This window comes from Martes martes (genome assembly GCF_963455335.1).
Source record: "Martes martes genome assembly, chromosome: 3".
Classification (NCBI taxonomy): Eukaryota; Metazoa; Chordata; class Mammalia; order Carnivora; family Mustelidae; genus Martes; species Martes martes.
The window spans coordinates 49,670,264-49,742,352 of record NC_137890.1 but is presented as its reverse complement, the minus strand read 5'-3'; positions in this window follow the sequence as shown (position 1 = coordinate 49,742,352).

The following is a 72,089-nucleotide window of genomic DNA, read 5'->3' as shown; positions in this document are numbered from 1 at the left end:
ATAAGTTTATGGAAAGCCGAGTTAAACAAGTATAAGCAGATTCTTTTTCTTGAGACATGAACTGAGCCTTTAATATGCAAACACCCAATTTACTATTCAGCTTTTTTCCCCCTAAACTAATTTAAAAGTGCAACCCTTATTGTATGTAACTCATTGTAATTATCTAGTTAGTAATGACCCAGGAACCCAAGTTTTGCTAATGTTGATCTAGAAGAAAGAACAAATTATGTACATGTAGGTTCGTATCCTAACCTAGCCTATTCTTCTGGCTTTGCGGTCTTTGGTAAATATATTTAACTGTTTCAACTTTCAAGTTCATTATCTCTGAAGGAAAGCTAATAAGAGCTAGATTAAAAGACTGTAGTCAGGGTTAAATTTGTTAATATGAGACTTAGATATAATTACAATGCAAAAAAAAAAATTAGTTTCTTTCTTTTCCACACTTTATAAAAAGGAAATTTTTTGAAAATAGGGCCAATATTTGACAAATTTGATAAAAAAGCAAGTTGATTTTTTATTTCATTTACCCCATGGGGGTATAGCTCAGTGGTAGAGCATTTGACTGCATTTACTCCTCATTCTCTCTATATATCACAACCCCACTCTAAGCACATCTATTCTTAAAAAAAAGAGATAATACATAGTATTATTATTATTAACTATACATAGTCTCAAGATGAATTTATAATGATGTATTATAAATTCATCTTGAGATGTATTCCCTTCTCTAGGATGACAAATAATTTAATTTTATTCAATTTATTAAAACATCTCTTGTGCAAGACTTGCACAGACACTTTGGCAGACACCAAGGTAAGAAAAAAATCAAAGTGAGCCCTCATGAGTCAGGAACAATAATTAAAAACATAAATGAAAAGATCACCTCCTTTTAAAAGAATAGGAAATAGAGATTTAAGGGCGCAGAGAACATGAAATTCATTTTTCCTGATCATCTTAGTAAAGGATTATGGAGCAAATAAGAGAAAAAGGGAAATGGAGAAAGGATTAGACAACCACCATTCTCACAGTCCTGCAAAGCTAGCAACCTGTCCCTATTAACAAAGCAATGGTTTTCACAACTGCTCTAGTAACTGCACAATTTCTTATTCAAAACAGTCTTTTCTCTACAAGTAAAAGACAATGCAGATCCAATTAAGACAGCATTCAGGTGCCTACAGACAGGCCCACTTACCTGCCCAGTCTGAAATACATGGCCTGAAGAACAAAACTAGAACTCCATAGTACTCAAGGTTCCTTCACAATTTTTCCATAGTCTCTACATTAAGGTTTATCCCCACTTTTGTCCTCCATATGGCTTTTAAAAAGCCAGCTGTATTGAGGTATAAATGACATGCAATAAACTACACACATTTTAAGTACAATATATGCTAATTTTTATTTATTTATATACCTGCAAAGTTATTGTCACAATCAAAATAATAAGCATATCCATCACCCCCAAAAGTTTCCCTCTTCCTCTCTCTCTCTTTATCCTCCACCTTTCCATCTTCAGACGATCACTGGCCTAATTTCAATCATTACAGATTCGTTGACCTTTCCTAGATCTTTATATACTCAGTTTTGCTTGGGTTCTTTTGCCAAACAACTTTAAGATTCATTGATGTTGTATGTATCAAGAATGTATTTTTAGGGGCACCTGGGTGGCTCAGTGGGTTAAGGTCTCTGCCTTCGGCTCTGGTCATGATCCCAGGGTCCTGGGATCGAGCCCCACATCGGGCTCTCTGCTCAGCGGGGAGCATGCTTCCCCCTTAAAAAAAAAAAAGAAAAAAAAAAGAATGTATTTTTATTGCTGAATAATATTCTGCTATTAGGATGTACCATATTTTGCCTCCATATTCACTTATTGATGGGCATTTGGGTTTCAAATTAGGTTTTAGTTATTAACCTAAACCTATATGCACCTTTTAACTTAAAATGGATATTTTCAGAATAACGCAACTGTGAACTCAGAACTACTGTGTTTTCAATTTTTTGTACCAATTCTTTGTTCACTTGTCTCTCTTTTTCTACCTTCTTTTGCATACATTTTTATCTCAGTTTATTGCTTTTGTTGGCTTATTCATTATGACCCTCTGTTGTATTATTTTAGTGGCTGCTTGAGGGATTAGAGTATATATCCATACTTTATCAAAATCTGCTCTCAAGGGATATTAGATGACTTCCTACATCAGTATGGTTTTCCCCCTCCCAACCATGGTGCTCTTGTTGTCATACATTTTATTTCAACATATATTATACAGTACCCAATTTATTGTAATCATTTTTAAACAGTTGATAATTTCAAATAGATTTTAGTAATAAGAAAAAACTTCATGCACATTGTTGCAATCTCCAGTGCACTCTATTCCTTTGTGTACATCTAGGACTATGGCTGCAATAAATTTGCTTCTGTTAGAAGGACTTGCTGTTACATTTCCTGTTGTACAGGCATGCTAATTCACTTAGCTTTTGTATGTCTGATAATGTCTATTTTTTCTCGCATGGGCAAAAATATCCTTAGATTGATAGTTTTGTTTTTTTTTAAATTTTGTTTGTTAGAGGTATTTTTTTTTAACTTTTCCATACTTTAAAGATGTTGCTCCACTGTCTTCTGGCTCACATTGTTTTGAAAGAGAAATATGAAATATGTTCCCATCCTTATCTTTGTTCTTTTGTGTATAATGTGTTTCTTTTTCCTCTGGCTGCTTTTAAAATTTTTAATAAATACATATAGTTTTTTATTTAAAGTGATCTTATTATGATGTAACTGTGTAGTTTTCTTCATGTGTCTTGTTATTGGGATTTATAGAGCTTCTTAAATCAGTGCTTTTATAATTTTTATTAATTTGGGCACTTTTCAAACTTTATTTCTTAAAATACATTTTCTGTTTGCCCCTACCCCTTTCAAGTGTGTTTCCTGAGATTGTCCCTCAACTCACTAAAAGCCTTACTCATTTATTAACACTTTTATTTTCTCTGTGTTTTATTTCAGGCAGGGTCAATTAAGATGACTTCAAGTTCACTACTTTTTCTTTCTGCCATGTCTGTTCAATGGAAAATTCTATCCAGTATAATTTTTCCTTCCAGATATTTTTCCTTTCAGATCTAGAATTTTGTTGTGGAACTTTTTTATATCTTCCTTGTCACATATGAACACATTCAGTTTTTTCCTCTAGCTTCTAGAACGGGCAAAATAGTTACAATAACTGAGTTAATGTCTTTGTCTACTAACCCTTTCATTTATGTTGAAGAGGTCTTGGATGAGATACCCCAAAATGTGTCATTTCAGCACACAGATTATTTTGAATTAAAAGTAATTAAAATCCAGCAGACACAGAAAAAAATGCTCTCTGCCTCCCTTAAATCTTCCTAAATTTACACTGGAAAGGAGAGTCTGGAGGGAAAGAGAGCTATTAATAGTTACTCGTCTTTACCTAAGAAACTTACTTATATAATAAGGCAGATTTGTTTTTCAAAACATCTTTCATCTTGCTGCTAATGGCCTTGCTCCCCTTTGTATCTTCAGACTCTACCCCTCTCCTTAGCTTGTGTAAGCTTCCTCTTGCCTCACTGTTTTGGAAATTCATGTTTGTGTGGATTCCCTATAGTACATCTATTAAATTTGATTTTATCCTGTTAACCTGTCTCATGTCCAATTGATTCTAAATCCAACCAGAAGGACCATAGGGCAGACAAGGGCTTCCTCCAAGATAATGTCAATCCTGTGTCAGTATCAATTGGCTGATTTTTCTTCTCATTACAGATAATAATTTCCTTCTTCTTTGCATGCCTTCTAATTTTTGATTAGATGTTAGAAATATGGGCTTTACTTTGGTGCACGTGGACATTTTTGTATTCCTAAAATGATACGTGTATTTGTAGTCAAGTTACTTGGAAACAGTTTGATCCTTTAGAGTCTTGTTTTTAAGCTTTGTTACTTAAGAGAATGAGTTTAGGTCTAGAGCTAACTTTCTCCCACTGTTTAGGCCATAGAAGTCTGATACACATTATCCTGAGAATTATGAGGTTTTCCACTTTGTCTAGAGAGAATAGATGCCAGTCCCCAGTCCTGTGTGAGTGCCATTAACTGTGATATAGAGTACTTGCAGGCTTTCCTTCCCACCCTACCTCCACCTCAGACAGTCTCTTCACAAACCTGTAGTGGTCAGTGCTGTGCTAAATCCTCAAAGGGAACTCTGAAAATGTCAGGATTTCCATAGGTATGAAGCTCTCTGCTTTGTTGTATCTCCTTTCTTTGCTATCACCAGACTGTCAGCTCATTCCTTCTATCCCCGGAATCAGCAGGGTACCGCTTGGGTTGTTCCTTCCTGCACCAGAGTCTGGGATTATACATTGCAAACTGGGGCAACACTGACTCTCACCACATTTGTTTTATGTCTCTCAGGCATCAGTGTACTTTGTGGCTTTATGTTTAGTGCCTTAGAAACTGTCGTTTTCATTATATGTTTTATCCCTTCTTTTAGTTTTTTCAAGGTAAAGGAAAATTTCTGTCCTTGAAAATGCACTTTTCCCCAGAAGTATGGATCTCCCTTGCAGACTAAAATCCAGTCCAAAAAAACTGTTAGCCCATTAAATCCACCTTATTCTTGCATTTACCCACATAAGCCAGCATAGATGCCCATGCCCCTCACTACTCCCTCTTATATGTCCTTGCTCCCTTCTCCTGATTAATACCAACTGAATTTTCAAACCACATTCCAATTCTCTGATTAGTTTTTCTAAATGTTCTTAGGCACAGTTATTCCTTTTTTCCCTGCTCACACTGCACTTTATCCATTACTTTACTGTAGCCCCAAGAACAGTTTTATAATTATTTATTTAGTTTTCTTCTCTTCATTCAATTAAACCATGTCTTACTGTCTTATGTATTCAGAATATAGCACAATGTCTAGCTCATTAGCAGAACCTAGTAAAATTGTTGACTGAATAATACATCCAAAGCATTGTATCTTTCTTCTGTGATCAGAAGCAGAAATAGCTAGCATAAAAAGGAGAAACTAAAGCAAGATGGGTATGTTTTTCATGACTCCTTTAAGTTTCAGTCTGTTTTAAAATATTCATTTATTGGTAAATAGTAGTCAAATATATGTGTCTATTGTCTAGGAAAAAAAATTGCTCACTTAGATTTTCTTTTTTAAAATTTTGTCCTATTTCCATTTTTTTAAAAAAAATTCTGGTATAAAGAAAATTTGCATAATTTATGCAACTACCAACATAACATATCCTTATGATTTATTAAAACTATCTTAGGCTGAAATATATATGTACTATCATGCTGTATCATACTATACACCATAAACTATTTGATTAATGATCAAAGGGGAATTGGAGAAATATGTTGGTTGTCAGATGAATAAAAGCAGTTTTTAAGAGTGTGATATTCTAGTACCATGACAAAATAAAGGGGGAGGGAATGCTTTGATGAAACGCCTACTAAAAAGTAAGAAATGTACTCTGGCTTATTATTCCAGTCTCTCTACTCAGCATTGCAACACTGAGCTAATAATTTCAAGCCACTCAGATTTTTACTCATATTCACCCTTATTCTGAACTATAAGCTCTCTGTAGTTGTTTGCTATTAACCATTATTTTGTTCTTTGATTTACATTTTTTCCTGTATCTTCAAGTAAAAAATAGAAGCATCTGGTCTTCTACCTCCCTACCACCCATTCATTTTGGAATCTAAGAATCTGTCTTCAAAAGCACCATAGACAATTTCTGATGCAGCTGGAAATAAGTGTTTGGAAACACTACCTGCCTGAGGTTGATGCTTTGGGAGTAAGCAGTACAAAGGCCATACAGCAATATTCAGGGAACTGGCCCTCCAAGAACAGTGAGAAAGGGTCTTGGTTTACTTGTGAATTCAAAATTAAGTGACTGCTTATTTCTGCATGTTTCCTTATCTATGTCTCCATCACTGAGTATTTCAGTTTGAGGACTTCCTAGGTGTGAGGGAGACAACATGAGTATTTGAGGAAGGACATTTCATGCTTAGAGATGATAACCTCTATAAGCTTTGAGTCACCACAATACATATACATCCAAGAATGAAAAAGAATTCATGAAACTAAAATTTTCACAATGTAATGATTAACTGATTTCATATTGTCATAATCACTCACTAAAATTTGCCCAATTCTTGCCTACGTGATTCAAAAGCAAACTTCTTCAATGAAGTGACAGAGTGGGCAGCTTTCATGCTGGGAGGTCTCTGGTCTCACCACAGATTGTTTTCCCTTCAAAGAAGAGTTTACATTTCTCATTGCTGAAAATCTCCATATTCTGGCCTTGTGATGTTTCCTGTCCACATTTGTCATCCGAAAAGTGGTAGGTGGTTGGGCAGATTCTGCCGCTATATATACCTCATTAATATCCCCAAATGTTAGTCAAATATATATCAACTTTGATTCTCAATAGCCCTTAGAAAGATTTTGGTCATAAGACCAATTTCTTAAAAAAAAAGTAAAAATATTGTGTAAAATTTTTGACCCTTCATTCTTCCTCCTGGCTGGAATGTGGATGTAGTAGCTGAAGCTCTAGTAGCTGTTTTGTACTTGGCAGAAAATGACTGTAGCAGAACAGTGAAACTAAAAGTTGTAATGAGTTGTAACCTCATGAAACTCATAGAAGCTCTTGATTGCTGATCTCTGCCCATATTATGTGAAATAATAAAGTCTTATGTGTTTAGGACATGACTAACTTGAATTTACTTTTGTATATAGCTGAACCTAATCCTAACTGATACCCTGGAGTACCATATCACTTTACCTTTGATCAATTCTTAGGTCTTAAGAATGTGAAATGTCTTAAAGATAGGTCTTAAGAAAATGATAGGTCTTTATAGACCTTAGGTCTATAAACAGCATGATGGTTTAGTGTACAGACTCTGACTGCCAAATGATTGGTGATTATTGTGTTAATTTTTGGCTATTATTATAACAATTACCATTACTATTGCCATTACATGGTTTGATCTCAGCTGCCTTCGCTAATGTAATCATTCATATATATTCATATAGAGATTACCCTGCATTGCATTTCCAGGCAGAGATGTGATAGGATAGGAGTGAACCTCAGGTAAACTAACAGAGGAAGAAGGATATGAGCTCAGCAAAAATATTCTCAGAACACAAGGCTGGGAAGGGATAGGTAATTATTCTCATTTGTTAGGAAAAAATAATGTAGCCCCCCAAAGGAAATGGAACAGTTATAAACCACAGAACCTGTCTGTTACCCCACTGGATTCCTGAAATTCCATGCAGGTTCAAAGTTGATTCCAGACCTGGATGTTAGTTTGGGGGCTTCCAAGCCCTTCAGTGACAAAGAAGCTAGTGGTGGTGGTGCTGCCTATGGTGTCTGGTCTTACAGAAGCTTTTTCTAGAATCCCAAGCCACTGAATGCAGTGAACTGCCAGCTAGTTTTTCATTTATGTCTGGAACACTGATTACTGCTACAAATATAGCTAAGGAAGCAGCATTCTACACTGCAGCAAGGAATGGACACATATTATGGCCCAGGATTTAAGTGTTAGGGGTCAATGCAAAGAGGAAAGACACTTGGAGGACCAGACAGTGTTTGTATAAACAAGCAGAGTCTTCAGTGACTTATGACCACATAGAGATGCCTTGACCATAGCTGGGTCTCTATAACAACACAAGATCAATAAAAAAAACTTCATGCTAGAAAGTCGAAGACCATGTTCTAGTATTTTCTCTGCCATTATGTCTTAAGACAACTCTAACATGACTTAACATCTCCAAGCATTGCTCTCCTCATCTGCATGTCATATGTGTCACACTAGATTATAACTAAGGTCCATTTTTCCTCTAAAACTACATTTCTGGTATAGTGAGTTTAGATAAGGATTCAGTTTCTGCTTTTGTGTCAACATTGGAAAACAGAAGTACAATTCAGTACAAACAGCCAAATCTTGTATACACAGCTGGAATGGGATGTCCATTCCAGGATTAGGTTTTGATAGGCTTAGTATGGCGATCCCATATAATGAGATAGTTCAGGGCTTCACATTTAAGCACTCTAGAAAGAAGATGCAAGTATCATAAATCACATACATCTTGAACTTATGAGAGGAGGAGGTCGAGTTGGAAAAACAAACTTAAGTGACTCTGCAGGTCAGGAGGCATTACTGAGACATTTTCTGCAATGGCTATCAGAAATTTGTAGGCAGAGTTCTATTGTACTTGAACACAGTTTCCAGCATAATGTCTAGAGATTTAAAATGGAAATGTACCAGTCATTATAAATGAATAGCTGCTATGCTAAAATCACTAACAGCACATTTTTCTTGAGCTGTCAGTAGGAACAATCATAGACATTGATTTGATTTGTCTTCAAATGATTTCTACCTTACTAAATTCTTATTATTAGCTAGTAAAGTACCAGCAATATGGGTTAAATGCCATTGGCAACCTGAAGTCATTTGTATCTATCGTATATCTCAACGATAAGAATGTCAACAACCTTGATTTCTTCCCTGAACCTACTGAGCAACAGTAACAATCTCATTGATTCCCTTAAAGGCACTTGTTCTGCAACCTACAAGCAGCAGGTGGGTTTCATCATTTAGTTACAACTTTCTTTTTCATTGTTTGAACAATCTCATTTGAGACCCTGGAAAATCTATTGCTAGAATAGATACTTGAAATTAGGTGAATATTTTTAAAGGACAGATCTTGGTCACCAGCAGACTTAAAGTAAACAGTATGCATGGGCAGGAGATTGATGACAAGAGTTATGTCATGAGTTTCTACCTGTAAATTCTAGTGCAAAATGTAGTGCAGAATTTTATCTTTCTCAGTAAAAGTCTGTTGCTTTAATAATCTTTGTCTGTTTATTTATTTTAGTTCTCCTCCAGAGGGTACAACGGCATATCATCTCCAGTCTGGTTTCTCAAAATGAAAGTAGATTTATTTAGTATTTTTCATTAGAACACTTTATGTTATCTATAGTTAATATTATCTTTAAGGTACAAAAGGATTTCTATTTTCTTTTTGTTTTCTGGATTCAATTATATTTGGCTTCTCTTGAAATTCAGTGAGTAAATGTCTTGAGAATCCAAAGCAGGCTGGGAGAAAATCAAAGAAATAGACATATTTTCTTTTCTCAAGGACTTTGCAAATTTATGGAGATCTCTTTATCAACATAGGGAGATAGAAAGATAGATATAAATGCATGTATACATATAGATCCTCTATAACATATTTTATAATAACATCACAAATGTACTGGCCAAAAGAGACATTATATTACTCAAGATTTACATTTCAGAGTTCTGACTTCACCATTTATTAGCTGTATGAGCATGAGAGAGTTACTCCATTCCTCAAGATCCCCCTCTGAAAAATGGGGACTCAGTAGATATTTCATGGGATGATGGGAGAAGTGAATAAAAGAAGAGTGAAACATCTAGTGCATTATTTGAATTATAATAACTACTCTGTCAGTTACAATTATTATGTATAATCTATACGTGAGATGAGAGGAACATGGGTTAAGGGTAACACAAACTAATTTAGATTAGCCATGGGAGAAATCAGGGAGGAAGCATATTCTGATTTTGATTCTTGAGTACTAGAAAATAGGATACATCCTTCTTTTGCAAGTGACAAGAATGAAGAAAGAAAAATAAGCAAAACGCCAAGGAGGCATTGTATCAATTATAACACCCGCATCCTAAATAATACCTAAGGCATATGCAACAGACCCTGAGGTGACCACTCAAAAGAACCCTTAGAGTTACAAGCACACCCCAAACTTTAGTCACATTTCCAAGATTGCATAGCTCCTCCAGGGACTGTAGGGCTCAAACACTAATGTCTTCACAAATCACATCTCTGCCAAGTTTAATTCAAATATACATTTCTACTAACTCCTACCCTTCCAGCTAACCTCTCCAGGAAAATGCCTCATCAGTCCTCCCCTCTCTGGCCCTCCATGCGCCCCTGCCCCCTTATTGAGCCAGCTACCCTTGTAAGTGTTTATTTTGGACTTCTGTAGCAACCTGGTCTTTCCTAGGAAACAGCACCTGTTACTGTGCACAGTGTTTCTCAACTTGTATTTTGTTTCTCCAATAAACTGTAATCTCCTTGAAGCCAAGGAAAATATTTCATCCTCACAGTACATACCTAGCACATAGTTAATTCTTAATATTTGTGTAAAAGAAAATGGCATCTCCACTTTCTCAACATTTAAATTGGTATTATAGTCCTCCCTGAATACCCAGATCCCTTAGTTTTAAAATTCTAATAAGATACTAGTCACAGTTATAACAATATCTTGAATTAATGTAGACATTCTTTTGGTTTTACTTTTCAAAAATGCAATCACAGCTAAGATCTGCATTCCTGCAACATGAAAAGTAGGGGGAAAAAACATGAGAAGATTTAAGAAGACTGGGGACACATTACAAACTTTTAAATTACTTTTTGTCTCAGATTCTAAGAACATGTATTTTATTACTTTAACACTGCTGATATTTGAAGCTAATTCCACAGATATGGATCATATACATGGCATCATTTTCTGTATTATCTGCTGAAAACACAAAATGTCCCTTGGTTTCCAGAAGCAGACTAAGGGAAATTACACTAATTATCCTAAAGGGTAAGTACTTGCTTCTCATTTATTAGGTTTGCTTCATGTTACATGTGTTATATTTGGCACAAAGGCAAGAATCTTAACTTGGAGGCATGTCTGTGATTGATACAAAAACAGAAGTTCACATTAACCTCTGTAACGTATTTAAATCATATTGTCTACAGAAAATTCTTCCCAGATCAGACAGAAAATATTTTTATTCAGACATTATATCAAGTGTTCACAAATAATATCAATGTGGCTATTTAAGCTCTGCATTCTTTAGGGTATTTAAATATGTTACATTATATATACGTCTCCCTATATACGTAATAAGTGCTGTCTAATATTTTAGAAATAATAGGATGTGCTCAATGAATTTTCAAGTGTATTTTTACTGCTCCAGAGCAACATTGTCTGCTACAAATGTAATGGAAGCCACAAATAATTTTAAATTTTCTAGTGGCCACATTTTTTTTTTTTTTTAAGAGAGAGGAAGAGGGGAGACAGGGAATGGGCAGGAAGGACTGAGGGAGAGGAAGAGAGTGGATCTTAAGCAGGCTTAACACCTAGCGCAGAGCTGACAACTCATCTCACAACCCTGAGATCATGACCTGAGCTGAAATAAAAAATGAGATGCTTAACTGACTGAGCCACCTAGACACCCCTCTAGTAGCCACATTTTGAAAGGCAAAAATGATCAAGTGAAATAATATATTATCAATCCAATGTGTGAACAATTTAAAAATTATGTGATATCATAAATGCCTCTTTTCATACTAACTCATTGAAATCCAGTGTGCATTTTATCCTTATAATACATCTCAATTCAGACAAGCCCCATTTCAAATGTTTAAAACTACATGTAGCTAGTGGCTATCATATTGGACCATGTAATTCTAGAGCATAATTCTGTATGCATCTATATAGTAGCTGTTTGCAACCCATTTTCCAAACATCTAGCTATCACCCATCTCTCTCTATACTAAAGTATATAGTGGAAGCATTAAAAGTGGACGAATATTTTCAGAAGGAAGTGTTATCAGTGACACTGGAAATTTTCGGGTTTCTAAGTGTATTTTTTTTTTAACAGAAACATCCAAGCTAAATGACAACACACTAATCTCTTAAATATTAAGGTCACATGATTTATAATTAAGGTTATAAGATAATAAGATTTATAGTTTTGGCCCCTTACTACACCAGTATTTTAACAAAATCATCAAACACTTCTAGAATACATGAAATTCACACTGGATGAGCATGTGGAAAATATGATATCCAGATCCAACTATCATCTGTCATCCCATTGACTGGTTTGGTCGATTTAATTATGTCTTTGGAAAAGCTGCCATTCTTTCCTCTCTCTTTGGCTCAAGGAAAATAGCACTAGCTTAAGGAGAAAATACTTTCCATTTAAGATAGGAAATATGTTTTTACTCAAAGATATAATATCAAATGTTTGCATAAAATAATAATGTGCCTTTTTTGCAATGCAGTTTTTAAAGTAAGTATATTACAAAATTCAGAAGAGTTACTGGCTTCATGCCAAAGACAGTATTTATTCAAATGCCATGAAACAACACAGATAAATCTGTGAATATAAAAATAATCATTTAATTGTGGTATTGAGACATGCTCTCCTGTTCAGCAGCGCTAAGCCACATGTGGCTAAAGTGACTGATAACTGATTTTTCTGTTATTTTTTGCAATTTTTTTCTAGCTTTATTGAGATATAGTTAACATATAACATTGTATGAGTTTAAGGTATACAGTGTGATGATTTAATACATGTATATATTGCAAAATTATTATCACAATTTAGTTAGTTTATATCTCCATCACCTCATGTAATTAGCCTTGTATTTATTTATTTTTATGGTGAGAACATTTAAGATCTACTCTCTTAGTAACTTTCAAGTATCGAATACAATATTATTAACCAGAGTCGCCATGCAGTACATTAGATCCCCAGAAGTTATTCATCTTGTAACTGGAAGTTTGTACATTTTGACCAACATCTTCCCAATTCCCCAACCCACTGCTCCTGGCAAGTACAATTCTACTGTCTGTTTCTGTGAGTTCAGTTTTTTTCAGATTCCACATATAAGTGATATCAAACAGTACCTGTCTTTTTCTACTTGTCTATTTGTTTTTTTCTTTGTTGGCTACTCAGTTTTAAGAGTACCTTTATGCTTTGGATAGCAATCCCCCTATTCAGATAAATGGTTTGCAAAGATTTTTATTTAAACTTTAATACTAATCCTCCATTCAGTTTGATTGTTAGAAAACTTAAATATTTGAGGAAAAACTTTAGCATAAGAATCTACTTCTTCACTGTAAATTTTATGAAATCTAAGTATAGATCAAGTATTTCCAATGAAAATTTCACGTAAAAATTGAGTTGTGTTGTAAGTGTAAAATAATACACTTACTACAATGAAAATTACTTGTTGGCTCATTAGTAATTTTTATATTGATTACACATTGACAATACTGGGTTAAATACAATGTGTTATTAAAATTATTTTTTCTGGTTTCTTTACTTTTTTAAAAAATATTTATTTACTTATATGACACAGAGAGAGTACAAGAGGGGCAGCAGGAGAGAGAGAAGCAGGCTCTCCACTGGGGAGCCTGATGCAGGGCTTGGTCCCAGGAATGACCTGAATTAAAGGTAGACACTTAAGCTATGAGCCATCCAGGTACTCCTGGTTTCTTTACTTTGTTTAATGTGGCTTCTAGCTAGGACAGTTAAAATTATATGTGGCTCACAGTATAGTTCTGCTGGATGCCACAGACACAGGGCCTCACCATCCTTTCTACAAATACTTACAATCTCACCAAACTATAATAAACTTTGTGAAGGGAAGGGTGGTTTTCCCAAGACAGAATTATCTTCAAAGAGCACTATTATGTGTTAATTCAGGACACTGTTATGTGTTAAATTATTCAGTAAAATGGAAATACAAAAAAAACAATCTATGTAATTGCATGTAAATAAAATAATGTCATATAATTAACAAAGAAAAATCAGGTTTCAGTTAGTCGCTGGTGATTACAACACAGTTAAGCAATAAAATCAGAAGTCACTGCTCACCATTGTAGACTTATTAGAAAAGAAAATAAGGCATAATGTATCATCAATCAAAGCATATTTTGTCCACAGTGATTATTAAAATGCTTCATGATTCTTTATCTTTTATTTTTACAGGAAAGAAAAACCTATGAGACCATACCATTTTAAAGATAAGGTGTACCTTGCATCATGTAATCACATAATTTGATGATGATACGTTGACTTTGCCAAATATAATATAAAAAATATCAATATCTGGGACACCAGAGTGGCTCAGTTGGTTAAGCATCTGCCTTTGCCTCAGGTCATGATTCCAGGGTCCTAGGATGGAGCCCCGCATCAGGCTCTCTGCTCAGCAGGGAGCCTGCCTCCCATTCTCTCTCTGCCTGCCTCTCTGCCTACTTGTGATTTCTGTCTGTCAAATAAATAAAAAAATCTTTAAAAATAAATAAATGAATTAATTAAATAAAACTACCAAAATCCTGTTATATGAAAGACATTGCAGTAGACACTTCAGAAAGTTAAAAAAAAAAAAAAAAAAAGTCAGACTGCTAGAAGATAAAGACAATTAAAGCCAAAATAATTTTTTGTGTTGTATTAGAGGTGTTGTATACTGGGAAATACTTTTAGCTAGAAGAATTGAAGATGAATTCAAAGTGGCAGTAACTTTTTAGCTGCGTCTTACTCTTAGCATGAACATATTCTATGTTTGCAAGATAACTTTTATAAATTAAATGTATTATCATATTTAATGTGTAAGATGTACTCAATGCTTTAATCAATGCTTCTCAAAATGTACATGGAAGTTCCCCCAAAGACCCTTTCATGTGGTCCCTGAAGTCCCAGATAATTTACATATCTGAGTGAGCCTTGATTTTCACCAATTACAAAACTTGAAATGACACTCCACAACAGATCATATGTGGAACATGATATGAGGATCCACCTGTGCTCCATCAAAGGAGACATTAGAAATATCTTTTTTTTTTTTTTTAAGAAAAACAATGCCACTTTTCTGATCATTTATTCATTCAGTTTGGAAATGTTTTTTATAAAAGTGTATTATTTATGTTGATGTAATGACTTGATTCTTTATTAAACAAATAAATATGTTTTAAATTGCTTTTTAAATTTTAACAGTAAATATTGATTGATCTAATCCACATAAAGACAAGCTCTTTGAGGTTCCTTATCATTTGTTTAAGTTTACCAGAGTCCTGGGACCGAGGTGATTCACACCAGTTGCTTTCCAATGATCCTGTTTTTATTATGTAGTTATCAGGGTAAGGAAGCCATGGAGGTGCACTGCTCCAATCCTTTCAGGACAACTTGCTACAAGAGGGTGAATGATAGCCAGCCATCCTCCAATGGCTAGCTTGCCTTGCGATCTGCCACTGTGCTCAGACCAAGGCAAAACTGCTCTGGGCCCAGACCATGAATGTCCAGTGTGGTACTCATCATTAGCAGACAGCTTTTGCTCTAGGATCTTGCTAAGACTTTCTCAAAGTGAAACTGCAGTCTGAACCCCCAAACCTCCATCCGCTCTCCTCTCCTTTTATAGGCATCATGCTTGTCTCGTGGTCTAAAGCTTCCTTTACCTCCTCCCTCTTCCTGACACCTATATTGTTCATAGGCATCCTACTACTAAATGTCTCACACATTGAATTCCATCCTGATATCTGCCTCTTGAAGACCCTGAGCTGATATATAAGGTTAGACGTGAGGCTACTTATATCATAATTAATGATTTTACAATATTTTTACATCCTAAGAGTATAATATCATTTATGTAATATATCTCTGTTCTCCATTTCTGCCATTTAGGATTTCTTGCATATTTATATGGAATATATGATTGAAAGTAGAAAATATGGGCTCCTGGGTGTCTCAGTCGGTTAAGTGTCTGCCTTTGGCTCAGGTCATGTTCCCAGGGTCCTGGGATAGAGCCCCACATTGGGCCTCTTGCTCGGCAGGGCATCTGCTTCTCTCTCTCTCACTTGCTCTCTTTGTATTTCCTCTCTTTCTGTTTCTCTCTCTGTCAAATAAATAAAATCTTTAAAAAGAAGTGAAAGTATTTCATTTCTTATAAGCTATAGTTTATTTACTTTGTATCCAATCTGTCCAACACTACCTCATTAAATATGCCTTATTTACTCTGTTTATTTTATGGGCTTTGGGGATACATCTTCAGGAGTGGCTGTTGTAGAAAAAAATAGATAATGGAAGAGCAGGAGGTCTCTAGTAGGACAATTTCCATACTTCCTTTTCCAGTCCAACCAGAGTGGGTCTTCTTTATAGAATTCATAAATTTGAATTTAAGGAACTGTTTCATTTGAGGTGTGCAAGTGGTATGAAATAAATGAATAGAAACACTGCCAGCTTGATGTGAATTTTACATATTTAATAAATGCCTAATGTTGGTCTTTATTTTCTTAGGCCACAATAGCAAGATGTCAGACCTACAAACACAATTTAATTCCATTATGATTTCATTCATGGAAGAATGTATAATTATATCCATTGCCTTTTGGCCTGAAAATGAAACATTCTCATCATTAGGATGAAAGTGTGCTCGTAAGTGATGCATAATGTACGGCGAGATGAAAACTTTCTTAATGTTTGCAAGAACCGAAAGAAATAATTTTAGTGCTATTTGACAAGATTGTCAAAATCATTTAGTATTTTTTCTTTGATGGTGGTGTGGCAGATAAACAATACTGAAAATCAAAGGGTCAATGGGGAAAAAGTGGTAGTTCATTGAGTTTAACTAAAATTCAATATCCTGACTAAACTTGAAGATACAGAAATCAATTGGTGATTTTTCTTTTCCATTGTCTTTGATAAATGCATCTGAAATTTACTTTAAACTTGAAATTTTTGTGAGAATTTCAATCCATTTAGAAATCTGTGTAGTTAACCCAGAAACTCAATGAAAGGCCTCATGGTGAGGGCCTTATTCATACACAGAATGTGTGTGCAACTTCTAATATTATTACAAAATATAAGAGGTTATCTGATAGTTTTTTGACATTATAAAGATATCAACCAGCAGTGATTCATACTTAGTAGAAGATCAAGAATGACACAAAGCAAGAAAAAGGGAAAATAAAAGACTAAAATATGCAGGAAAATAAGACAAAGCACATTTACTGGTGACTGTTCACTTGATGGTACATGTGTATCAAGTGGTTAATTGTTCAGTGTGAAAACTTTCTATTCTTTTATCCAAAAGGTAACTTGCCAATCTTTATCTGATCTGTTTACTGTTTAAAACTACTGGCTGATAATTCAGAAATTTATTTTTTTACAATTTTTATTGATTTATTTGAGGTAGTGTGAGAGAGAGCAAGAGAGAGCAAGAAGGAGCTGGTAGTGGGGGGCAAAGGGAGAAGAAGCAGCAGACTCCCTGCTGAGCAGGGAGCCCGATGCGAGACTCAGGACTCCATCCCAGGACCTTGGGATCATGACCTGAGTGGAAGGCAGACACTTAACCAAGTGAGCCTCCCAGATGCCCCTGGAAATTTATTTTGTATTGCTAGTTATCTGCAACAGAGAATCATACACCATTAAAAAAGGGTGGGGGGAGAGAGAGACGAAAAACAAAAACAAAAACCACAGCTATTACAATGTGATAGGTATCTGAGAAAGGAGCATCTGACCATGGGACAGCAAGTGAATATGCAGTAAACCTGGCCACTGTGAGATGGAGTCTGTCAAGATCAACAAGTATTAATAAGAATGAATGAATCAGCAGCTATTGTCATTAAAAGGAATGAGCAATTATGGCACACAAATATAGGAAATACTGTTCAGCCATAGTTACCAAACAAATAACATGCAATTTAAAAGAACACTGCAACAACATTAAAGCTTTTCAGATTAGCAAAATTCACAATAATAAGCAGAAGTGTGTAGTAGGTAATCAGAATACATTTCTATTGATTGACTAGGTTTGGATGTCATTTCTGAAGGACATTTGGAAATTGGTACTAAAATTTTTAAAAATCAATGAATGCTATAATTTCATTTCTTGGAATGCATCTTAAGGAAATTGTAAAAAAAATGGTTTGAATGCATAAATGCAAAAATATTCATGTGGCACATACTTGATAGGAAACACTCTGTACAATTTAAAGTTCCAAGAAAAGGGTCAGAATTTGGAGCATTGAATTTGGTTTTCCTTCTGGTGTATGCAATCTTCCTAAATGCCTTGGTTCTTTTGTAATTCTTCTGTGATTGTGTTCTTTACCTCCCATTCATCTTACAACCTAGTCTAATATGACTTCTAGTTTCACAACTTTCCCAAAACAGCCCTATTGTCTTCATTAGTATGTTATTTGTCATTTGAAGAGTTATACCAACATCGCTTATACATTCTGATCATTACTCCTCTCTCCTGCTTTGTCTTGACCATCCCCAACAGCCTTATCTCAGTCTGGCTCTCCTTCCCATCACCCTCTGCAGTTGATTTGGTTAAGAAGTCTCTTTTAGGGGTGCTTGGGTGGCTTAGTTGGTTAAGCATCCAACACTTGGTTTTAGCTCAGGTCGTGATCTCAGGGTCCTGGGATAAAGCCCAACACCTGGCTCGCACTCAGTGAGGAGTCTGCTTAAGATTCTCTCTCCCTCTCCTTCTCCCCACATGTTCCCTCTCTCTCAAATAAATCTTTAAAAGAAAAATAAAAGGGAAAAAAAAAAAGAAAGAAAAAAAGGAGAAGCTTCTTTTATATCCAGGCATGTTTGTGTCTGTTTCACCTACATGGCTTAATACATAGCTATGTCCCATTGAGCTTGAAATAAAGCACAGAACCCTTGAACTGACTGGCAGAACTCTTCATAGCACAATCCCTTCCTGCTTCTCTAGTATCTTCTAGTCACTTTTTTTTCTCTCCCATACTGGCCATTCTTCAGTTTCTGGAAGAAACAGAGAGATTTATATAAGGATTGATAAGTTTGTGGTTTTCTTCCAGTTCTACACATCCTAATGAAACCTAGTCCTTCCTTGGTCTTCCTTGGCTAAGTAGATAAAAACTTAACCAAACTCTTACAGTGTTACACCTACCAATATTACAAGATCTCCTAAAGGAATAAAAATCTAATAATGTGAAATACATACCCTAAATGTTCACTCATGTTAGTGTGTGTGTGTGTGTGCACGCACATATACACATACACTTGTTTTACTTCATCTTTTCTCTCTCTCTCTCTTTTTTTTTTTTTTCCCACACTATTGCTTCCTGGAATAAGACTTTTTGTAGAAGTCACTTCTTTTTTCTTTTTCTAATGTTGTTGTTTATCTTTTATTCCTGTGATACAATTAAAAAACCAAGAAGGAGAAACACTTTAGGGCCACAGAGACATCTTCAAAAGAGATAGACAAACAGAAAACTGATTTGTTTTCATGAGTTTCAGATGGTTAGGGAATATGATAAAAGTGCAGATGTGATAGAATATACATTTACACATAATTTGAAGTATGTTCACATTAACAGCATTAGCTTTATCAGAATTTTAGTGCCTCCTTTGATTTCCTGAATTTTAACAAGCATAAATTATATTTCCATTTGATCACTATCACGGGCACAAAGTCTTTAAAACAAATCTACATGGACATCATCACATTCAAAAATTTGGATCAGCCCTTGGGTAAAACTGATTATCCGAACTAGAGGTCCCATATGCAAGTCTTCATTGTTGCTCAACGTGTCAAAAATATTTAATAAAACCTTTTAGAAAGGGCTAACTGCATATGTAAGGGAAACCCAAAAATGCTTAGCACTTGTAACATCTGAATGTTTATGGATATGAGAAAAAATATCTCCTAGGAAATATGTTGCCTACATTGGGAGGTTTTAACTTAAGCAGTCAGACTTTATAAACAGATGGGATCACAGTGGCTTCTGTTTCAGGACACCGTGTCATTCTGAATGTGCCACTGTGTTACAGCAGTTTCTTCCCACTAGCCCACTCATGCTAGTCATTCACCTTCTGCTACATCGGGGTTTCATTAGCTCATAACTGTCTGACCTTGTGTCGGGCACAAGTCGACAGGTAGTTCATAACCCTTTGCTGTCAGAATTAGCATTCATGATACTCCTTAAACTGTGGTGCAAATTTAGAGTTCATTATTAAATGATGCATATGTTACTACACTTATAACTGATTCAGTCTCGTTATTTTTAGTTTGACCTTTTCTGTATTCATCAAATCAGTTTTGAAATAGACATTGAGGTACCCTTTACAGTTCGTTATAAACATTTCTATGGCTGATATTTTAGATGGAGTTTTCCAGATTCTCAGTGGCTCCATGATAAATGTTAGACTTCAATGTTAGTTTAAATAAAAGTGAAGTAAGCATGAATCCCCAGGATATTAATGATCTTTTTCTCAACCCTACAACAGTTTCACTGTCCAAGTATAACTGGATTTGAAAGAATACACCTTCCCTTAAGTATTAAAAGTGACAAAAGTAGAACTAAGAAGAACAATTTATGATATGGATTATTATAAATTATTAATTCTTTTCTGACTTTCCCCACCCTTCCCTCATTAAGCTAACATTGAAAAATATCAAACCCAAAGAGATAGATAACATTCAGCACAAGGTGCTCCAATTTTAACTTAAATATGGCTAAACCATATCTTAATATTTTAATTAGGAGTTTCAAAAGGATGATTCTTAGAAATGCTTCCTGGAGCAAGAAAACAGGACTGCAAGGAACTTTGTTTCATCAAGGATGGAGTCTAAGAACCATAGGAATAAAATAAGGGAGAAAGGAACACAAGTATACAATAGAGGAGAAAGACACTTAAGTATAATAAACATTAAAGCAGAAGATACAGACCTTAAAGGTTGCCTTTGGTCTTCCCTCATCTTTAGTATTTTAGTAAAATTCATTACTGATGCTATAGGGAAAGTGTCAAATTTTGCACCAATTCCCTACTTTACAAATTGCATGAATTCACACACCCTTAGTAGTAGGTCATATGTAATAGGAGTCTTAGGCACCTAATTATTTTACTACTTTGTACCTTCTTTTACTATACTTCTACAGCAATTTAAATATTATTATGTGCATTTTATGCCTGTTATTTTATTTTACATTTCATTCTTTTATTTTATTTCTTTTCAGTGTTCCAGTGTTCAGTTTCTTTCAGTGTTCCAGAATTCATTATTATGCACCACGCCCAGTGCTCCATGCAATACATGCCCTCCATAATACCCACTGCTGAGCTCACCCCATCTCCCACCCTCTTCCCCTCCAAAACCCTCAGTTTGTTTCTTGGAGTCCACAGTCTCTTATGGTTTGTCTCCCCCTCCAGTTTCCCCCAACTCACTTCTCTCCATCTCCCAATGTCCTCCATGTTATTTCTTATGCTCCACAAGTAAGTGAAACCATATAACTGACTCTCTGCTTGACTTATTTCACTCAGCATAATCTCTTCCAGTCCCATCCATGTTGATACAAAAGTATTCATCCTTTCTGATGGAGGCATAATACTCCATTGTATATATGGACTATATCTTCTTTATCCATTTATGTGTTGAAGGGCATCTTAATTCTCTTCACAGTTTGGCAACTGTGGCCATTGCTGCTATGAACATTGGGGTAACAGGTGGCCCTTCTTTTCACTACATCTGTATCTTTGGGGTAAATACCCAGTAGTGCAATTGCAGAGTCATGGGGTAGCTCTATTTTTAATTTCTTAAGGAATCTCCACACTGTTTTCCAAAGTGACTGCACCAATTTGCATTCCCACAACACTGTAAGAGTGTTCCCCTTTCTCCACATCCTCTGCAACACTTGTTTATTGTCTTGTTAATTTTGGCCTTTCTAATTGGTGTAAGGTGGTATCTCAATGTGGTTTTGATTTGAATCTTCCTGATGGCTAATGATGATGAACATTTTTTCATGTGTCTGTTAGCCATTTGTATGTCTTCTTTGGAGAAGTGTCTGTTCATGTCTTCTGCCCATTTTTTGACGTGATTATCTGTTCTGTGTGTGTTGAGTTTGAAGAATTCTTTATAGATCTTGGATATCAACCCTTTCTCTGTAGTGTCATTTGCGAATATCTTCTCCCATTCCGTGAGTTGCCTCTTTGTTTTGTTGACCGTTTCCTTTGCTGTGCGGAAGCTTTTCATCCTGTTATTTTATTTTATTTTATTTTACATAAAAGTTCATTTTCACTTTTGTTTCCTTTGCCTTTGAAAGAAGTTTCTGTGACCAATATCGAAGAGGTTACTGCCTATGTTCTCCTCTAGGATTTTCATAGATTCCTGCCTCACGTTGAGGTCTTTTATCCATTTCGAGTTTATCTTTGTGTATGGTGAAAGAGAATGATTGAGTTTCATTCTTCTACACATAGCTGTCCAATTTTCCCAGCACCATTTATTAAAGAGATGGTCTTTTTACCACTGCATATTTTTTCCTGCTTTGTCGAAGATTATTTGACCATAGAGTTGAGCGTCCATATCTGGGCTCTTTACTCTGTTCCACTGGTCTATGTATCTGTCTTTGGGCCAGTACTATGCTGTCTTGGTGATCACAGCTTTGTAGTAAAACTTGAGATCAGTCAACGTATTGCCCCCAGTTTTATTTTTCTTTTTCAACATTTCCTTAGCAATTTGGGGTCTCTTCTGATTCCATACAAGTTTTGGGATTATTTGTTTTAGCTCTTTGTAAAATGCTGGTGGAATTTTGATTGGGATAGCATTGAAAGTATAGATGGCTCTAGGTGGTAGAGACATTTTCACAACGTTTATTCTTCCGACCCATGAGCATGGAATAGTCTTCCATCTTTTTGTGTCTTCTTCAGTTGCTTTCATGAGTGTTCTATAGTTCCTCGAGTACAGGATCTTTACCTCTTTGGTTAGGTTTATTCCCAGGTATCTTATGGTTCTTGGTGCTATAGTAAATGGAATCAATTCTCTAGTTTGCCTTTCTGTATTTTCATTGTTAGTGTATAAGAAAGCCACTGATTTCTGGACATTGACTTTGTATCCTGCCACATTACTGAATTGCTTTATGAGTTCCAGGAGTTTGGGGGTGGAGTCTTTTGGGTTTTCCATGTAAAGTATCATGTCATCTGCATTTTACACCTGTTATTAAATGAAACAAGAGGTGATGTTTATAGTCTAGAGAAATTCAGACAGCCCCGGGAAGTATTTTTAGATGCTGTAGGTGAATTCTTCAAGAAATAAGCAGATGGAGAGACTATTTCAAAAGGCAGCTTTTCCTGTAATATCATAATGACTCAATCTCAGTGCCAGTTTACTGAAGTAGTATCACAAGAGAATTGTTACTAAGCGGTCAGTATCAAGCCTTTGCTGTTTCTTCACTTGCAAAGTCACCAGTTAGGGACAGAGTATCTGTTTCTAAAGTTGCAAGATTTTCTCGCATTTCAGATAATGCATTGTCCATTAAGTTGGACACATACACATAAAAAGGGCTTACTAATTCCTTACCAGTTCAGACACTTGAAAATACACCACGTTTGGAAAAGGAGTAACAGCGAACTATAAAACGGCAAGAACTGACCTTCTCTTGTGAACCTGATTTGAGAGGGTGAGAGGGTCTATCATAGAAGTGATTTAGATCCTCCTGCTTTTAAGAGCATATACATTTTTCCACTACTCAGTTCTCCATGTTTGTTTCTCTTTGAAATGCTCATTGTTTAATATTTCTTTTTACATCACCCTTCCTTCTCATTCATGATGCGAATTGCCACAGCTTCACAAACACTGAAATCTAACAGGTACAGGTCCGCTCTTCAAAATGTTGCACATTTGCAACTGTTGTATTTATGTACCCTCTTGGGAAGTTTCTGTTCACTTCAAGCCCTTAGTCTTTTTAACCTCCCTCCAAACAGAAATTATTTTTTGACATAACCCAAGAATTCATAGGGTGAACTGAGAATTGGCTCAAGGTTATCATGAACCTTTTCACTCTAACCTTGCAAGAGGCTCAAAAACAACTTCTTAAGTATCAGCTTGGTACGGTGCTGACAAAATAGGGTAATTCAAGAGTCACAAAGGCTAGGTACATTGTACAGTTAACATACTAAAAACAAACATGTTCTGAAATGATTATTTAGGGAACTAATACTTTAATAATTTCTTTAGAGACAGAAATATCTCTAAACTGATGTTAAACTTCTCCATGCCTAATCTACACTTTGACCCATGATGACATTATGGAAATATGCCTTTTGAATATGTATGACTAAAGTCAATGTATTCTAACCAAAAGTTAAAAATAATAAGTGATTTATTTAACATAGATGCCTTATAGTCTCCCTTTCCCTCTACTTATATTACCTATAAAGTACATGTATAATGATAGCTAATATTCCCTTTCATATTAAAATACGTAATAGACTTTCATATATCATGTTGAATCACATTTTGATATTAAATTGGCATTTTTATATTGGCAGAGAGACCCCTAAAAACTCTAGTATTCCCTGTTTATAGAAAACTTTAGAAAATTGATATTTACCACCTTTATTTCAGAAGTGATGGTTAAGAGAAGTTTGCTGGAGATCCTAGAAATCTATAAAATTTTCTGTTACTCATTTGATATATGAGAAAGATCCTGTATTGTTAAAATACATTCTTCCTTTAACACCCCATGTTCACTGTAGCATTACTCACAATAGCCAGAGGACGGAAGTAACTGATGGATGAATGGATAAAGGAATTGTAGCATATATATGCACACACACACACACAAAACACACAATAGAATATTATTTAGCCTTAGAAAAAAGGAAATCCTGTCACATAATATAACATGGATGAAACTTTTGGGTATTATGCTAAATGAAATAAGCTAATTACAAAAATCTATTTTTGTTTTAAATAAATTATTATTTTAATAGATTAAATTAATCTGGCTCATTTACTCTGTTTTCTCTGAGAAAATAAATTAATTGAGATATCACATTGCAAAAATATGACATAATATCAAAATGTGACACCCTGGCGTAGAAATTGATGCCAACACACAACTCATTTTTATGAGTTTATTTTTATTTTTATTGTTTATTTCCATCATCTAACTAGAAATTTTATCCCAGGCACCATTACCTCTGATTCTTTTCAGCTAATCTGATTTTAACCACAAAAATTATAAATGCAAGAAAATAAACTACCTAAGTGTATTTAATATTTTAAAATATAAAATAATAAATATTTAGTCACAAAATAAATAAAAAAGAATAAATGGCGAAGTTTGTACATAAGTGATATTATTTTAGCTTGCATTACTCAAGTGACAATAATGATAATATCAATGAAGCTGCTTATGTTTATTTTTAACATATTTCTACTCCCTCTTTTCTCAATTTACGATTTTTTGTGTAAAGTAAGTTGATGACTTTGTGAAAATTGTAGCATAATTAGTCTGTGTATTTGATGTAGAAAAGAAAAAACTTCAAATAAAATCTATAATTAGTTTTAATTCAGAGGCCAGTTTTGAAAAATGTATATTTTTTATTAGCTCTATAACCATGGCTAAGTTATAACTGTTATGATCCTCCCTACCTCTCAAATTAAAAATGGAATAATGTTAACCTTAAAGCACTTTTGTGAGGTTTAAATGAGATCCTAATTACATGTATAACATGAAATTTGTTTTTGTTTCTTTATTTCTTTTCCAAAAGTGAATATTTAATTTGGTGATTTGAAACTTGGAGCACAGTTGCCTTATATAAAATGCAGAATAAATATTGCCACTGTTTGTGGCAGATCTTCACATAGATAAAGGATGACAAAAAGATGACTATTCTAACTATACAAACCACTATATAAAAACCACTGCTATGGAAAAATCATTTCCAATTCATACACGGGACGCTAGATATATTTGTGTGTTTAGATATTGTTCATTTGTAAGAGTTCTATGTAGATCACTGTCTATAGGATGTAGAAGTAGATAAGTACTTATAAATATTAATAAATCATTAATTCTATGCCTTTGCAAAAAAAAAAGACTTCTTAGTCAAATTCGTATGCCTGAATTAATAATTATTTAACTAAAAAAATAAAAATAAAAATAAAGACCCCAGACTCTGATGCTTAAGATATTCTATTTTTTATACAGATTGTTGCTAAGTCCAGGGTTTTGTGAATCAAGAACAAGCTGTACATGAAATTGCAATTATGACCATGAATCAATTTACCAGATCATTAAGCCTAATAATCACAGCTTCACTTTTTATTATTATCATCATATAATTGTTAATATGATTCTTAAATAATGTTAAATATTTTCATTAATAATACTACATAACAATGTAATATGTGAGTTGTGACGTAGCCCTTACCAATTTGAAACAATTTAGAGAATGTTAAAGTTGTGAAAAAAAAGATCCTGGGTCACTGAATGCATACCTAGGCCACTAGATCTTCCTAGAATGTCTACTCCCAGACTCCTTGTCCCATATATAAACACACATACACATACCAGCATGGCATGCCAAACTGTACTTCCCTTTGGTATTCCATATTCCAAAATATCTACCCTACTTCTTTAGTCATACTTTATTTTTTATGTATTCAAGCAGTGTATCAGTTGGTTATTGCCAGACAAATAAAACAAACAAACAAAAAAACCCTCAATTTGATGGCTTGAAGAAATCAATCCTTTATTCTCCCTTATCTGCGTATTTGCCTGCAGTTAGTTGACCTAGCCTAGCTAACCTGAGGGCTCTGCTGATCTCCACCTAAACTTACTTTGCCTCTGGGAGTCTGCTGTCCTTGGCTGGTGTGCCCCTGTTCTTCCCCCAAAGATGATAGAGGCTGTGAAACAACAAGACCAATTATGCAAGCACATTTCAAAAATCTCCCTGCAATAGGTCTATTATCATCCCTTTTGTGTTACAGAAAATCATAAGCTGAATCCATCATCAAAGAAGTACAGAAGTTTCATCTCCCATGGAATTGAAAGAAAGAAAGTGAACGTTTCTGAGCAGTAATCTAATCCTTCTTTAGAGTCTTTACAGTAATAGAAGAAGTGATTGAATTTGTATTCTGTATGCAATAAAGAGCATGTTAGAGCTCCAGTATTTCCAGTGAGATCTCTGCTCTGGCTTCCATACATTTAGGAGGAAAAACGGGGCCCCAAACCATTTTGTGATCTTAGCCAGAACTCCTCACCACTCCCTGCACCTGGGCAACAGTCATCTGTTTTACTATTACAACCTGCTTGAGACCCCAAGGGTTATTAATTTCATTTTGACCTTTGTTGGAAGATTCCCCACAGGTCTTTTGCATTTCTAGACATCTTGTGACTAGAGGTGTGGTTAGCATTTGTTACAGACTATCCTTTCAAGATTGCTTACATGACAAACAGCCTTGAAAGACAGAAATTATTACTTTGTGGTGTAGAAAGCAGATCCTTTGTTGTCCAGTATAGAGTTCAATAGGATATCTTTTCTAGAGCAAAAATCAGACAAGTTCGTTTGTAGCCAAATAGAAAACATTCGGTCTCCTTAAGCTTGGTGTGACTTACCTATGACACAAACACACTACATGCACAGCTGCCTACTGGATGACTCTCTGTCACTCCCAGGAACTTGTGGGACATGAAGGAACTTGCTGGGCTGTGAGTAATCAAGTCCCTTGTTTCTGACAGCACTGTCTTCTGCCAACATCTACTGAACAGTGGCAGTCTAACTTGTTAGGTTGCAAGCAGGCAAAATTTCAGAGTCTTCACACTCAACACTGCCTTTTATCTTGTTTGCTATCAATTACCAAGGTAAACCAGGGCTCACAGGTTCTTCCTTATTCTCACCTCCTCAAAGCTCTGTCCATACCCCTTGCTGACCCATTCTCTTAAAGCACTCCTCCTATGCCCTTAGAAACACTCCTTGACAATTGCAAAATCATCATACTCTGAACCCCTTCCTGTGCTCTTTACTCTCTTGCTCTGACTCTTAGCTCTACCTTGAGAACACTGACTCTTTCAGGTGGAAAGTTTTTGTTTGTTTGTTTGTTTGTTTTGTTTTGTTTTTGTTGTTTTTTTTGCCCCCTCCCACAGCACAGAGCTAGAAGTAGGGGAAAGAATCCCATTCTCATTTCCTCTTCCTGCCAGTCCGGGGGTTGGGGGGGGCAGGGAATCAGTGTTGAATCTCAAGTCACCAAATAAAACCAAGTGCTTATCCCTACTCTTTAAGAAACCACTTTAACTATCTTTTTAAAACAAATTAATTGACATAATTTTCATACTATGAAATTCATTCAATTTAAGCATATAATTCTATAACTTTTAGTAATCATTTAGTAAATTTTCTGTTTTATGCAACCATTACCATAATCCAGTTTTAGAACATTTTATCACTCTAGTAAGATCCTTCATGTTTCTTAATAGCTAATTTCCTTTCCTATTCCAGCCTCAGCCAAGTAATAATCTATTTTTCTCTTGCTATAGATTTGTATTTTCTAAACATTTCCTATAAATGGAATAATAAAATATGTGGTCTTTACTGTGTCTATTCTTACAATTAGCAAAATGTTTTTCAGGTTTATATATATTGAAACCTGTCAGTATGCCATTCCTTTTTATTGCTGAATAGTATTCCATTGTGTAGATGTACTCACTTTCATGAACAATTAACCCATTTATGGGCATTTGTTTAGATGGAAGGATTTTGGGTTTTCGTGGCACTATTTTTCTGCTTTTCTGGATGTTTGACATTTTTATGATTATGAGTGATGATAATAATAATGAAGAAGTCATCTTAGGAAGAGATACTGTAGGACAAAGTACGCCTTCCTACCTAAATATATCCTCTAAAGAAGGATATATTTATTGGCTATTATGAGTAATTCCATTATCTACTTTTTCTTTCAAGTCTTTATGTGGACATGATTTTCATCTCTCTTGCGTAGAAACCTAAGAGTGGAATAGCTTGGTATTATGGTAAATTTATGTTTACTATTCTCAACATGTGTTATGACCACTTTTTTTTTAAAGATTTTATTTATTTATTTGACAGAGAGAGAGATCACAAGTAGGCAGAGAGGCAGGCAGAGAGAGAGGGGGAAGCAGGCTCCCCGCTGAGCAGAAAGTCCAATGCGGGGCTCGATTCCAGGACCCTGAGATCATGACCTGAGCCGAAGGCAGAGGCTTTAACCCACTGAGCCACCCAGGCGCCCCATGACCACTTTTTTTTTTTATATTGAAGTGTAGTTGACATACAATGTTATATTAGTTTCAGGTGTACAGCATAGTGTTTGGACAGTTCTGTACATTATGACAAAGTATTGTTACCATCTCTGATCAAAGTTATTACAATATTATGACTGTATTTCCTATGCTGTACTTTTCATCTCTATGACTCATTTAGTCTATAAACGGAAGTTTATACCTCTTAATCCCCTTCATCTGTTTAATCCATCCCTCTCCTCTCTGGCAACCACCAGTTTGCCCTCTGTATTTAAGAGTCTGTTTTTCTTCTTTTTCTGTTGTAGCCATTTTAGTGGGTGTGAAACGGTTGTCAATTTGTGACTGTAGTCACCTCTTCTTTTTTGCAATCATTTTCAGCGTGGTTCACTTTCCCTCAATCACTGTAGATCTTTGATTCTTACTAATTATAATTTTACATAAAATTCTTTCTGTCATTATTCTTGGTGTCTGTAAAAAACACATAGATGCTTTTTTAAATAATGTGATCTCTCAGTAATCAGACCTCCATTTCTCTAACAACTTTTGTAAATTCAATTCTATGAATCTGACTTTCTTACACTTCTTGTCTACCCCAGTTTCCCCCTACAGGGCTCCAAAATACTATTTTTCACTCCATCTAAACTTTTCCCTTTTAATGGTTCTCATTTCCTTCATGTACTTGTTTTTGTCTTTAGCTAGCTTCTATTTCACAGTTCGTAATTTAATCTGTGTTTTCAGTAGTAATCCCTTCATCACAACTGTGCTTCCTTTTATACTTATCCATCATTAGAGCCAATTCTCTACCTGCTCCTGAAGTTAACAGCTGCTGAGGAAAAATCACAGTCCTCTTTAGTGGCTTTATTTTAATTTCCTGACCATTAGCATCAAGTGGGCCCTTAGTGCCACTGGGGAGACTTCTGCATTTTCCTAGGCATTCATCAGCCTGCTATCTCCCATCTTGTCCTCTCACATAATTCTAACTAGTTTCTGCCCCATTCGCACTTCCAGCTGATGATTTCACTCCTGAGAAAAGAAGCAGTCACAAATGGTATTTTTCTTACCATGCATATGAACCATATGTTCTGTGTTCCCACCTGTTGTCGGGGATAAAAAGCTTGAACTCATTCTGAAAAACTACTCCACTTAAGTACTACATCCCATCCCTTTCACAAGATTACAATTCTATACATTTTTCCCTCTCTTCACGAACATGTCTCTGCTATACCTCTTCAGTCAATCCCATTAGTGTATAGTAATTCTATACATCCTTATTCCAAAGCACAAAGCAAACAAAGATCTTCTTTCAATCCACATATTGCCAAAGGTACTGCCTTTTAATGTAAACTTTCCTTGAAAGAGTTACCCATACTCAGTGGTTGCAATCCTTCACTGAGGATTTTCCCCTCACAGCTCTTCTGAAAATGAACATCTTTTTTTTTTTTTTAAGATTTTATTTATTTATTTGACAGAGAGAGATCACATGTAGACAGAGAGGCAGGCAGAGAGAGAGAGAGGGAAGCAGGCTCCCTGCCGAGCAGAGAGCCCGATGCGGGACTCGATCCAGGACCCTGAGATCATGACCCGAGCCGAAGGCAGCGGCTTAACCCACTGAGCCACCCAGGCGCCCTGAAAATGAACATCTTGATCTCTGGTGACCTATACCTTACTATAATTCAACAATCATGTTGCTGTCAGTGGTGCACTGGTTGATGTTAGCAATGACTCTTAGTGGGAAAAAAATTATCTAGTTCTGAGGTTACTAACATGAAGCTAATGAACAGTGTGAAGAAATACATGCAATTGGCTCTCATTTGCTAGTAGAGTAGGTTCCAGCACCCAAAGGATTGGTGTTAATGGACGTTACCATACCTGCAATATTTCATGCAACAAATCACTCAATACTCAACTCAATACTACATACATTTCTGGAAAACTACTTCTTTCCCATATTATTCCTATATCGTGCTTTACCTCTTCCCAGGCTATTTTGTGGAACATGTTCATACTCCTGACCTCTGAATGTTGGAATTCTCCATTGCTGTATCCTGGTAGCTCTTTCCTTTTTCATTAACACACTAACTTGAAGATCTCCTCCAGGGCCTTGAAATGGAATAGCCTCTCTATATACAAATATCTTGTCCAGATTTATCTCAAGTTGTCTGCATTCATATACTTAATTATGACCTCAATATCTTCACCTGGATATTGAAACTAAATACGTCTACTTCTAAACTCCAGGCATTCTTTTCTCAAACCTGCTCAAACCACAATATTTTCCATTCTTCCAGTTCCTCAGTCCAAATAACTGAGTGGCATTCTTGACTCCTCTTTTCTTCTCAAATCTACATGTCAATCCTGACATCTTTGTTTTCAATCATTATTCAGAATCAACTACATCAGAGTGTCTCCATGACAACCACCTAACTCCACAGCATCATCATATTTCATATACATTATTTCAATTTGTCTTCTAGTCTCTCTGCTTCCACCCTTTCCTGTGTATCCTGAAAACAGAAACAAAAACCAGTATCCTTTGATTAGAATGTCTTATCATACCACTGTTATATTCAGTCTTTACAATGGTTTTATAGCTCACTCAAAGTTAAGTCTTTGCACCACCCTATAAATTTCTATGTGGACTGACCTTCCCCATTTTGATAAACCTCATTTGCCATCACTGTCTCCTTCACTCATGCAGCCCGTTGTATCACTGCTGTGTTGCTCTAAGCATCCTCTCTTTCAAGTACCTGAAATGTTTTTCCCAATATATTCACATGGTTCATGCACTCACTTCCTTAAGATGTTTGCTCAAGTATCAAAATTGTTAAATTTTGCTCAAGAGACCCATTCCCTGACCACAAATTAAAACTGTCACACATCCCTCCCAAATCACTTGTCATCTTCTAATATAGCATAAAGATAAGAACATACAACATATACACACGCACAACATGGATGGATAGATAGATAGACAGACAGACTGATAAACGTGTGATAAATACTGTAGTTATGTCATCTTACATGCCACTCACAAATAAAGAAGGCAGGGTGCATTATTGGAATTTAATGTTAGTTCTGCCTTCCTACCCATGAGCATGTAATAAAAATGTAGTCCCTGATCTTCCATGACACTTTGCATTAGCACATTTGCCAGTCCTATACAACTTTGTCTTTGTGTGTATGTGTTTATGACTGTTCTTCTGCTGTATATTCTGCAAGCATATCAACTAAATATTTTTTACTCTGGGCCCAATAAGCCAAACTATTAGGATTAGATTACCATGTGGTCTAATCAACTTTTAATGAATTCAATATGTTCTCCTATAAAACATCCCCCTGCACAGGCAAAAATAACTATTTTGGATTCAGTAACCCTGAAGTTTAACATTTTAACACCAAAGCATTGATTGGGATTCATTGGCTTATATATATCATAGGGAGGTTGATATTTGCTTAACCTTCATATCTTCTAATTCAGAATCCCATCCTAGTTATCCTTTAGAATAAAAATAAGAACAGTGCTTGCACTAGTCCACCATACCATGATTTTTTTTTTTTCTGAGAAGATTACAAATCTGGATATAATTTTAATTTTCTTTTTTTAAATTGGTAGTTTTTTTAATTGGTAGTGAACTTGATCTCATTTTCATTAGCTTCTCTAAATGTATGTTGGGGAGGAATGTGTTGAGAAGAGATAATGTTCAAGTTTGTAAATCCCTACAGTTATGTGGACATGGCAGACCTTATGATCCACCATTGCTTAAAAGGTATGGTTCCTTGAATCCAAGGTTAAACAAAGTTTAATGGGAAATATCGATTACTGTTATTTTTCATGCTCAAAAGTTATGGTTTTTAATTATTATCATTTATACTATTGGGGAAAAATATAGTTTAATAAAAAAAAACAAGGTTTTTGTTTTCTTAGTTTTTTTAAATCACACATTTTGCAGGAAGCTGTTACTTCCTGAGAGCAAAATAGGTCCTTAGAGAAGTAAACAGATCCTTTCAGGCTACTAAGATACAATTTTGTAACACTGTTGAGCATTCTATTAACAGGTCAGAGGGAGAAACTAATATGTAAATATAAGGAAAGGAAATTAATATGGAAGAGAATATAGAGACAGAAGGAGGAAGTCTGAATGTAAGTAGAGAAAAAACGAATGAGATACAGAACCAATGGTTGTGCTCTTTGTGACATATTTTTCTCTAATGCTTTCCCTTTTTGAATCTATATTTTTTGTTTTCTATGCATAGCTTTTGACCATAATATGATGGTACAAAATACGTTTCTAAAGAAATTGACACTAACTAAGCCATATTCTGCAAAACCCAAGCTAAAGATAAGGACAATAACATATGGGCTTCTACAACAGATGAGCTTATGTGATTATTGCTTTATACTCTATACCTCGGAATGAACAAAGAGCAGAGAAACATCCATGGGCAATGGTGTATAAACAGAGGTGACTCAGAGTAGACTAGATTATAAAGATGTGGCTGGAAGAAAATGTAATAAATTAAACATGAGTCAACAATCATGGTATGCAATAGGGAACAGAGGAATGATTTATTGAAATGTTATGATTTGGCAAATGTTACTAAGTCACAAGTCAACGTTTTGTATAAGATTATGTTGCAAATTAAGCTAGCTCTCACTTCTTCATGTACTATAATAGAAATTCATTTTAATTAAATTTGGTTGACTGATTCATTGACTCATTCTCCATTCATTCATTCATTCATTATTAATTAGTCCAAAGTATATTCATTAAAAAACTACTATAAGCCAGGTACTTGGCTAGATTATGAGGAGACATGAATGGAAAAGCAGAATAGGTTCCTGCCTTAAAGTAAAGACATAAATAAGATGATTTCAGGTAGTCATAAAAGTTATGAAGAAATTAATTATGTGTTGAGATAGAAAAAATGAGAAAGGCATGCCACTTTAATTAGGACAGTTTGGGAAGCTACAAGTGCTGGATTTTTCACATCAACCTGTTTACTCAAGACTTTTGATAAGTGGTAACTGTAAATGTGCCAAAAAAAAAAAAAAAAGATAAACTTGAGGAAAATGATTTAGGTCAATATTAATCTAAGTGTAATAATTTTTATGATATAGCACTTGAAGTTGGATAGAGAGAATCGGACACCTGTATTCAAACTACTTGTGACAACTATACAAAATTATTTAGAACCATGACTCAAAGATGTAAAGTTAGCTTGAATGTGTTTCTTAACAGGTTTTTGTAGGTCTAAACTCCTAAGTTTTTAAATTGTATCATGTCTGTTAATTTCACTTAGAGCTCTCATTATAAAAGAAAATGTTGGTAATTTTATTTTTGCTTGGATTCTAACATGATCATAATACTATGTTTTTAAATCCTAGAAATCTCTCAAAGAGGAATTTTATAAAACTATAATTTCTACAGTGTGAAGACGTAAAAAAGTAACATTGGGAAATTATGCCAAAGAAGAGAAAAAGGAGAGAGCGATCTTCAGATTCACATGATTTACATTAATAAGGAAAATCAATTATGTAGAAGGGGAGAATTTTGAATCCAGTTTTGGTATACTTTATAATTCAGTCCAGGTCTTAGACTTAAAAAAAAAAAATGAGTCTACCTATCACAGTTTCTAAGTCTTCCCACCTTAATTTATTATTATTGTTGTTATTAATGACTACTGTAACCTCCCCTATCTTTTCATACCTAGGTTAAGAATTACTTTGCCTAAATGCATTCTTTAAAGTTGTCCCACTTTTGTCTTGCTGTCCTTTTCATAGCTGTATTTCCCATTTTAATTCACCTAAGTGTTATCTATTTTCTCTATGATTTCTAAACTTATGGAGTCTCTGGATAATTTATTATACATCCATAGTAAAACCCTTAAGTTTTTACTGTTATTTGTGACAAAAATTCTGTTAATATTGCTGATGATTTTGATGATGAAATCCCACCAGTGTGTGTGAAACCTTGACCACAAGAGGAAACAGGATGGATAGTACTTAGCGATTCTAGGGTGTCTACTGTTCAGATGAGTGATGAGTTCCTGACACTAATTATTAGGATTTATTTATTAGGATGATGAGCCTTTGATTGCCCTTCATAGATGTTGAAAGAATGAAAGGAGGAACTGATTGTGGAAAGTTTGACTTGCTACAGATGGTTTTGGCTTGATTGGACAAGTTTTTGTAAAAAAGATACAGACAGAGATACAGGAATGTATTTTTCCTTCTTACAATGCTTTTACACATTTTTAAATTAAAAAAAAAAGATTGATTTGGAACATTTGGGTGCATTTTGAGTAATGGCTATTGCTATGGATTGGGCAACAGATGGTCAGAATAGGATGAGGCATCTATATGCCAACAGAGCTGGTTTGTGGTAAGATCAAATTTCTAACTAAAAAGGAAGAAATGAATAAAAATGCAGGTAAGCTTGGAGATGAGTGGATTCTCCTGAGTCTAATAGGCTATCCATAGTCTAATAGGCCAAATCTTGAATATCAGTTTTAAAAATGAGAGATTCTTGAACAAAACATTTTATGTAACGGAGATCTGGATACTTCTTAAAATTTTCCAAAAATTACCAGATACTTCAATAAATCTCTGTAGGTTGCTAGGTAATTTCACATGTATTTTTTTCTTTATCTCTTCTTTCCTCATCCCTTTCTTCCTGAGGTTGGTAATTCAGAGCCAAAATGAATTAAATAAATTTCCTGGTATTGTGCAAGTTACAACAGAGACTGGCTTCTCTAGACTTGGTTTTTTGTTTTCTGTAGAAGGAGGAAAGTGAATGCAAAGAAGACACAGAGGTTATATTTCATAGAAGGAACACAATTTAAATCAATATTGATAGTCTGTGTAGTGGCACTGGGTGTTTTAAATTCTACTTTCTATATCCTGTCTTTGCAACTCTACTTTAACTTTTAAGAAATGGTTAGATCTAAGGCAGTCCTGTATCCATTTGGAGACAGATCTATATGTATCCTGAGGGCTGAACTGAGGTCTATAGAAATCATACCTTCAACCCAAGGTATGATGCCTTTTGTGACAGGTTCTTTGAAGTCTTTCTTCAATCTTTCTTTAAAGAGAAAAAAAAAAATAGTTCAAACACACATTTTTTTTTTTCCCCAGAGTTAGATTTAAAAGTTTACCTGATCATAAGATGGGGGGGGGGAAGGAGGAAAAATTATTTTTTTTTTCCTAATGACATTGGTTTCTCTTTGAAGTCCAGCTTCCAGACAAGTCACATCAATATCAAAGAATCCATAAGCAGATTCAGAAGAGCTCAGATTGGAAATATCAGGATAAGTCAGTTTTCTGTCTCTGAGCTTGTAAAACTTTACAAAATCCTACAGGCTTTTAGTATTTTAATTAACAACAGATGAATAATATTTTTATATTAACATCATTAAATAAATATTTTATAGATGAAAATACTTGGCTGAAAAAAACAGATTACCATATAAATTAAAGCCTTTGATCCTTGGCTTCTCCTATTCCCACTAAAGCCTGCTGAAGTGTCAAACTCTTCCCCTTTAAGAAACATGGAATCTAGATGCAGAAAACAGATTTCTTTAAGATTCTAATGCCAAATTGTTTTATCTTATTTTAGTATTAATCAGTTTAACTATATTTGAAAATTCAAATACAAAAGTTCAACTTATTAAAATTCCAATATACCTTATTTAAAGTTTGTAGCAATTTTTAGAAGGTATTTCTGACATCATTAGGTAAGGGAAGACCTATGTGTCCCAATGACTGCAAAGAAAAATGTTCAAGTCTTAGAGTTAATAACTGGAATTTAAACCAAAGATAGTTTAATTCCAGTGCACATGCTATTTCCAGAATACAATGACTTTCTCAAACATATTTAGTGTTTTTCCATGTGTATTCTTCCAGTTTCCCCAACCTATCTTACTGACATTTTCTCCATATTGATGTGATATAGCAAAAAATCTTAAAGTTAGATTAAAAATAAAAAGTTAGAGTGTTGGCATGAAGTAGTTCCAGAATGCTGAAATAAAGATGTGTGAATGTCTGTACCTCAATAAAAGCAATGACAACACTGGCAAAAATAGTCAAAATTAACATTTCCAAAACTCACTTATTTAACCAAAAGCTTACAACAATTCTTGGGCAATCTATCCAAGAAAAACAGCTTAATCAGGGTAAGAATTTAAGTGGTATGGCATTAATGCTCTCCTTATTGCCATTTTCCCCATCCCCCCACAGGCTCTGTGGGAACCTTGTAATACCTGCAGCCTAGAAAACAGGGTACCTGTGAAAATCAGCAGCCTGGCAGGCCCCAAATAGGATAGAATTTTTGGAGATCCCCCAAAAGCCTAATCCCCTGAAATATCTCATTATTTGATCTGTCTGGCAATTCTCTGGAAAAACTCCTATTCACAGAGTTTTGCTGTGAGATGACTCTGAGGTCAGTAAATGAAGAAAACCCTATCCCCAGGGCTTACATAAGTGGAAACTGTTTAATATTGCAGTATCTGATGCATTACTACTGGTAGGGACAAATATTTAACCATTTTACAGTCAAAATCATAAAAGGAAAATCTTGGAAATGAAATATCTATAGAAGGCTTTGAAAAGTTCCAGTCCAATCCAAGGCTATATAAGGCCATGTACAGGTGCAGGGCTGTGCATATTTCCAGGAAAGCCTGGAGAATGCCAGAACTGCTTTCCACTGACTGATCTTGAGGACACACATGAGCAGAAAGTCACACACATGAGCAGAGTTGTAGACTGCCTGCCTGAGCATTGAAGATAGGCTCCAACAGACACACACAGACCCTCGGGCAAACAGTGGGAGATTTACTGTTTCCAGAAATATAGAAGATCTGCCCAATCATTAGTGGACAAGTAAGCTACCTGAGCAGGGACTTCAGTGTCCACTCTCAAACAAGAATACATTCTATAGAATTAGTCTAGGAAAGACAATAAGCAAACAAATAAAAAACAATAAATATGAAAAACAGCTAACCTTGGATAGGGTAAAATGTGATTTCCAGAATTTTCAGAATTTTATTGTTTAAAATATCCAGTTTGACAGAAAAAGAATTTATGAGAACTTAAAAGATATAGGCAAGTATTGTCCATACACAGAAAAAAGAAAAAAAAAATGTACGGTTAATAGAAACTGACACCGAGGATACTCAGATGTTGGACTTGCTAGACAAATACTTTAAATCAGTTGCTATCAATGTTTTCAAATAATTAAAGGAAACCATTCCTAAATAATTAAAGTGAGTAGAAAATGATGTCATGATAAATAGAGAATGTCTATAAATAGATAAAATCATATGGAAAATGGATATACTGGAGTTGAAAAGTAGATTTGAACTGACAGAAAAAAGAATACTTGAAGCTAAGTTAATTTATGTTATTCAGTCTGAGAAACTACATGAGAAAAGCATAAGAATCTGCATAAGAGAAAAAAAGAAAAAAAGGGAGAAAATGAACATATCTTCAAAAAAGTGAAGTTTGATTAAATTTATGTACATCATAATGAGAATTTCAAAAAGAAAAGGGAGAGAGAAAAAGTGGAGAAAATATTTAAAGAAATAGTGGCCTAAACTTCTTAAATTTAATGGAAAGTGTTAATCTACACATCCAGGAAGCTCAACAAACTCTAATTAGAAAAACTCAAAAGAGATCCATAACTAGCCACATCATAAACTCTCCATAGCCAAAAACAAAGAGAGAATCTTAAAAGCAGCAAATGATAAACAACTTATGAAAAAGGATCTCCAGTAAAAATATAAACCGACTTATCATCAAAAACTACAGGTACCAGAATCAGTGGGATAACATATTCAAAGTGCTGAAATAAAACAACTATCAACCAAAACTTTTGTATAGAGTAAAACTTATCTTTCAAAAAGGAAGGGTAAATTAAATCATTTATAGAAAAATTAAAAAAACAAAAAACAGAGAATGGATATAAAAAAGGCTAACAATGCAAACAGTAATGACAAGAAAGCATGATTTTGCTGTGCCAGTATCAAGCAAAGTAGACTTTAATATAAAAATTGTTACTAGAGATAAAGAAGGACAGTTTATAAGCATAAAAGATCAATCCATCCTGAAAATGTAATAATTACAAGCATGTATTCCCCTATCAATACAACCCCTAAATTCATGAATTGAAACTTGAAAAAACTGAAAAGAAAAATAGACAATTTAATAATAATAGTTGGAGAATTCAATGCACTACAACATGCCTAAGTAATTATACAAAGGTCAAAATTATACAAAGTATGTTCTCTGGAAAAAAAACATAATTAAATACAAGAGAAAGAAATTCAGGAAACTCATAAATATGTGGACATTAAACAACACACTCCTTAACCAATTAATGTTTTGCAGGGGCCAGTGGGAATAGGGAGTGACTGCTAATGGACATGGGGATTTCTTTTTTGGCCGATGAAAGTATTCTAAAATTAGATAATGATGATTGCACAAGTCTGTGAATATTCTAAAACCATGAATTGTACAAACCGAAAAGATAAGTTTTATGGTATATAATCTATATCTCAATAAGATTGGTAGAGGATAGATAGACTGACATTTATGAACTATGGAATTCTGAAACTCAACCTGTCTGAAATCCTTAGCTATAAAGTGGAAACATTAATGCCTTCTACTAACTCAGAGGCTTAAGTGTCATGATAGTTAAAAATCTATGCAAATATGCTTTGAAAATTGTGACACCTACCTGCAAAAAATTTAAGCTAGTATATATTTGACCAATGTACCATATAGATACTCTTCTGTTCTCATTTGTATGCTTCAATTTCTTATGGGATGCATATATTTATAAAAGATTTTATTTATTTATTTTAGAGAGAGAGAGAATGTAAGAAGGTGGAGGGGCAGAGGGAAAGGGAGGGGCAGAGAATCTCAAGCAGACTCTCCACTGAGTGTGGAGACTGACATGGGGCTTGATGTCACAACCCTGAGGTCATGACCTGAGCCAAAACCAAGAGTCAGATGCTTAACCGACTGAGCCACCCAGGTGCCCCTTTGTATCTTTTATTTATCTGGGAAAAACATAAACAAATTTCTCTGGATTTTCATGGAACTGAAAGTAATATTTGTGTCAAGTCTTCTTGAATTGATATCTTGATTAAAAGATATTTATTGACTTCCTGTCTTAGACGATATGTAAGAAGTGGATTCCTTGGGGGTTATAAATAAATATAAATTAGTTTTCAGTTCAAATATAAAATACTGGATGTATACATATAGCTGTATACATATATTTATACACATATATAAGTATAGATAAAGATAAAGAAGAACACAAAATAAGTACCAAGCCATTCAAAAAGCTTATGTGAAAATTCTTACAAATATTTAAGAGCTTTTGGGGGGGGGGGAAGAGGGCAGAAGAATTATATGCAGAGATACCTTTTTTTTTTAAAGATTTTTATTTATTTATTTGACAGACAGAGATCACAAGTCAGCAGAGACACAGGCAGAGAGAGAGGAAGAGAAGCAGGCTCCCTGTTGAGCAGAGAGCCCGATGCAGGGCTCCATCCCAGGACCCTGGGATCATGACCTGAGCCAAAGGCAGAGGCTTTAACCCACTGAGCCACCCAGGCGCTCCTATGCAGAGATACTTTATGACTTCTTATAATTTCTCATTTTCCATCCATTTGTCTGACCAAATAGTAAAAAGTTAAAACAATACTAAGTACTGATAATTACATTGAGCATTGGGGAATCATAAACTCTATTGTTAAGCATACGGTTTTGTACAACTACTTTGAAAAACACAAGTTTTATTATATCTATTAAATTGTTAATATATGCCTATGATGCTGCAAGTGCCAAGAAACAGGATATATGTTCTTTATATATCCTAAAGAACCTCTTAATAGAAACATAAAATTGCTTGTACAAAAATTTTTGTAGCAACATTATTTATAAGAAAAATATTAATAAGCCACCTACATGAGTTCCAAATATTAGACTCAAATTGGTGGTATGGGAAGTAGATGTAATTGAGCACCCATAATTCACATATTTTTAAAACAGGAAACATTTTTTGGGATGATCATGGTGCTGTAACAGAGTATAAGGGAGCAGCACCTAGATGAGCATTTTCAAAATATAATGTCTTCCAAGACATGGCTGGATGTATGTGGCTGATAGTAATTATTCCTTTTGTATTCAGACTCTGCTGTGCTGACTACCGTCAAGTCTCTCATGAAGAAGTGGTGAGGGCTTGAATGGTGCTGGGCAAGTAGAATGTTTAATGTATGGAAGTAGATCTCAGCAGTTTATATCAAAATAATTTTGTGGGCCAGCAATGCTTTAGTCCTGACTGTGCCCAGACCTCTATTTTTGGCTCCTTATCTTTCTTCACTGGTTTTCAAAGGGTCCTAATTACTGCTTTTTCATCTCAAAGTTAATTCAGTTAAAAGTGTTGAATTAAGTCTTACTTAGGTAAAGTTCATTTATTTCTAAATTCCACTCATCAGAAGAATGGCCTCTTTTTTTTTTAATTCATTCAACTAATTTACTGTATCTCAAAAGCCTGATATTATACTTAAAAATATAAGTTTAAATAGTATAAATTTCTCCAATGCAGTAACTCAAAACTATACTTCTTGAATATATTTTGCTTGATCTTTTTTTTTTTTAAAGATTTTATTTATTTATTTGACAGACAGAGATCACAAGTAGGCAGAGAGGCAGGCAGAGAGAGAGGGGGAAGCAGGCTCCCTGCTGAGCAGGGAGCCCGATGTGGGGCTCAATCCCAGGACCCTGGGATCATGACCTGAGCCTAAGGCAGAGGCTTTAACCCACTGAGCCACCCAGGCGCCCCTATTTTGCTTGATCTTAACAATAATCTTTCAAAATACATCTCTCCCATATAGGTATAAGTTCTTCTTAGGTGTGTTACTTACGAAATGATTCTGTGAATCTTTGCTAATTGTTTATTTGAATTATATTTGACACAGAGGCTCTGAATAATGTTTGTGCTTTTCAGGAATATATAACTTTTACCATCTGAACATAGGTCAGGCTATGCCTTTGGAAATTCTTTAAATTATTCTGTAAAATGTATTTTTTTAATGTGAAAATGAAAGAGAAAATATTTTCTTACCAAAGAATACATATACACATATTATATATATATAATATATAATATAAATAAAATATATACATAAATAATTTATTTATAAATAATATTTCATAATATAATATATAATGTATATTTATGTAAAATATAAAAATATATAATTTATTTCCCTAAAATAAAATAAATAAAGAGCTATTCAAGAAGAAGCTTTTGATTTTTGTTTTGTCTGACTTCTTAAAGTCTTTTAGGTGAGTTTATTTCAACATAATACAATCTTCAACCTCATTTGCTGTTCCCACCTTGTCTCATAAACACACCTAACTATATGACTCTATTTTTCCCATAGCATGTCTGCATAGATGTGACATTCCTTAATCTCTTTGTCCCACAGTCAATTTTGGAGATTAAAGAAATAAATGGGATGCAGTTTAGAGATTATTTTATTGTGATTGTATGCACACCCTAGTACACTCTATGAAAGCAGAAGAGTGTATTTTTAAGCATTCTTTGAGCTACCTGTCAAAGTTAATTTGTGTCAATTATACTGCTGTTGATATACACTTTCAAGGTGGAGAATCATATAGCATATTTTAGTTTTTCAGGACTTACTTGTTTTCAAGGAAAAGTGTTTTTCTAGCTTATTTGCTTTTTAACTACTGAAAGTTGTCATACCTCGATCCACACACCATATGAATACAAATGCAGATTTTAACATATAATTACTTTCCGGTACCTTGTCTTTGTAGCCTCTTTGTGTCCTGAGGATATAATGCTCAAAAGGGTTTTTTCTCAGCATAACATCACCAATTCTGAGAAGAGGCAGAATTTCTGAGAAGGATGAGATATCACTCTCTACGAAGAACACTTGATAAGAACTCCTCACATTTGAGATTGGGAAAAGAAAAAGCATTACTTTTGGTCTGAAATATCACCCATTCACAACGTGTCAAAAGAGACCACTGCTGTCTGCATTAGTCAATTTTTTGGAGCCATCTGCCCTCACTGTGGGAGATAGTATAGCCAGAATGAGCACTGCGGGTACCTGAGAAAATGCCAGAAGTGGTCTCAGTCAAGATAATTCATTGGCTGGTAGAGAGAGAATTCCCTGGCTTTAAGGAGATAAGAGATTGAAAACTAAGAAAAAGTTGTCCTTTAAAAGAGTATCCCAGAGTTCTTGTACTTGCCTTTTGGCCCATAGGATTTGCATCTCTTTCTCTTCAAAGTGTCAATAAGGCCGTGGGAAGAACAAAACATACTATTTGATGGAAAGAGCTAACTATCCTGCTGCAAATGAACACCCTATGTATCTCTGACTAAATTGACTACATAATAAGAGCAAAGCAAATGGTGAGGAAAAGCACATTATATCTCTTTCAGGCTCCTTGCCTGATTTTACTAACTACAATATGTTTCCTTTTAATCTTTCAGTATATATTCAGTATTTATTTTTAGAATGCTCAAAGGAACATTTATGTCCATTAATTAAAAATATTAATTTTTAAAGATTTTATTTATTTATTTTATTAGTTATATTATATTAGTTTCTTGACAAATGGATAGCCCCAACAAAGTCCTCCATTTTAGTTACAAAACCTTCGTGAAAGGAAATGTGTGTTAACATGTTTAAGCAGTTTTTCCCCATAATTAATTATTCCAGGTTATTTAATAGCTTGGAGGGGTATCTTGTTTCATTAATTTATATTAAATTAGTTTAACAAGTAGTATCATGTCAGTCTGAGCCATATGCTTTATTACTATTTGGTATTACAGAAGTAGACTATTTCTGAGCTCAGTGAAATACAGTACGTTATCTTAGGTATTAGATATCCATTGTTAAGTGATTTTCTCCTTTCCTGGCACTTTCAGAAATAAGAATTTTATTTTTTTTTTTGTTTTTTTGTTTTTGTTTTTGTTTGTATTTGCTATATCTCTAGTGTTTTAGGAACTAAAATGAATGTATATAGAAAATACAGAACATTATTATCTAGATCTTACTACCTTATTACTGCAGTTGAAGAGTTTAAAGTGACATATAGAAGTATTATAGAAGTTTGAAGTTTGTAAAAAATAAATATACATGAATATTTAATATTGTACACTTATACTTGGGTTATCATTTCTAGATAAGAGAAGATTACTCCTAGCAAAGAAAATATGAGATCAGCTTCTACATTAATGGGCAATTGCTCTGAACTTTCACTCTAATTAAATAGTGTGCATTTAATGTTAAATATGTAGCTTGTCATAGTTTTTTTGTGATAAGTTACTCAAGATGTTTGGTATTAGTTAAAGGGCTATATAAATTAAAAGATATTTGATTTTTTCAAATCTTTGTATAAATGTATTGAATTTATATGTAAGTATTATATATTCTACATCATACATTATATAACACATGGTATATGTGGGTGTTGTGTATGTATCAAAAAAAAAAAAAAAACTTTGCAAAGGCTCCTGATCACCTTGTTTTTCCTAGCTGACAGATGTTGGCTGGAAAAATATGTCATGCAAAGAGGGTATTTCAATGTGCCTCACCACTGAAAATATTTTGCTAGATTTTGAACAAAGAAGAAGCTGAGTTTGAGTGATCTAGTTACATGAATTGGGCTTATCAATTTCAAAAAACTTGCTCCATTTCTTTGTTGACAATTGCTACTTACTCCTAAACTCACAAAAATTGAAGAGATAAACTTTCTCATGCAATTCCTATAATTAATATAACTGGCAAGATATTGGCCCCAAAAAATGAATGTTATTTCCTTATGTACATTCTACCTGGGCCTGGCAGCGTGTGTGATATCTCAGTTTAGGTAAATAGGAAGTAATACCCACAGTGTTGATATCATTCTTTTTTTTATCAAATTTGGTATAGAGAAAATATTTTTATTAAAACAGTGGTAAAGAAGATAGTTGGTTATAAGTGCCTAAGCGGCTTGAATAATGTTTCTCTAAACTCATGTCCTACTCAGAACCTCAAATGTGACCTTATTTGGAAATAGGGTCTATACAGATAGAATGAAGGTAAGGTTTCTTGTAGGCCCTAAATCCAATGTCAGTGTTCTCATAATAGAGAGAAAAGGACACACAGAAACAAAGAAAACTATGTGGGGGCATTTATACAGTAATGAAGCTATAAAACAAGGTATACAAAAGATTACTGAGTGGTCACCAGACACAAGGGAGAGGCAAGGAAATATTCTTCCAGGAAGGATTTTTTCCCCCGAGATTTCATAGGCAGCACAGACCCATCAATAACCAGATTTCAGACCTCTAGCCTCCAGAACTGTGAGAGAATAAGTTTCTGCTTTTGTAAGCCACCAAACTTGGATAATTTGACATGGCAGCCTGAGGAAATTAAAAGAGTGACATAACATAATCTTAGGTAGATTGACATTGTATGGGTTTTGAGGTCCTCATATCTGAATCTAATTATGGATGAACTACATAGTCCCATATACTGTTCCAACCGTGTCCCCAGTCTTGTTTCCATAAGAATCAGGTTCTAGCAATCTCCTTGATTTCACTGAACTTCCTATCGATAGGACCAATCCAACTATAATACATACTAAGAAAATGGGAAGTACTAAACCCATCTCTTGATTTCACATTGCTTTCCAGCTAATATTTCTTCCCTCTGCTCCTTTTATATAAAATTGCATCTATATCTACTATCTGGTGTTTCTTTGGGTGACTTTAGTGCCTAAAATAGGTAAATTTGTGCACAACATTCCACTAAAACAATCTTTTTTTTTTTTTTTTTTTGAGAGGAAGGGAAGCAGGCTCCCTGCTGAGCAGAGAGCCCAATGTGGGGCTCGATCCCAGGACTCTGAGATCATGACCTGAGCTGAAGGCAGAGACTTAACCCACTGAGCCACCCAGGCACCCCTAAAACAATTTTTTGTTAGGATAATTACCACATTGTCAACTCCCCTGGGTAAATTCTCAGTACTTATCTTTTGCCCTCTTAACACCATTTAGCACATTTGAATGCCACTTTGAACACATTCTTCACTTTGTTTTGAGGAATCACACTTTCCTTGCTCCTTTTACATGGCTATCATATCTCACTATCCTGAACTCTCATCTTCTTGACTGTTAAATGGTCAAGCCTCAGTCCTTGTACCTTTTTTATCATGGTAATTCTACTCAGTGTCAAGACTTTTAAGTATATTCTATATGGAGGCACCTGGGTGGCTCAGTCTGTTGAGTCCCCAACTCTTGGTTTCATCTCAGGTTGTGATCTCATGGGTGATGGGACTAAGCCCAGCATTGGACTCCCCGCCCAGCAGGGAGTCTGCTTGAAGATTCTTTCCCTCTGCCTCTCCCCCAACTTTTGTGCACACATTCTTTCTCTAAAGTAGATAAGTAAATCTTAAATAAATAAATATCCTTTATATGTTAATGTTTCTGAAATTCAAGCTTTTATCCTAAACCGGAACTGACTATAAATGAATAACCAAACAAGTGAGTTACAAATGAATTTGAGGGTATAACCCATTTAAAACATTACAAGTTATACTGAGACTATAAATTCAGGTTTCTAAGTATTCAAAGACATGCCTGACCATAATCTGTTAAACTCTCACACTTATCCGTGGAGACTCATGTGAAGGAAGGAAATGGAAGAGAGTTCTGGGATTCCATAGATCTTAGAGAATTGAATGATAGCAGGCTGCTATTCTTGTTTTTCTACTCAATGAGGGAGATTTAATTTCTTTTTTTTCAGGTTTCTAATGCAAACTGTTATAAGAACATTTCCCAGTCTTCTGGAATGTAGGCATGACAAGTGACTATGAAGGCCAATGAAATACAGCTCACCTCTATATAAGAAAAAGAATAAATCCTTTATTTTGTCTTCATCATTTCTGCTGTCTTGAGTATAGAAAATGCCTGAAAGATCAGTTCCATCTTAGCCCAGGAGGTAGCCATGAGGATGAAGGTCATGAATGGCTCTCCAAAAAGCAAAAGTGGGAAGTAATGACTGCGATAACCTCCAGAAATCAACATGCCAGCCTTGAACTACTTTCCTGCCTGGTATGCTTGTATTAGTCTCTTTAAGTCTATATTACTCTAATTCAAACCTAATCTTAACTGGTATTTTACTCATATTTGCAAATAAAGTGTTTAAAGTTTAAACACTTTTTCTTTTTTTGACACCAAAAGCCTAGGTAACAAAAGTAAAAATTAAAAAAAAAAAAAAAAAGTGGGGCTATGTCAAAATAAAAGAATTTAAAAAAAAACTAAAAATTCAATTTGGCTAAATAAAAGGTTTGAAACATTGGGAGATTATAGACCAAAAAGCTGGGAAGCACTACCAATCTGTGATAGAACATTCTGCAGGTAACTTGTTATATACCTATTACTCAGAGCAATAATTGAGGAAATAATGACATTTGGTATATGTTTGTACTTCTTTATTAATAAAAATCTATGAGATAGATAAAATCAGATTAAAGTCAGAAGATCTTCCACAAAGATGGATAAACTAAGAGACTCCTATTTATAGCATGCAAAGTAAATTGACTGAATATTCTATAATTTGGAATTCTGAGGGCTGAAAAAGTTATCAGCTCCTTAAATTAAGAGTTGTAATGGATGGAGGTAAAATCACAGCCCTTGAAGATGTGAATGACATCCAATCATATGGAGGTCATAAGTCTGAGAAAGAAAGTGGTAGTTGTGTTGGCCTTGCATTCAAAGCTACTGTTTTAAAGGTCTTAATACAGGCACACTTTTTTTGAGGACTAGATTGATATGCAGAATATACAGGCAGTTAATGCAAAATAATGATGTTCAAGATTAAAACCTGTAAGCCTATAGAGAAAACATGTTTTATGTTTCTGCACAGGGAAAGCTTTTGGAGCAGATTTTACTGAAGCTTAAGACCTGGGTTTTCTCAAACTTTACCTAAGACCGATTAGCAAATGTGGACTCCAGAGAGATTTACTTTTCGAGAGCAATTTACTTCCTTGGAGAAATATTTCAAGAGAGGATAAGATTTTGGACTATGAGACACCACAGATTACAAAACTGAAGACACTTATTTTATCTCTCCTTAAGAAAAATTTACTTATAATCCGAAAGGTCATAATAACAACTCAGAATTATCCCCATTGTGTTTCCAAGGAGACTCTTAATTAAGGAGAGAGAACAACTGACCTTTTCTCCTTTATAAACACCTTGATTCATTTTATTTGTGTTCCTTGCCTACGGTAAAGAACCCATACATGGAGAGTGACAGCCATTTTTCATTGCCTCAGGGTGAGAATTTGGGCACAGAAGGACCACATAGTTACTATTTGTACTAAGCAATAACAATCTATTCTGCACCAGAAACCTTGTATGTATACTTAAGATATTATCAATAAATGCAGATACTAAAAATGTAAAACAAATATCTTACAAAAGTTTTGACTGTCAAATTTTCCTGTGGAATTTATAAACAGCAAATAGGCTAGAAATTGGTTGGGTTTTTGATGGAATTAAAATGTCAGGGAAACCCCAGGCTGCCTGAAACAGATCAAGACTATTCAATGTTTAACAGAGCACACAATCTCCTTACTCTTATTAATAAGAAGTTTTCTGCTAAAGGTGTGAAGCTCCTAGGTAGTATGTACTCTCCTAAACCCAATCCACATAAGGGCACAGAAAATAAAAGACAAAGTCCTTCCCAGTAAATAGAAGGAAATTCTGTAAAGATAGTAGGAAAGATCAGTGAAATGAAAGGTAAAAATTATATGATTATCTCAATAAATGCAGAAAAAAGCATTTGACAAAACTCAATATCCATTCATGATAAAATTTCTCAACAAACTGGGTGTAGAAGGAACATGTCTTAACATAATAAAAACCATATATGGCAAGCCCACAGCTATTACCTTACTCAAAGGTGAAAAACTGAAACCTTTTTTCTTATAATCAAAACAATACAAAGGTATATATCCTAGTCACTTCTCTTCAACATAATACTGGAAATCCAGGCCAAAACAATTAAGGAAAGGGAAAAAAGATTCATATTGGAAAGAAAGAAGAAAAATTGTGTCTTTTTGCAGTTGACATGATTGAATGTACTGAAAACCCCAAAGACTCTACTGATAGAAAAACCCAAAAACCTGTTAGAACTAATAAATGAATTCAGCAAAGTTTCAAGAGACAAATCAGCGCAGAAAAATAAGTTGCATTTCTATACATTAATTATAAACTCTCTGAAAAAGAAACTAAAAAAATGGTGTTATTTACAATACCATTAAAAATAATTAAATACTAAGTAATAAATTTAACCAAGAAGGTAGAAGAACAACAGTTTCCTTCACTGAAAACTATTGTTTATTAATGAAAGAAATTAAAGAAAACACAAATAAATGGAAAGGAATTCCATTTTCAGAGATTGGAAGAATTAGCAATGTGAAAATAGCCACACTGCCCAAAGAAATCTACAGGTTCAATGCAATTCCTGCCAAAATTCCAAAGGAATTTTTTACAGAAATAGAAAAAAATTCTCTTAAAATTAGAATGAAACAACAAAAAATTCCAAATAGTTAAAGCAATCCTGAGCAAGAAGAATAAAGATGTAGGCATTATACTTCCCAATTAAAACTATATTTCAAAGCTATGGTAATCAAAACAGTATCGTATTGGCATGAAAACAGATATATAGATCAATGAAACATAATTGACAGCTCAGAAAGAAATTCACACATCTGTGGTCAACTGATTTTTTAGAAAGCCACCAAGAATATGTAACAGGGAAATAATTTTCTCTTCAATAAATGCTGTTTGGAAAATTTCATGTCCAATATTGGAGCACTATGATTTATATATTAATGCAAATTTGCATGAACTGTATATTCAATAGAGTACCACTGGATCATGCAAAAGAATAAAATTGGACCTTTATCATCATACATAAAAATTAATTCCAAATGGATTAAAGACTTAAATATAAGCTATGAATCTATAAAACTTGTAGAGGAAAACAGTGGAAAAGCTCCTTGACATTGGTTTTGGCAACGATTTTAGGGATTTGACACCAAAAGCATAGGTAACAAAAGTAAAAATTAAAAAAGTGGGGTTATGTCAAACTAAAAATTTCTGCACAGCCAAGGAAGTGAACAACAAAATGAAAAGGCAATTATAGAATGGAAAAAAATATTTGCAAACCACATAGGCAGTAATGGGTTAATATTCAAAATATATAAAGAACACTTACAACTGAACAGTAAAAAAGCAAAACAAAACAAAACAAAACAATGAAATTTTAGACCAAGAGATAGAGTTCAACCAAGCACCTATACATACTGAATTTGTCTGTGGGCATAAGTTATGTAATTGACTTGAATAGAGGTTGCATTTTGGTTAATTTTAATACATTGATTTAGAACAAGTAAATGGGAACACAAGGGAAATTTTCTTTACTTCCAGTTCTATTACAGTTGCTTAGTTGGACAAATTACATATATTATATAAGTAAGAAAGCAACATATTTTTCCCCTGCTCCCAACATATTTCCTATGCTGTAGTCAAAATTATATTTTTAAGTTGAATCTGATCTTGACCTACTTCTGCTTAATGCCATTCAATGTCACCCAGTTGCACTTAGGATATACTTTAAATTGTTAATGAAAGCTATTAAGGATTTTGCATTTCATATAAATCTGGCCACTGCTTCTCTTTAGCCTCATATCTTACCCCTACCTCCTTTGCGTGATATATTGCCACAGGTTAAACTTCTTTCAATTTTAAAACTCACTACTGTATTTTTCTTCTGATCCATTGCACATAATACTCTTTTCTGCCTATTTGTTGTCCAGTTCATACACATCTTTCAACATCAGTTTAGATGTCGTTTACTCTGGGTGGGATTTTCTGACCCCAAAGTAAACATTATGTCATGCTTTTTATATACTGTTTAATTGCCTGTCCATTTTCCCTCTAGATTGTAAACACTGTATCTTATTTTCTCCTCATGCTTGTTTCTGTATGAATAATTAGGGACCAGAAAGTTTAAGGTAGTTGATCTAGTTCACACAGATAATCAGTGGCAGAGTCTGGCCCTTTCACAAATTGTTTAATATGTATACATGCATATATATAACTGTTAAACATTTCTTAGTTTGTATACGATTTTTCTTTTATTTCTGATAGCTAAAAATATCATTTTTTACATGTTTTATAGTATATTTTATGAATATCTGTTTTTCACATGTGTATTATGATCATGGTTTTACGTATATGGCCAAGATGGTTATCATTACATTAAAATAAAATGCTATTTATTTTTACAAAATGCTATTTTTTATGAGGCTTTTTATAAAAAATATAGAGCTCTTCATCATATCATGAAATCAATTGCATTTTTCTGAATACATTATGGCTAATTTTCCATAAATAAATATCCATTTCACATCCATTAAATTGGTTAGGAAAATTGAAGTCTCACATATATGGCAGTCACTTAGAACATTTTTAAATTTGAAAAAAGAGGGTTTTGGTTTTTTTTTTAGATTTTTATTTATTTATTTATTCTGTCAGAGAGAATGAGAGAGACCAAGCACAGCAGGGAGGATGGCAGACAGAGGGAAAAGAAGGCTGAAGGAGAACCAAGCTCCCCACCAAGCAAGGAGCTCCATGCAGGACTTGATCCTAGGACACTGGGATTATGACCAGAGCTGAAGGCAGACACTTAAGCAACTGAGCCACCTAGGCGATCCCTGAAAAATCAGGGTTTTTAATAGCTTATTTAAATAACCTTCTTGTGAGTTCATTTTTCTTAATTTATTCAATATACATAGTAACATTATTCATAATAAATATGTCACTTACTCCTTAAGTTTTTGTCTTTCTTTAATACTTTCTGTAAATATAGTGTCTGGAATATACTAAGCCTGCATATGATTCTAAACTTGGCATTTAATATTTGATATTATTTATTGGCATATAAGATTTTGTGGTAGAGCCTCAGTTTCCCCAAATGTAAACTAGTGACATACTGTTCAATTGAAACTTTATTGAAAATTAGTAAGTACATAAATGTGTAAACTATACACAATAATGGGTTATAGATAACACCTATCCAATTACAATTATCTATCTTTATTTAAGAAAAAATAAATAGAGATATACTTTTCTATTTCTAATAATGGCTTTTATTGGATTAACCCTCCTATTAGGACAGTTGCAAACACTGGCAAACATATTTTGAAAAATAACAGTTTTGAGGTCTTTGAAAGTGACCAAAATCAGACAGAAGTCTCATTAATTTAACCAGCAAGAGCAAACAAAAAAACAACCAAAAAAAGAAAAAAAACCCACTTCACTTAATAAAATAGTGATTTTGTCCCTGAGGCCACTCCCAAGTTTGAACAGTTCACAAAATCTGGTTTTATTAACCATAAAAGCAAAGTCGTATTGGCCAGAGTAGTCAAAAATGTCAGGCCTGCTAAAGAAACTATAAATTGGGAATCTAAGAAATGAGTGAGCCACAGAGGATGAAGGCCCCAAGCTTTTCTATAACTCTTTCCAAACACTTGGGTGAACCCTGAAATGTTAATGAATGGGTAGGGCTCCAGAGAGTACAAGTAAAGATGAGGAGAGCAGGGCTGCTATTTCAGTTGCTTCTAAATCAGAAAAGACATTTATGATTCAGTATCATCAAGTAAAAGCCACTTTGCAAATAACAGGTTTTCTATGAAAACAAGTTCTATGCCTTTAAGTTAAAGGTCATCACCAAGTGCCAAGAGATTTGGTCAAGGGCTATAAGAAAAAAAAAAAAAGGTAATTTTAAAGTGATCTGTTAGTATTTTAACAATTGCCCAATGAGTAATGCTTAGTAGTATTAAGAGACAAACATTAAATGCATGATACACACTGTCCAGAGCACAACAAAAATTATTAGGCATGCAAAGAAAAATATGAACTGTAGTTAAGAAAATTAACAGACCAAGAGTTAAATATGTATTGAAGATTCTACAAGAAGAAATAAAAGATACTGTATGTGAAGTAATGGTAAATTTCAGAAGAAATCTGAAAACTGTCAAAAAGAAACAAATGGAAATTGTAGAACTGAAAATATAATACCTGCAATTAAAAGCATTTTATAGGTGGGGCGCCTGGGTGGCTCAGTGGGTTAAGTCTCTGCCTTCAGCTCAGGTCATGATCTCAGGGTCCTGGGATCCAATCCCACATCCCTCTCTTTCTCTACCTGCTGCTCTGCCTACTTGTGATCTGTCTCTTTCTGTCAAATGAATACAAATAAAATATTTTTAAAAGCATTTTATAGGCATTAATTGCAGCCTAGATACAGCAGAAGAAACAATTAATAATAACCTGAAAACAGATCAGTCAGTGGACATTATCTGTATTAAAACACTGAGAGAAGATGAAAATAAATGATTTTACACTAAAGATGGTAGAGTATAACTTCATACTGTTGAAATGAATGCTTAATATAATGACTTTCTGCCAAAGGGTACGGTACCTGCAGTTTTGGGGGAGGGGGAATAGTGAACAAGGTTAGCGTCATCAGCCACATATGATAAGTGTATATATAAACCAGATGTATCTTTGATATAATACAGTGAGAATGGCACTTCACCTTTCTGGTCTTTCTCCCCAAATTCCATAACCCTAGTCCAAAAAAAAAAAAAATAATAAATAATTAAAAAAATAAGGAAAACAACAGTCAATCCCCAACTGAGGGATATTCTACAAAAATCTAACTCATCCTCCTAAAAACTGTCTAGGGCATCAAAAATAAGGAAAGTCTGGAAACTGTCAGTCTAGAGAAGCCTAGGAGGCTGAAAACTAACTATATTATAATATCCTGCATGGAATTCCATAAGGGAAAAAGGGACATTCATTTAAAAGTAAGACAATCTGTGTAGATAAAGTTCAACTGATAAAGCAATATTGAAAAGTATACTAAAGTAGACTAGGGGAAACAGGGTATGGGGAATATAGGAACACTCTGTTCTACCTTTGTAGCCCTTTTGTAAATCTAAAAATATTCTAAAATAAAAAGTTTATTTTAAAAAGCAAATGAAGAAAGCCAATGCCCTCTGAGAGAGATAAAATACGGTTTAATGTAAAATTGGCTTCAAACTTACAAATATGAACAAAAACATCAACTTAAAGATCTTGTACAGAAAGCAAGATAAATACAAAACAAAAACAAAAACAAAATAAATTTAAAAAACATAGGCCCATGCTGTTCAAACTGCTAAACACACAAAGATAATGAAAAAAAAAAAAAATTCTAAAGTGGCAAGGAAAAAAAAAAAAAAAGCTGTACATTCAGGGAAACAATGATAAGAATGACTTAGTGACAATTGAAAATAGCTGACTCCTTTTTAGAAATAGGAGAAGCTACAACACAGTGGAATAGCATATTTAAAGTGCTTGGGGAAAACAGAAACAAAAATCAAAGCAAAATAGGCATTTCCAAATGTATGAAAACAGAGAGAATTAACCACCAACATTCACACATTAAAAAAGAAAGGAAAAATTAAGTTCTTTGTTAAGTCCTTCCTATGTCATGACAATGATAGATGGAAATTTGGACTTCTAGAGAGAAAGAAAGAACTAGGTAAGATGAGTAAGTGGATAGTGAATATAATAGACTCTTCTTTCTTTTATTAAATTTATAAAACTACTTTAAGCAACAATAGAAGCAGGGTATTGGCGATCCACACACATATGAAGTAGTTTAAAATTGCACAAAGGATAGAAAAGGAGTGTAAGTGGGAATATAGTGTTATAAATTTCTTACAGTTCAGAACTTGTAAGAATAATCCAAGATATAAAGAGAAACTCATAAAGAAAAAAATAAAGAGGTATTGCTAAAAACCTTATACAGAAGACTGAAGAATAAAAATACTCAACTAATGCAAGACAGGAAATGAGCAAAAGAAAATAATAATGAATGTGTAAACAAAAAACCTCACATGTCAGTAGTTGTATTGAATGTGAATGGACTAAAGATGACAATTAAAATGAAATCTGGATAAATAAGGAAGGTTCAATTATATGCTGACTTGAATTTTATAAAGCATAAAGCATAAAATTTTGATAAGTGTATTTTGAAAGTTATATAATGAAACAAGGGTGATAGAAGAGCCAAACTCATCTTGAAAAAGAACCACAGAATTAGAGGATTTACAGTACTTCATTTTAAAAATTACCTTACAGCCATAGTAATCACTGCAATGTGGAATTGGTTTAAACATCAATAAGTAGACAGCTGAAATGCAGTACAATAGAAAAGAGCCCCCCAAAATGTAAACAACGCACAAATGATTTTTGAGAAAGGTATAAGATAATCCAATTGAGAAAGATATTGTTTTGACAAATGATTCTGGACCAACTAGTTATCTATATGAATATTGATAAACTTCACAACATTTACATACATGAATTTACAATGGGTGATAGACTTCAATAAGAAGACCTAAAAAATAAGGCTTCTCATAAAACACTGGGGTAATATTTTTCACTTTCACGTAGGCAAAGATTTCTAGGACACGAAAGTCATAGCAAAAGGAAAAATGAATAAATTGGACTTCATCACCATTAAAATTTCTGCTTTTCAAAAGACAACCAGATGGGGCACCTGGGTGGCTCAGTGGGCTAAAGCCTCTGCCTTCGGCTCAGGTCATGGTCTCAGGGTCCTGGGATTGAGCCCCATATCGGGCTCTCTGCTTCGAGGGGAGCCTGCTTCCTCCTCTCTCTCTGCCTGCCTCTCTGCCTACTTGTGATCTCTGTCTGTCAAATAAATAAATAATTTTTTAAAAAAAGACAACCAGATAAATAGCCTATACATCATGAATACTCATTTGTAGTTTCCCTTTGTTCCTCAGTGACTGAATAAAATTCAAGTGACAACTTCAAGGGTTAGTGAGGGTGTGGAACAACTAAAATATTATATATTTGCTGGGAAGAGTAAAACCAAACAAAACACCTATTTTAGAAAACAGTGTGGTAATTTCTTAGAAAATTTGTCATTCAATGACTATATGACAGTAGAGTTACACTTCTGGTTATTTCTCCTAAAGAAATGAAAACTGTTTTACTGAAGAACTATTTACAAAGAAATGGTCAGAGTACTTAATAGCCTCAAACTGAAACAAAACAAAAGGCTATGTGAAGGTGAATAGATAATTAAATTGTGGCAAAGCCAAAGCCATGGACTATTCCTCAATAAGGTCAAAGCAATAACATTAATAATTCTTAAAAATTTGTTGAGCAAAAGAATCCAGAGACAAAAGAGACGAGAATATAATTCTACTTGGAAATCTTAGGGCAGGCAGTCATTCTAGGAATTAATGTAGTGGTGTGATCTGGACATGGTCGTGGTTGACTTGAAAGGGTACCAGTGAACTTACAGATTTGATGGAAATGTTTTATACACAATTGGCATGTGCTTATGCAGTGAATATATTCGTTATATCTCATCTAGCTATGCATTTTCAAAACTGCATTTTATTGTGTATGAATTAAACTTCAGTCTAAGAAAAATATATCAACATTTTTAAAGACTTTTATTTAAAACATATTTTAATATTTAACTATTAGATTTTAAATATGCATTATTTTTCATTTTTAACTTACCTTTATATGTATATAAATATATTCATTATAATTGTAATTTTAACATCTGCATAGTATTCCATTTAGTTTAAATGTCCACATTTATTTAATCATTCCTCTATTAGTGAGACATTTAACACTGTTCCTTAGGGTATCCTAGCCAATCCTCGGTAGATATTAACTATGAAGCTAGCAAGAGCCTGTCCAGTCTTCACATCTCATCTGTATTTATATCAACTAAAGTATATAGAAAATTCCTGGTTGCCATTGCTGTTGGCAATGGCAATGCAGCATCCCTCTGTACCTATGCAGAGTGGAATGGAGTGTAGATTAAGGAGCACAATGGACACAAAAGTAAAAGAGGGAATTGTGGGTAAGGAAACTGAATTGGGGCTATGATAAAGCATAAAGGAAACTCTATGCAAGTGCACTGTATAATAGATGGCTCTTATTTTTGCTCATTCTACCAAAGTTGTATGAGGTTTATAGAATACTAACATCTTACAGACCAAGCCTTCCACTCTATGCCTCCATAAATAGCTAAGTGTTAACTTTACCTCATTCAGAGTGAGAAATGATAAAATAGTTGAGTAGTTGAAAAGGAGCAATTGGAGCAACCAGAGGTGTCACCCTAAGCAGAGAAACTATCGGGAGTCATAGGTCTGTTTTTAATATATGTGACCAACATCCCATTGGTGGGTGAAGAGTTGTCTGAAGACAAATGACAAGGGCACACCTAAGAGTGAAGCCGCAGCAAATGGGAGTGGTGCAGGGAAGACATAAGTCAGAGCAAGGGATTGTTGCATCATGGGTGGTAAAGGAAGTTGCATTAATTGGCAAATATAATGTGAGAGCATCAGCCTCCAGAGACACAAAGTAGATAGAGGAAGAAAACACAAAACAGCATGGTAGGTGGTGGGTGGCACACAAGGGATGGTGGTACTGAGGTCATATGGTTCTTTCAATTAGAAAAAGCTGAATATATATCTTGCACCATGGGGCAGTGGAAACTGAAGTATTTTGTTGTCTTTATTACTTCAAAGAGATTCACCTATAAAAAAAATTAGAATATAATTATATTGGTGAATTTAATTTGGAAATTGTAATTACATGAACTCATTTTATATGTTAGAGGAAAACATAGGCAATTAGGCTTTCTTTTTTGAATATATGTCATTTTCATTTTTCCATCAAATTTGGAATTTTGGCATAGAGATTAGTCTTTTTTGTGGAGAAATAATAAGTATGCATTCAAATTTAAATTTATTCTTGATAGTACTTACATAATATATAGTCACTATTGTAGATTCTTACATGCATCCATCTACAAATGTGTATATATGCATGTGTGAGTGTTGGTTAACAGACTTGGAAATCAGTGTCTTCTTATTTTTCTTGCAATCTTATCTCCAATGGGATTCTTGTTTTGCTTGTCACCTCTTGTAGCTTCTACTAAGTGAGAAGATAGAATCACTGATTAACTTTTAGGTGTTGTCACTTAGGAGCAAACTGTAAACACAGGATGTTTTCGAGGTTTTTTAAAGTGACTATTTCCACAGTTTATAAGGACCTGTGCTATTTTTTTTTTAATTTCTTGTTAAACTTTTTACATAAAGAAAAAATAACTTTCTTATTTTAATAACAACTGAAATTACTGTGAATAAAAGCTAATTAAGCTTTCAAAGGGGAAATCCAGTGTTAGTAAGCCAGAAGATAGTACATCTTCACATTTGAAAATGCTAATGAGATTCATTGTCATCATTAATAATACTTTATTTAAAATATGATTATTTTAGGGTCAGACATGTCAAAGGAGACATAAAATATTTACTAATATCTAAATCAAATAACAGTAGAAAATTTGTCTTTTATCACCTAAAATTTCTTCTCCTAGAGAACCTAAATGTGTCAGACCTTCGAAATTGGGATTCAGTCAATTCTCTGAAAACCCCCTATTATGCTGGCATAATGGAACAATAGCACTCAGTTGTTGAGCTCCATTTTAAATGGTACATCTATTATTATACTAATGATTACAAACCATATGGTGTAACCAATAGGGCTGTCTTTAAATACACTAATTACATCAAGTGCAGGCAATAAAACAGGTGCTAAAACAATGTTCTCACACACTGTTTTTCATTTACAGCTCCATAGAAGATCTTTAGTACAGAGATTGGAATTCCAATCTATTTCCATAGACTCCCATTTGACATTTAAAGATCCTGCATAACAATCCAGTCAACACCAATTTAAACAACAAATATGCTATTTGTTAGTAAACCTAGATATAGATTTTTTTTTTAAACTGAGGAGAAGAGCAATCTAAAACAAATAATGTCAATTTTTATTGGGAGTTTTAAAGCCAGTTCTATCTATTATATGTTGTGCCATTCTGCATTTATAGAGTATCTAATTTCTTATATATTAGGATAATATATAAATAATCCAATAAGAGACAATAATAATGTAAGAGCAAAAGCATAGGGCTAAGTCATTGTCTCATGTCTTCCAACAACCAAGTGACTTTGGCCAAGCAGCTGCACATGAATATTCAGCATTTTCCTCTATAAAGAGATAAAGAGATTGGATTGTTTCAGGTTATTTCTAAGGTCCTCTCAATGTGTAAAATTCTACTATTCTTTTTTTTTAAGACTATATATATATATATATATATATATATATATATATATATATATATTTAAGATTCTATTTATTTATTTACCACAGAGAAAGAGAAAGAGAGAAGCAGACTCCTTGCTGAGCAGGGAGCCCCACATGGGGCTCGATCCCCGGACACTGGGATCACCACCTGAGCCAAAGGCAGACACTTAACCAACTGAGTCACCTGGGTGCCCCAAGATTTCATTCCTTTTGAGAGAGGGAGAGAGCCCACATGCACATGTGCAAGCTCTAGCAGGAACATGGGGAGGGGCAGATGGGGAAGGAAAAGTGACTTCCCACAGAGCAGAGAGCCTGGATTCCAGGCTCTTGAGGTCATGACCTGAGCTGGAGGCAGATGGTTAACTGACTGAGCCACCTAGGTGCTCCTAAAATTCTATTATTCTTGTGATGAATTTATTAGAGGCAATTAGTTAGATTCTATCTACCAGGTTGCCTGGAGGCCAGCAAAAAGGAAGTCATGGGCAGCAGTGGAAAGTCGGAAGCCTGTCCTGGCAGCACTTCAAAACAGAACTAAAAGAAGCCAGAACAAACCAGATAGGCCCAAGATGCGGGACAAAGTAGGCTGGAAAGCACTGACCAAATAAGGAAGAAAAGACAGGAAACCCTGCTTCTAAGAAATCTCTGCCCCAAGTAATGAATATTCTACCCCCTAGTTACTAGCTGTCAATAAAAGATAGAAACCCAACCTCTGGGTGCATAGCCCATGGGCTCCTGCTCTCTCTCTCTCACCCCATACTCATATCTCAAGAGTGTACAAACTTTTCTGCTTGTGTTGTTCATCTGCTGTGTTGTGTCTGTCTTTGAATTCTTTCTCATGACAATACAAAGAGCATTCAGCTACATCTTTGGGGTGGGCCAGATGAAGTCTTCAGAACCAGGGGGTGAGGGGATAAGGGGATAGGGATTGCCAGGGGGGCCTCCCCAGTTCACCTGGCAAAAATTTGATAAGATGCTCTCTTTGACCAAACTTCAGTTAGGTTCCTTTAAGTCCTCTTCTTAACTAGGCCGCAACCTTGGCCTCTATCCATGTCAGGCCTACATGGCCCAGTTTGAGCAAGAATCTTACTAAGTCAGTTTAAAGGGAATCCTTCCATCCTTGATGTCTGATCAAATTCCTCATTCCCCACCGTTGATATCTGAGTACCCTTGTCTGCCCTCAGCAAGAATCTTAAATCAGCTTGGCCTGAATTGCCCTACTCTTGATGTCTCCTCTAGTTTCTTTCAATCCACTGCACTCCACACTTTGGCGATTAATCCCCACTTGTCATTATTGTATTCGAGTAGAATATGATCTCTCTCTACTGTCAAAGTCTTGACACCTACCATGATAGTTCTGAATAAAGTCTTCCATATCATTTTAACAAGTGCCAAAATAATTTTTTCCCTAACAAATTTAGTTATAATATTCTTTAGGCCCAAATGCCAAATTTTCCCAAAGCAATGAGTGAACCAAGAATCAACCTGTGGTGAAATTCTGGTCTTGACATCATTTTCATTATCTATAAATCTTTAAGAATATTATTCAGTATCGACCTGCCTCAGTTTCTTCACAGATTTAATGGTTTAATTGATAATAACAAACTCATAACTCTGTTTTGAGGCTTAAGTGAGGTGAACCTTGTTACTTGTGCTAAAACTTTGCTTGGCACAGAGTCCATACCAAATAAATGCTAGCTCTTACTGCAATAAAATAATTACATTATGAGCACAAACATACTAAAAATATGAATGCCTATAAATATATTTCAAAATGAAAATGAGAAACATAGCTAAAAAATGTGCTGGAAGAGAAAAATTATGGATGATATGCTATCTTTTTTAAAAAAGTAATATTTACCTAAAAGCTTATCCAAATTCATATGTGTACACATATACATATATGTACACCTACATATATGTACACATACATATATATGTAGGTGTATATATACGCATATATATGCACCTACATATATATGTAGGTGTGTATATATACGCATATATATGCATGTGTACATACATATATATGTAGGTGTACATATATGTATATATGTACACATATGAACATATGTACACCTACATATATGTACACATACATATATATGTAGGTGTATATATACGCATATATATGCACATACATATATATGTAGGTGTATATATACGCATATATATGCATGTGTACATACATATATATGTAGGTGTACATATATGTATATGTGTACACATATGAATTTGGATAAGCTTTTAGGTAAATATTACTTTTTTAAAAAAGATAGCATATCATCCATAATTTTTCTCTTCCAGCACATTTTTTAGCTATGTTTTTCATTTTCATTTTGAAATATATTTATATGTGTATATATATACATATATATATACACCTACATATATATACATACACACACACACACACATATATATATATATATATATAAAATATTTTTCACTAGCAAAACATTTAAGGTGAAGCCTGTATAGTCTAGATAGCAAAAAAAAAAAACAAAAAAAAAACCAACCCAAAAAACTTTAAAGAATTAGCAAACAAATTACTTATTTGCAAATTACTGGCTGGTGTATGTTAGTGACCTAAAATGAAAATTGGTTCTCAAATTACTAGTCTTTAATGAGATAAGAACTTTAATGAGAGAGTAAGTACCAGCATGTTGGGGAATAGTAGAACACAGTTGGTCAAAAATCTCTATTAAAGGATGTTTGTTTACTTAGGCTGAAATGACACAGTAGGAAGGAGGTCATGGGGTTTCTGGCAAAGGGATGAACTTTCTAAGCCCGCCTCATCTCTGGTGTCCATGGGTTTGCAAGCATTCCTGCAGGCTTTGCTTCTGGACACGATGGAGCCTCCAAACATAGCCTCTCTTGCAAGCAGAGCCTCAGCACCCCTCCTTTCAGACCTGTCTGACATTGATCTCTTCCCAATGAGAGATGAGAAAGTAATCGCCATGTCAAAAGAATATTCATGGAGAATTCATTTAGCTGAACTATTAAGTTAGTAAAATGAACCTCCAGAATCATATGAGGATATTAGAAGTGATTGTCAGGGTTTCGAAATTTCCAGTCGGTCAGATGTCAGTTAACATGAAGTAGCAGATTCAATGAACTTCCAGAACACTATGAAATCACTTTACGTGAGGCAGCAGCAGGAGGCTCTTCACTATCTTTTAGCCATATTCTCAGTCAGCAGGTGATATAATCAGCACTGCCAATATCTTCTTCCTTTCCTTCCTCACTTTCTTGCTCCCTCCCTCCCTCTCTCCTTCCTTCCTTCCATCCTTCTAATCAGTACAACATCCTGCATGAACTTTTCCATAACCTCTACGCAAGTTGCCCTCTGCCTAATTCCACAGTATCATCTATAAATTGCTCTTGACAATATCGTCATTTCTAGGCATAGACCTTCTTTTTGTATTTTGAACATGTAACTTAGAGTCTTTGCATTTTGTATTGTCTGTCTTGAATATTGATCCCACAGAATTTTGTTTGATCAATATCTTTTTATAATTTAGGACTCAATTTGAAGTTAATCTCATACAGGACTTATTTTCCCCCCCAGCTTTATTGAGATATAATTGACACAGAGATCTTACTTGGCTGTGCTCTTGAGAGAAGTTCACAAAATCAGAGCACAAAATTAACAACAGAGGGTAACTTATTCTCTATTACATAACCAACACCTCTAACTGTACCTGGAACATAGTAGTTATTCAATGATTATTTGTTAAATAAATGGTTTTTTGTTGTTGTTGTTTTTTTTTTTTTTTTTTTTTTTTTGCCATGCTTTGTGGTAGCACTGAAAAGACACTGGTGAATAAGAAGTAAAGCTCATAGCTGAAAAAAAAACCATTAAAAGTAATAAGTATAACAAAATAAATACAGTAATAAACTGCTGGAATAGAGAAGAGTCAGGAAGTCAGTTTTAAACAGGGAAAAAAAAATCTGTGAAGAATTTAAGTTAATACTTGAAGATACTTGGCCAACCATCCAAAGAAAATATTACAAGGACAGGAAAGAGCATGAACTAATTTTCTGAGCAGTTAAAAGTTTAGTGCACAATGGGGAAAATGATTCATAAGCATGGGGAAATTCGCTTCAGCAGAATAATGCAAACATTCAGGACCTTGTAAGCCATGGAGTAATGTTTGGAATTTATCCCAACTGCAATGTGAAAGTATCAAAGAATTGAAGCTAGAAAGAAACTGATTGAATTTTTTCTTTCTTTCTTTCTTTCTTTCTTTCTTTCTTTCTTTTTTTGTTTTACATTAAAAAATCTTTCTGACTTCTGTATAATGGAAGGTAAGTTGGAGGGTAACCAGGATTGAAAGAAGGAAACATTTTGGGGCTCCTGGTTGGCTCAGTCAGTGGAACATGTAACTTTTGATCTCAGGGTTGTTAAGTTCAAGCCCCACATTGGGTGTAGAGGTTACTTAAATATAAATTTTTTTAAAAAATGGGGGGGAGGGGACATGTTTAGAGGTCACTGCAGTAATGTAACCCAAATGTCAGACTTATAGATAGAGAATAGTGATTAGCAGTATCAGTAGAAATGAATGATAAATTTGATAGAAAGTTTACGATAGAGGGGGGTACCAGCAACCTCAGAATTCAAGTTTGGACAAATAACTGGGCATGGGCTAAGGGTGTGTTTCAAAAAATAGAAAAGAATTTAGGAGAAATAAATGGGGCAATTGTGAGAGAATAATTGTGAGAGAATATGAGAACTTAACACTTGGAAGAGCAGGAGCTGGTCAAACAGAAATGTCAAATGAATGATCGGATACGTATGACCAAAGCTCAGAAAAAAATGTCCAGGCTTAAGATATAAATTTATGATATTGATATTTTTATATTGATATTTTTATAGCCAAGGAAAGTATGTTACCTCTTAGGGGAAGAGTATAAAAACCAAAGAAGACAGTATTGGGGCCAAACTTTGAGGAACATCAATGTTAAGATCTCAGTTTCAGCATAAGAACAATCAAAAAAAGATGACAAAAAATAAAGAGTGAGATAGCATATCATGTATTGTAAAAGAGAAGACTTTCTGAAAAGTGAGTACATTACCAACTATTCGAATAACTTCAGTGAGGTGCAAAAAGACGAGGGCATAAAAGAGTCCATTGGTCCCGGTCACTTTCAAAGGCTATGTGGAGATAGAAGCCAGATTGAAGTGAGTACATGAACCACTCCTTCCCAAAGTTTGGCTTTGAAGGAAGGTAAAGAATTTAGAGAGTTGAGGAAAGAGGAAACTGTGATCATGAGGCTCTTTTTTTAAAAGATATATTTACCACCCACTGTGTTCCAAACCATAACAATCTATAATTATTGTTCTGTTTGAAATGCTGCAGCTGGAAGAACAGAAAACTTAGATAGTAGTGCTTTAAGCCATAGAGTTACTTAAGAAGGATTCTTGATGAAGGTAATCTGGAGCTTGTTCAGCAGCTCAATATCACCATCAAGGACCTAGTTTATTTCTATTTTTCTCCTCTGCTTACATTGGTCTGCTGTCCTTAAATGCTTTGCAACTGCTCATCATAGATTTACAAAGGTCTAGAATCACGTATACTTTTGAGGCAGGAGGAAGGGAAAAACTCAGCACTTCTTCCATTTATAAGGAAGCAAATGTATATCTTCTTCAGTCTCAACATGGACTTCCATTGAGGTGTTATTGACCAGAACTTTGTTACATAGCAATTCCAAATCCAGAAAAGTGAGTGGCATTTCTGGCTTCCTGTTTCTTTCTTTCTCTCTTTTTTTTAATATATCTTTCTAAAGATTCTTATTTATTTGACAGAGGGAACACAAGCAGGGGGAGTGGGAGAGGGAGAAGCAGGCTACCCGTCAAGCAGGGAACCTGAGGAGGGGCTCGATCCCAGGACTCTGGGATCATGACCTAAGCCCAAGGCAGATGCTTATCAACTGAGCAACCGAGGCGCCCCTCTAGCTTCTCGTTTATTATGGAAATAAGCAAAGGGAAAAAAAAAATTTCCTATTTGGTAACAGTGAAAATCTGCATCAGCCATGTAATAGAAAAATATCAGCAGAATGTAAAAATAATAACTTTAAAAATGAGAAGATGAATTTTATATATTAATATAAAATAACTTTAAAAATATTTCCTTAAAAAAGGGAAAAAAAACAGCATTTCTCAAAAGGGCTTGTCTATGGGTTTCTAGTCAGCATGTTTCACATATGGGACATATGTGAAGATTGGCATCGCTTATTTTGGAAATTTCTAAGAATTTTTAGGGCAGGCACTAATTTTGAGCCCAAAGTGATGACTATTTTTCAACAATGATGTCTCACCAATATATAACTAAACCCTCTGTACTCTTAATTTTAGTTTGTGCTTCCTTTTCTGCATTTCTGGATCTTACATTTTATGTTTTTTTTTTTCCTTAAAGATTTTGTTTATTTATTTGACAGAGAGAGAGAGATCACAAGTAGGCAGAGAGAGGAGGAAGCAGGCTCCCTGCTGAGCAGAAAGCCCGATGCAGGGCTCAATCCCAGCACCCTGAGATCATGACCTGAGCCGAAGGCAGAGGCTTTAGCCCACTGAGCCACCCAGGCGTCCCTTACATTTTGTTTTATATTCTTCTTGAATTATTTCATATTTATTCATTGTTTTCTCACCAACAATACTGGTTTTTTATGGAAGTTCTTTATCTTGTGTGTCCAAAATTTTCTTATGCTCACAGGACACTTTACTAATCTGTCAGTAACTGAAGAAATTATTTAATTTAATTTATGAATAACTCTGACATCACACTACATATTTTAATTAGGTTTATATGTGAGCAATGGAGTTTGAAAAGCATGTTTTCATTATCCAAAGAAACACTTGAAATAATGACAGGAAGAAGCTCCAAGGAACAAATGCTTATTATATTTCCCATGTTAAATTACCTGCTAGGGGGCACCTGGGCGGCTCAGTGGGTTAAAGCCTCTGCCTTCAGCTCAGGTCATGATCCCAGGGTCCTGGGATTGAGCCCCGCATCAGGCTCTCTGCTTGATGGGGAGCCTGCTTCCCCCGCTCTCTCTCTGCCTGCCTCCCTGCCTACTTGTGATCTCTGTCTGTCAAATAAATAAATAAAATCTTTAAAAAAAATAAATAAGTAAATAAATAAATAAATTACCTGCTAGATGACATATAATAAATGTTTTGGGACTTGTCACCAGAACACCAGCATACAACTTTGCATTTCTAGGTCTGCTCACCAAAGAAAGTGACTTCAAGGACCACCATGTCCTCCATGGCTTTTTCTCCATATAAGGGCCACATAAATTGGCCACGAGCTTGTGAAACTTCCTCTATGATTTTTATCTCTCTGATGTGATCTAATTTGTTTTGCTGTGGTTGGAACTAGATAAATTGCTTAGACACATTATAGTATATTATATTATATCTGCTGATACATTAGTAAATGAGCTCTCTTGGAAGAAAAAGAAAGTTTTGATTTGTGTCATTTGCTAATTTGTCTGTTATGAAAACTCGCACATGATCAACTTCAAACCAGGAGTGACTTAACAATGGGCTTGCCAAATCCCTGACTATTTGACAAGTGGCTCTCCAGAGCTAGTGCCAGCCAGATCCAGTTCAAAGGTAGTTTGAGTTCATTAACTCATATGGCTGTCTGTCAAACTCCCCAAGTTCTACAGGAAACAGGCTAATAAAACTGTTCATTTGTAAACACAGTCTACCTTTCAAGAAAAAGGAAGAATTGTCTCAGAAGCCCAAGAGGCCCATGTGCAGTGCCTGAAGTTGAAGGAGCAGAAGGTAAAATCTTGACCCACAGAAGATTATTTCTAGACCTCGACACATAATAGAATTAACTCTGCTAGAATTTTTTTTTAATGTCTTAGCTGATCATTTTTTTCCTTCCGTTTTCTTCCTTTTGAAATGGAAAATCTGTAACTATTATCCTATCCTTGTTTCATGACTGTATTTTGGAAGCAACTAACTTGTTTTTTACATTGACAGGTCTACAGATGGAAAGGAATTTTGCCACAGGATGGATATTACCCAAAGTGTCATCCATGTGTGAATTAGATGATGAGAGTTCAGACTTCTAAACTGATGGTATTCAGATGAGATTTTGGATTTTAGTTGATGCTGTACTAGTTTGAGACTTTGAGGATGTCAGGGTTGAGTTAATGTATTTTGCAATTGGGATAGACATTATTTTTTTAGAAAGTTTATAATATCTTTTAATACTTTAATAAATTAACTTTCATTGTTTACAACTTTAATCAATATACCATTTCTTTTGTACATGGTGTAAGACAGAAATCTATCTTTATCTTTTTTTTCCCCCAGTTTTCCAAGATTCATTTTTTATGTACCACACCCAGAACTTTTAAGGATCGGAGAGTACACTGTGGCAGGCTAGAAAGTGTTTCCTCAAAAGATATCCATGTTCTAAATGATGGGGCTACTGGGCATTACTTTGTATGGCAAAAGAAACTGGCAGGTGTAATTAAATTAAGATGGCAAGATTATCTTGGATTATCTGGGTATTCCCTAAGGGCAATCTTAAGTATCATTGTGAAAGGGAGTCAAAGGAGGATTTGACACAGAAAAAAAGAAGGCACCATGATCAACTATGGAGGCAGAGACTGGCATGATTGGAATGATGTAGCCACGAGACAAGGAAGTCCAGCCTTCATGAAAAACCAGAAGAGGCAAGAAATAGATTCTCCTCTGGAGGAAGCAAATCCAGGTCAATGTAATGGTTTTGAGCAAGTGAAACTAATCTGGATTTCCCACCCAAATTTGAGAGAATAAATCTCTGTTGGTTTAAGGTAATTTAGCACAGCAGCAACAAGAAATGAATTAAATGACTAAATGTGATTTATCTCAAGAATGCATGATTGGTTTGAGTATATGAAAACTAATTAGCATAATTCACCATATTAGCAAACAAAAAAAAGGGAAACCAGGATATTCTCAGTAGATGTAGAAAGAAAAAAAAAATGGCAAATCCAACATCAATTCCTGATTTTTATTTTTTTTTAAGAATTTATATATTTGGAGAGAGAGAGAGAGCACCCAGGGTGGGGAGAGGAAGAGGCTGAGGGAGAAGCAGACTCCCCACTGAGCAGGGAACCCCACCCAGGGATCATGGCCTGAGCCCAAGGCAGGCATTTAACCTCCCGAGCCACGCAGGTGCCCCACATTCCTGATTTTAAAAAGACTCTCAACAAACCAGAAATTGAAGGAAACTTTCTCAATGTGATAAAAAACACTTATGTAAATCTAAATGTATTTCCCTTAACGAGAAAAGAATGGATTCCTGCTAATTAAAAGACAAAACAAAACAAGGCAAGGATACCCACTCATCATTTCAAATCTGACATTTCTGGCCATTGCAGTAAGTAAAAGGAAAAAAAAAAAAAAAGCATACTGACTATAAAGGAAGTAGTGCATCTAATGTGGATTTGGAATATAGTTGAGGTTTGGTGGTATGAGATCCGGAGCCACCAGCCCAGAAAGAATTCTTAAGACATATTTGGTGCTGGGGCATCTGGGTGGCTCAGTGGGTTAAAGCCTCTGCCTTTGGCTCAGGTCATGATCCCAGGGTCCTGAGATCGATTTCCGCATCAGGTTCTCTGCTCAGCAGGGAGCCTGTTTCCCTCTCTCTCTCTGCCTGCCTCTCTGCCTACTTGTGATCTGTCTCTGTCAAATAAATAAATAAAATCTTAATAATAAATAAAAAAGATATATTTGGTGCAGAACGGTGGTTTTATTGAAGCACTGGGATGGGTTTGTGAGGGGTGTATGATTATATACTTGAGGGTTGGGGGAGGTAAGGAAAGGGAGGTTTTCAAAAGAGCTTTCATATGCCAAATAGGACCTACAAAATACTGGAGACCCTGCCATTATCAAGTTCAGGTTGTTTTTCCCTCTAGCAAGGCATTAACATTAAGATATTTGGGAGCTTCTTGATGAAAGCAAAAATGAACTTTTAGGACTTCATCAAGATCAAAAGCTTCTGCACAGCAAAGGAATCAGTCAACAAAACAAAGAGGCAACCCACGGAATGGGAGAAGATATTTGCAAATGACAGTACAGACAAAAGGTTGATATCCAGGATCTATAAAGAACTCGTCAAACTCAACAGACACAAAACAGACAATCATATTAAAAAATGGGCAGAAGATATGAACAGATACTTCTCCAATGAAGACATACAAATGGCTATCAGACACATGAAAAAATGTTCATCATCACTAGCCATCAGGGAGATTCAAATTAGAATCACATTGAGATACCACCTTACACCAGTTAGAATGGCCAAAATTAGCAAGACAGGAAACAATGTGTGTTGGAGAGAATGTGGAGAAAGGGGAACCCTCTTACATTGTTGGTGGGAATGCAAGTTGGTGCAGCCACTTTGGAGAACAGTGTGGAGATTCCTCAAGAAATTAAAAATAGAGCTTCCCTATGACCCTGCAATTGCACTACTGGGTATTTACCCCAAAGATACAGATGTAGTAAAAAGAAGGGCCATCTGTACCCCAATGTTTATAGCAGCAATGGCCACGGTGGCCAAACTGTGGAAAGAACCAAGATGCCCTTCAATGGATGAATGGATAAGGAAGATGTGGTCCATATACACTATGGAGTATTATGCCTCCATCAGAAAGGATGAATACCCAACTTTTGTAGCAACGTGGACGGGACTGGAAGAAATTATGCTGAGTGAAATAAGTCAAGCAGAGAGAGTCAAGTATCATATGGTTTTACTTATTTGTGGAGCATAACAAATAATATGGAGAACAAGGGTAGATGGAGAGAAGAAGGGAGTTGAGGGAAATTGGAAGGGGAGGTGAACCATGAGAGACTATGGACTCTGAAAACAACCTGAGCATTTTGAAGGGGCGGGGGCGTGGGAGGTTGGGGGAACCAGGTGGTGGGTATTAGGGAGGGCACGGATTGCATGGAGCACTGGGTGTGGTGAAAAAACAATGAATACTGTTACACTGAAAAGAAATAAAAAATTTTAAAAAAAAGAAAGAAAGAAAAAAAAAGATATTTGGGAGCTTCCCAAAGGAATGTCACACCTATCCCACCCAGGAATGGGGGCAGGGGGATGTGTGGGGTGTCAGCTTGTGCTTTGTCCTCAGCTTGCCCTCATCACATCTATCTTTATTTACAGATACTGTAATCTTTATGTAGAAAATGGTGGTATCTAATATCTGAAAAAACCTGCTAGAAACAAGTCAATTTATCAAGGATGCTAGGCACAAAATCAATATGCAAAAGTCAACTTCATGTCTATAACAAACAATTAGAAATAAAAATAATAATATCGCTTAAGTGGTATCAAAATATGAACTATTTAAGGGGAAATGACAACATATATGCAAGGTCTTTACATTTAAAACTACAAAATACTGCTGAGAGAAATTAAAGATGAACTATAGAATCGAGAGTTATAGCACATTTATAGATCAGAAAACTCATTATTGTTAAGATGTCAAGTCTTTCTAAATTGAAGTATAGATTTAATATAATACCAAAGAAATCCCAGGAGTCTTTTTTTTGTAGAAATTGATAAACTGATTCGAAAATTTCACAGAAATGTGAAGGTCATGGCTCAGCCTAAAAATCTTTTAAAAAGAAAAACACATTTAGATTTTTACCTAGTTTTATGAATTATTTTAAAATAGCAGTAATAAAGACAACGTGGCACTGAACAAATCATTGAAAAAAAGGGAAGGTCCAAAAAATAGACATACATATAAGGACACTTGATTTTTGGTAAAGGTGCAAAGGCATTGTAGAGGGAAAGGATATTTTCAACAAATGATTCTGAAACAATTGACTATTTTCTACAAAAATTAAAATTAATTAAATGCACACTGCACGCTATAGAAAAGACTAAAAAAATTCAACATAGATCTAAAATAAAATAAAGAAAACATAGAAACAAAATTTTTATGACTTGGGATATATAAAGATTCCCTAGATATAATACCAAAAGCATGATCCTGAAAAAAAAAAAAAGATAAATGGGTCTTCAACAAAATTAAGAATTTCTCTTCTTTGAAAGAGAATGATAAAACAAACCACAGTGTAGTAGAAATTATTTATAATTCTTACATATATAAATATTTGCATCCATAATACATAATTCTTTCAAAATTCTGTAAGAAACAACTCAGTTAAAAATAGGCAAAGGGCACCTGGGTAGCTCAGATGGTTAAGCATCTGCCTTCTGCTCAGGTCATGATCTCTGGGTTCTGGGATTGAGCCCCATGTTGGGCTCCCTGTTCAGGGGGGAAGCTGCTTCTCCCTCCTTCACCTGCCCATCCCTCCTTCACCTACCCCCTGCTCCTGCTCTCTGTCTCTCTGATATGAATAAATAAAATATTTTTTAAAAATGGGCAAAAGATTGAAAACGTACTTCACAAAAGAAGGTACATAGACAGATATACATATGAAATAATATTCAGCATTGCTAGTGATTACGAGTATACTAATTAACTCCACAATAAAATTCCAACATACAACTATTAGAATGGCTAAAATTAAAGACATTAACCATGCACTGTGTTGGAAAGGATATGGAGAAACTAGCAGTCTCATAAACTGCTGCCCAGAACACCTGACATAACTGCTTGAAAGCCAGTTTAGTAATTGCCTAAAAAGTTCCCTATACAGCTAGCTGCTCCATGATCCTATCATTCCATATATCCCTACAAAGACTTGTACATGAAGGTTCATAAAAACTTTATTGGTCCTCTGTTTTGATGAGCTTAACATTTTTTAGTTCCACATATAAAGGATACCATGCAGTATTTGGTCTCTGTCTGGCTTATTTTACTTAGCATACTGGGCTCCAGGTTCATCCA